At 41.8% G+C, this 65,962-nt stretch overlaps 1 protein-coding gene and 1 pseudogene across 2 annotated transcripts; one reads left to right on the top strand and one right to left on the bottom strand.

The window, feature by feature from the left end:
• The window catches only part of LOC127652283 (neoverrucotoxin subunit alpha-like), a 144,248-nt pseudogene extending 136,972 nt beyond the window's left edge, over positions 1 to 7,276 (top strand).
• Positions 7,277 to 11,484: 4,208 nt separating this feature from the next.
• On the bottom strand, positions 11,485 to 36,240 carry LOC127652845 (stonustoxin subunit alpha-like). 2 transcript variants are annotated; one of them, XM_052139252.1, is made up of 5 exons: positions 36,144 to 36,240; positions 35,631 to 35,725; positions 17,642 to 19,336; positions 17,449 to 17,555; positions 11,485 to 13,863 (listed from the first exon to the last, which is right to left on the bottom strand). In XM_052139252.1, exons 2-5 carry the CDS (start codon positions 35,719 to 35,721, stop codon positions 13,549 to 13,551), a joined length of 2,208 nt encoding a protein of 735 aa, XP_051995212.1. In that variant the 5' UTR covers positions 35,722 to 35,725; positions 36,144 to 36,240; the 3' UTR covers positions 11,485 to 13,548. The 2 variants fall into 2 exon arrangements, with proteins under 2 accessions (XP_051995212.1, XP_051995213.1); XM_052139253.1 differs by having other exon boundaries at positions 17,449 to 17,552.
• Positions 36,241 to 65,962: the final 29,722 nt, after the last annotated feature.

The following is a 65,962-nucleotide window of genomic DNA, read 5'->3' as shown; positions in this document are numbered from 1 at the left end:
AGCTTCCAAATTGCCATGATCTCCATTTGACTAAACTAGCTGTAGAAGTTTTGCTATATTTGTCTCCAAGGTGTTCATAGATCTTTTATCTCTACAAGGCAGAATGTGATTTCTGTCCATGTTTTGTTCTGTGCAATTAAAATCCCCCCCCCAGGAACAAGAATTCTTTGCTGCAAAGGGTATCTAAGGGTATTTATACACCTGAGGTTGAAATGTACACACAAATAAAAACAAAAATATGATTTCCAAAAAGTGTTCTTACTTTTAAATGTCTACTTTTTAAAATGTCCTTGAAATCATAAGAACATGGACTGAAACTCCTACTAATTAAAATAGCTACTCCTCCTCTATGTAAGGTGTTATTAAAACTTAAATAACTGTGTTTCCAGTTCAAAAGTAGCCTATTTACTTTGTATACAACTTTATGCAACTCTCCGTATGTCTATTACACCATGAAACATGAGCAGATGAAACATGAACTTCACTGACAATCAAAAATAAAAATAAATACTGTCCCCAAAGAAAACACAACCCATTAGCTTTTTCACAGCCATCATTATTCAATTGAATATTACTGTAACACAGTTAAAGGATGGGCAAGGAGGAGGCGAGAACCGGCTTGTCAACATAAATAATAATTTAATTAAACTCAAAACAAAAACATAAACAAACACACATGCGGACATGCCCGTAATTCTCTCTCTCTCGAACAATCGTCACCGGCCGCCTTTATCCCTCGCGCGCCTCATCAGGCCGATTGGGGACCGGGCGCGCGATATTCCGGGGTGTATCTCGCATCCCGCGTGGTCATCCCCGTCTTCCTCGCCCTGGGAGGAGACAGGAGGGGAAAAACAACAAAATAGGTGAGGGAAAAGGCCAACACGGTGCGAAAGGGAGAGAGAGAGGAGAGAGAGAGAGAAAAAACTCACTCACCGGTTCTCTGATGTACCGTCGCGTGGTCCCCGAACACTCCTCCACACTCAGGCGGACGACAGCCGCTCCAACCCCGGGCGAAACGGAGTGAAACCTTCGACCCCCAGCGGGCAGAACGCGCCTCCGCTTTTCTGCCAGCAAATGGGGACACTCCTCCGCCCCTGGCAGTGGCCCTACCGCTCCGGGCGGTCGGAGAGATTCTTCCCTCCTCCCCTCGCGGACGGCGGTCTCCCTCAACCCCTCCACATCTCTGGGGACGGCAGGGCACTCCTCCGCCCCCGGCAGCGGCTCCCTCGCTCCAGGCAGTCGAGGTATCCCGTCCCCACTTGCCCCGTGGACGACGGCCGTTCCCCGCATCCGGGCGGTCGGGCCACTCCGTCACCCGGCAGATGGCAGCGGCGCTCCCCAGGTTGGACGGCAGTGTCAAAGACTCTGCGACAGGCATCCCTCCTCCTTCCCGGCTTTCGGCACCAATGTAACACAGTTAAACGATGGGCAAGGAGGAGGCGAGAACCGGATTGTCAATATAAATAATAATTTAATGAAAACTCAAACCAAAACCATAAACAAACACACATGACGGACATGCCCGTAATTCTCTCTCTCTCGAACAATCGTCACCGGCCGCCTTTATCCCTCGCGCGCCTCATCAGGCCGATTGGGGACCGGGCACGCGATATTCCGGCCCCGCCCCCCCTCCGCTCCACAATTACGTTTTCACACTATTCTCTTTAAACTGTACAATTCTTTGTTTGTAAAGCACCCCACAAATAATAATGATGCAAATAATTCAATTGATACAGAGGAATGTCAGATCACGGATACTATGGCTTAAACACATTAGACACTGATGAGCTGTTTTTAGCACTGAAGACAGTTGGAAAAAATATCTACATATCCTATGACCCAAAGGTGTGGAAATAAATGAGTTGTTGTGCTCAACTACCCTAATCGCAGGGTTGATGGTTCGGTTCCCAGCCCACATGATTCCACCTGCCGAAGTGTCCTTGGGCAAGACACTGAACCCAAAGTTGCTCCCAACGGCAGGCTAGCACCTTGCATGGCAGCTCTGCCGTCATTGGTGTATGAGTGTTTGTATGAGAGTGTGTGTGAATGTGTGTTTGAATGGGTGAATTAGTCAAAGTGTAAAGCGCTTTGGTAACCTCTAAGGTTAAAAAAGGCGCTATATAAGTGCAGACCATTTACACTATCATTATTTAAAGGCACTTCTCATTTCAGGTGTTACTCTGTGGGATAAAAAATCATTATATGAAGATTTGGACACTCATACGCAGCTCCAAACTGATTTGAAGTTTAGTAGTTCTGACTCTCTCTCTGATAAGTCCAGTCTCCTGGATGTAAGTGCCTCTCTGAAGGCCAGCTTCTTGGGGGGGCTGGTGGAGGTGGGAGGATCTGCCAAGTACCTGCGTGATACCAAATCCTCAAACCAGCAGTCAAGAGTAATAATGCATTACAGTGAAACCTCAAGATTCGATCAGCTCACTATGACCCAGCTGGGCAAGATCACCTACCCTCAGGTGTTTGAGCAGAAAACTGCAACTCATGTGGTCACAGCTGTACTGTACGGAGCTCAGGCTGTTATGGTGTTTGATCGGACATTTTCAGAAGATGAGAACAAACAAGAGATTGAGGGAAATCTGAATGTCATGGTCAAGAAGATACCTGCATTTTCCATTGAAGGACAAGGAGCTGTAACATTGGGAGAGGATGATAAAAAGATAGCTGAGAATATCAGCTGCACATTTTATGGAGACTACCAACTTCAGCAGAACCCCACCTCGTACATGGAGGCATTGCAGGTGTACAAGCAGCTCCCCACTCTGCTAAAGGACAATCCACAGAATGTGGTTCCAGTAAAAGTCTGGCTCTATCCTCTTCATCTTCTGGATACAAAAGCAGCTCAGTTGGTCAGAGAAATTACACAAGTCTGATTTCCAACACTGAAGAAATAATAGAGGAGCTGGTGGAGGTAGAGAGAAGATGCAACGACCTGTTCAGAAATACATTGGTAAATGTTTTCAGTGACATCAAAGAGAGACTGCACTCATATCAGAATTCATTTAGCAAATACAAGCTGGTCCTCCAGAAAGCACTGTGCAGGGTCCTGCCTGCTATTCGAGGAGGTGAGATGGAGCAGCAGTCATTGGAAGACATTCTGAATATCCACAACAGCTCCCCTTTTAATGCTAGCATGCTAAACCAGTGGTTAGATTATGCAAAGTCTGAACTTCACCACTTGACTTCTTACACAAAATCGCTGAAGGGGATCAAAACTGAAGACACAGACGGTCTCAACACTATCCTCCTTGATCCTGATATTGATGTAGTGGTGTGCTTGACCTTCACATCTCTGAAGTATGAAGATCCATATCTTTCAACTCTGAAGGATTTCTTGAAATCGGAAGATTTTAAAGGCTTAGAGAAAAATTGTGCTCTAACTTCTTATGCAGGAAAGTGGTTCAACGATCCTGAGATCATCACAAAGATGAGAGAGAACTACTCTCACTTCAAAGGTTTTTCAGAGGCCAGTAAAGGTGACAAGAGAATCTGCTTCATTGTTTCTGCCATCTCTGAACCCTCACTTCCAGGCTCCACCATCTACCTGTATGAAAATGGGAAACTGATAGACAAACAGTTCCAGCCTGTGTCCAAGCCACCCCCACCAATAGTAGTGAACACCGTGGACAAAGTGACCCTCAAACTGCAGAAGTCCCCAACTGCAGACACAATGCATTACAAAGTTGAGTACAAAGCTGATGGTGAGGAAATATGGCATATCGAAGACACATTTGATGAAATCTGTATTCTAAAGGGACTGAAACTTGGAAAGCAGCATTTGGTTCACTACAGGGTAGTGAGTAAAGTGGGAATAAGTGAAGCCAGCGACAGTGTCCGTGTGCGTATTATGAACAGTGAGTATGATTTGCACACTTTTTTTATATATCTTTAGCTTTTTCCAAAATGTCTTCATTGTTTTCCCTCCTAATTTCTTCCTCAGCAACACCTGTGATTGTGGGCGGGCAAGGAGGTGATGCTTTCTCCATCTTAACCTCTCCCATTGGCATGACCTTAAGGAAGATCAGGGTTTCTATCAGACCAAACACAGTATGTGAAGATTTTTTTTATTCCCTTCTCTTTTCTCAAACATTATCATCGCCAACTGCTTCATTACATTTTATTTCAGTTACATCATTAGATTTTTTAATTATTGGTCTGTCACAGTTTATCTATCTGTTGAATTAATAGTTCACCCCAAAATGAAAATTCTTTCAGTAGGTACTCATCCTAATGTTGTTTCAAACCCATATGAATTTCGTTCCTTGGTAGAAAAAAGCAATAATTTAATAAATGTTCCTTTGGCTGAATTCAACACAATGGCAGAAGAACTGTACCGCTTAATAATGCTTAATGATAACCACTAAAAATAATCACTTTCTATGATAAACAGAATGTTATTTACTCTTAAATTAAATCAATAATAAAGTTTACAAACAGAGCAAAAAATCCAATGCGATGGCTACACGATTACATCAAACCTCTCTTGCATGTCTCATAATCTTGACATTATTTCAAACTTAAGCTTTATACTGCATATTCTCCAGATATTCTAGATTTTTTTTTAATTCTTTGACTATGGCCCCATTTACACGCTGCTTAAATATGCATTTTCTGTGATCGAATAGCTATCGGACAGCACTTGATCACATTAAATGCCATGAGTAAATGCACTCAAGATGAAACCACATTCGGAGGTGGTCAAGGATGGATTCTGACCACATTCAAAGAAGGTGTACAAGCAAATGTAATTTTGTTATCCAGATACAAATACATAAGTGATTAATTATAAAATGCTGAGATTGCGCTACAGCATTGTTGCCTTATTCTTTTCATTCCGCCATCACAATGTGAATAAAACCACAGACAGTGACATTTTGTGATTCTGTCACCCAATTTAATGAACAGTAATTATTCCATTGGAATACACTTGGAATATCTCGTCTTTCTCCTTAAATTCCCACTTGCGTCACTCTCCTGGTCTGTAATCTAATTACTGTGGCTTGTGCAACACTCAAGTGAAACCAGGCTTTAATTCTGCATTATAAGCATATTAAGTGCTTATAAGTTGCCGAACTCATAATGAATATCATTACATTTGTTTCGGTGGTCTGAACTTCCACTTTGGTGGCCGCCTAAAAACTTGAACTGTCAAAGTGATGGAAAGCATTTGGATCGTCCATAAATGTTTTTAGAATTTGCTAAAAGACAGATCATTTTCATTCAATGCAGCCTCTGATGTAATATGCATGTAGTGTTTTCTATTTTGCATGTGTAAATGTGATTGGATCTCTCTCTGATCACAGTGGAGACACATTTGACTGCAAGGTGTAAATGCAATCCAGCTAAAGAATATCCAGATACTCTAATTGTCATTGCCACCATAACCTTGGGGTATGTGTAAAGTTTTAATGCGCAAGCCAGCACCATCTATTTATTAAAAGTCATAAGCAAATATGTCTTTAAACCAACTGTCTTAAAGAAACATTGACTGACAAGTAGTGCCATTACGGCAAATCTATGCAGCCCAACCAGATATATTCCACAAATGTATGCATGGCCCATTGCAGTCTATGGCAGCCCAAAGAACCCTATCCTAAAAAGCTGAACATTTTTGCACATTGTCTGGGGAGGATCTGAACAAGATTTTGAAAAACCTACTTTTTCAGACTCCTAGACTGTGCTATGGATTATCATCACATTTGGTTATTAAAAGCTTTTTGATACATCAAACTGTTTGCATGTAACTGTTTGAATGTAATAATCAAATCTCACCTCAAGCAAACCAAACAGGACATGAGACTATATCTTAACTTATTGAAACAAAACCTGGTGCCATTTGGGGACATCTCCACTTACTGGCCATGAAATGAGTTCAGTGATGGCCAGTGTTCTTGGGCCAGCCATATTGACTGTCAGCTTTTAGAATTTGTTCTTAAAATGTTTTTACCAATGCTTTGGAGACAAAACTTAGTAAATGTTATCAGCACCATGTCAAGTTGGTACTTTGGAATTTTGGCATTCATCACCATTCTCCCGAAAAGTCATCTAGCTCCCTACGTCATGAACCAGTCGTGAACCTGAATTGGCACTGGCAAGGATGTTGGTCCACTGAATATTGGGATGCTTGTTACTCCATCAACTGTAACACGATTTCAAGGTTGCACGGTTAAACGCAGCTGGTATTAATCAACAACATTGCTGTATAAATTACACTGTTGTGCATTTTTTTGTAGATATTAAAACATACAGAGTAATTATGAAAGATAATTGACATAAATGAAGAAAAGTAAATACAAAGGAATGTATTTTATACATTTTATAAAAGCTAAAATATTTAAATGATTGTTTCCCATTCATGCCCATTATGGGTGAACTATATTACAAACAACATCTCTTTTAAAGAGAAAAAATGGCTTTGACTTCAGAATTTACATGTGTGCTTGTCTTCAAACAAAAAGACTTTAGAAGACATGACAACATTTCCGGTAAGGAAACATAGTGAGCAACGATGCTCCCTGGTTTTTACAGTGCATTCTGGGACGTTTTAGGGAGTGAACGTTTCAGTGCACTGGAACAATTTTACAAACGGTATAGCCATCTACTGATCAGTGACATCTACTGGTCATTATATCTGACAAAGTTGCTATTTAAAAATAAACCTGTTTAATATTTTTATAAATTTAGATTAATTTGGCCTAATTTCATGACTCTTTACATCCTGTTGGTCCTATGGAATGCAGTTATACCCATCTGCTGCTGTGCTTGGCCTCATAATTGCTGCTTGCGATTGCTAATTTTGTCTTGAAATGTAAGCTACTAAGGAGGACATAAATAAAGCAACATAATGTTTTCCACAAACAAATATAGTTGTAATAAATGGTTAGAGGCTGATACATTTAATATTCCTGAAATAAACTGAAACAAAATAAAGATTATTCTTCTTCCCCAGATTGCCTCAATTGCGGTGACTCTCTCAGATGGCCAGGAAAAGACACTTGGCATTCAAAAAACAGAGGAAGTTCAAGAATTTCTATTTGATGAGAATGATCAAATCCTTGATGCAGTACTGTGGCCAAATAGCTATAACGACCGACTTGGGGGTTTTGAACTGATTGTTGTGAAGAGGAACGGAACCACAACATTCTCTGCCAAGTGTGATTCCCTGGGTAATCCTCAGAGGATTGATGTGAATTCAGGGAAATGTTACGGCATGGTCGGGAGAAGTGGAGATGACATTGATTCTCTGGGATTCTACTTCGTTTAGATGTCTCCAGCAAACAGAAGAGCCAAATAAAAAAATAAGCCATTACTTCTACAGACGTCTCCTATACTATCCAATCATATATCCTATACTCTAAACATGCATGTTCTGAAGTGAATATATAAATGAAGTATGAGTAAATGTATCTGATACTTTAATCTGTTTTCTCATATCAGACTTTCCTAATGTTTTTGATATTAAGGTCAATTAAACAAAAATAAATAAATAATAAATGAATGACAAGTTAAAATGATCAAATCTATAGGTAAATCAATAATGATTTTGGGGCAGTCAACAAATGCATCATTTATTGTTTTATTCATAATGTATGTCCATCTTTATATTTCATTTTTATCTTCTGGTTTATTTTAATTAACTGCAAAAATATTTGAGGAAGTACAAAAATCTTGATGTAGTTGTATAATGATAATAAAGAGCTTATCTTATAAAGATCCAATACACGCCTCTCTTACTGTTTATTTTTTACTATGTATAATTGTGTATTTCAAATTAGCTTCTATTTTAGCTGCAAGATGTTGCCCACAAATGTTCTTTTTATTTACATTTACAATAACTACATAATCATATAACATTCTGAGTTAATGAAAAACTAAAGTAAGTTAGCAGGTAGAAAGAGAATTCATACTTAACAAGTTCACTTAAATTAAAAATCTGTTAATTGGAAAACTACATTTTGAAACCATCAGTTGAGAATTAAATAATTTCAGTATTGTGAACTGGACTATGTAATCATTACTATTTTTTTATCAGAATCTCTTTATTGTCATTATTGCTGAAGCATTTGTAGCAAAAGAAGTACAACTATTATCACTGAGAGCACAATGCTAGAAGTCCACAGATAACTGCTTCATTTCATTAAGTTTATCAACTCAACGTGATGAGTTTATTTTAAAGACAATCTAGGCAAATAATTATCATTATTACAGCAGAACTGTAACTGTTTATAAATATTTCAAGATGTACAGGCTCACACTTTAAATTGTCAGTGCTTTGTATTTCAGATAATTAAAATAGCAACAGATCCAGTGAAACAATTAAGGTTGAGTGTTTGTTTTTATATTTTACATGCCATTTTACAACAGCAAGAGTTAAAGGACTAAAAATAGTCGACCCACTGGCATTATGATATAGTCAATTAAAAGTGAAACTAATCTGTCTGTAAACAAATGTTGAAAAACGAACTTGTGTCATGCACAAAGTAGACGTCCTAAACGACTTTCCAAAACTATAGCTTGTTAATATTAAATCTGTGGAGTGGTTCAAAAATGTGTGTGTGTAAACTTCAACTATGTAAACTATTGAATGTGAAGGTCAATATTGCATGAATTGACAAAGAGTCATATTTAAACCTGGCAAAGCAAAGGTTTCTCATTCACATTTTACAACTTCCAAAGTAGGAAAAGTGCTATGAAATGCATTTTTAAGTCAAAATTACAACTTGTAGGCTTGTGCAGAAATTCTCAACTCTGCTGAGATACAGGGGTATGATGTCAAACAAACATGTCGACACTCAGGGAGATATACAAAGTAAGTGATAAACATTCACTTTATTATGTAATATCAATAAATGAGTTCATTTCCACATTACATGTCATTAAAGCTTGTTTAACAAACACCTGCAGAAACAGCTGTATAAAACTGTAAACTGGTTGGTTTGCGAAGCAGGTTTTGAGGTCAGTACCTTTAAATTGAGGTTCTCGTTATAATCTCTTTTGATAATCGGACACCTGAAGCACAAATGCTAGTGCTGCAGCATTGTTTATCAGTTGGGTTGCTAGGAGACATCTCTAGTGAGAGTCAAACCCCTGCTAAGCTAATGGGAGTGTTGCAGTTTTGTTTCCTTAAACGTCATCTTCCGAATATCATTGAATGGAATGCATTTATGGTCGGAGATATCAAGTAGGAATATCCCACATCCAACTTGAATGGAACGCAGCATAACCGTGTACCCTGACGAAAACAAAATGTATTGCAAGCAACATTTAAATCGCAAATATTATTATATAGATTTTTCCAGGTATTATAGACCTCCTTAGTAGATTCATATGAAAAATTATGATTCTTGAATGTCTGTTCGGGAGACACAAAATTCTCCTTGGCAGTCAAAACTATTTTGTTTTGTATGTTAGAAAATATGCAAATATTCATAGTTTACCTTAATATGTCTCAATTTGACCCCACATAGAATTTAAAAACTCAGGATTAAAAGTTATCTTGTCTCATAAGCATTGCAACAATTCCAAATTAGTTCCATCCATCCATTTTTCATAGATGCTTGTACTATGCAGTTCGCAGGTAGTGCTGGAGCCTATCCAAGCTGTCTAGAATTTCTGTGAACTTCTAGTATTGTAGTCTTAATAATGTGCTCAGGGAAACACTCTGGACAGGTGGCAAGTCCATTACAGGCAGGGTTGGGAGGGTTCCTTTTTAAATGTATTCCACTACAGATTACAGAATACATGCTGTAAAATATAATTGATAACATATTCTGTTAGATTACTCAATGTCAGTAACATACTCTAAATACTTTTGATTAATTCTTCAGCACTGGTAGATTTTTTCACTTGTTTTGACTATAAAAACTCTGCCAGTGCAGTAAGACAAAATACACATGTTAAAAATACATCCTCTAAAAATCTAAATATCTCATTCAGTGTTGTTTCTAAAACAAGATAAATCAAATTGATCTTGTTTTAAGGATTTTTACAGGAAAACAATTCAAAAATGACTATCAAGAATATGATTTTTGCCCTAATATCAAAGTTCTTACTAGAGAAAAAAAAGAAATTAAGATTTAACCTGAATTTTCTTGATAAAAAAATGTGACCGTGTCTGGTAACATGTGCATGTAAAATGAATAGAAATAGCATTTTAGCTTAGCGTAAAGCTGACAATTTACACAAGGTTTATTTCTATTTCTTCTGCTCCAAACTTCAAACGTACTTCTCTGTCTGCTCGTATGAATGTAACACATCATAATAAAGTGTTTCACCGCTGTTCAAATGCACTTTGGATCGCATCATTTATGTGTATAAATGTTTTCCATCTGAAAGGACTAAATATTAAATGAAACAAATGACAATAAAATGCAAAATATTTTCTTCAGTAATCAAAATACTTTTGAATGTAACTGTATTCTATATACCAGTGATTTAAATTGTAACTGTAGTGGAATACAATACTTTTTGTATTTTAAATACGTAATCCCGTTACATGTATTCCGTTTTCTCCCCAACCCTGATTACAGGACACCACACACAGACACCAACATCACACAACAGACAAACACATTCACACTCACACCTACGGGCAATTTGGAGTCTCCAATTAATCAAACCTGCATTCTTTGGATCCAGAGGAAACCCACGCAAACATTGGGAGAACATTCAAACTCCACACAGAAGGGCCCAGTTGAACCAGTACTCGAACCCAGGACCATCTTGCTGTGAGATGTCAGACCTTCCAACTGAACCACAGTGCCACCCTTTTAAATAAGTTGATAAACTTAATGAAATGAAGCAGTTATCTGTGGACTTCTAGCATTGTGCTCTCAGTGATAATAGTTGTACTTCTTTTGCTACAAATGCTTCAGCAATAATGACAATAAAGAGATTCTGATAAAAAATAGTAATGATTACATAGTCCAGTTCACAATACTGAAATTATTTAATTCTCAACTGATGGTTTCAAAATGTATTTTTCCAATTAACAGATTTTTAATTTAAGTGAACTTGTTAAGTATGAATTCTCTTTCTGCCTGCTAACTTACTTTAGTTTTTCATTAACTCAGAATGTTATATGATTATGTAGTTATTGTAAATGTAAATAAAAAGAACATTTGTGGGCAACATCTTGCAGCAAAATAGAAGCTAATTTGAAATACACAATTCTACATAGTAAAAAATAAACAGTAAGAGAGGCGTGTATTGGATCTTTATAAGATAAGCTCTTTATTATCATTATACAACTACATCAAGATTTTTGTACTTCCTCAAATATTTTTGCAGTTAATTAAAATAAACCAGAAGATAAAAATGAAATATAAAGATGGACATACATTATGAATAAAACAATAAATGATACATTTGTTGACTGTCCCAAAATCATTATTGATTTACCCATAGATTTGATCATTTTAACTTGTCATTTATTTATTATTTAATTATTTATTTTTGATTAATTGACCTTAATATCAAAAACATTAGGAAAGTCTGATATGAGAAAACAGATTAAAGTATCAGATACATTTACTCATACTTCATTTATATATTCACTTCAGAACATGCATGTTTAGAGTATAGGATATATGCAGAGGTGTCAAGTAACGAAGTACAAATACTTCGTTACTGTACTTAAGTAGAGTTTTTAGGTATCTTTACTTTACTATTTATTTTTTTGCCAACTTTTTACTTCTACTCCTTACATTTAAACGTAATTATCTGTACTTTCTACTCCTTACATTTTAAAAACAAGCTCGTTACTCTAGTTTCGGATTTTAAAAAAAAATGTTTTGTTCAACGCCAGATAGACCGATTTCGAGCGTCATTGGATGAGGCACAAAACCCTAGAACATTCAGAGATGTCATTGGTGTGTGGGCTGTCCATCTTTTCTGCGCATGGCACGAAACGAAGTGCACGTTCAAACCGCGGCAAAATGTGTCAGAAAGAGATTCAGTTGGCAAGAGCATGATGTCTGGCGAAATGTCCGAAGCGTCTGAAAGCACAGGCGAGAACGTTGGTAGTAGTTCTAGTGATGGTGACCAGCAAAACCTTCCACATCCCTGGCCTTACCTCAAAGAATTGTTCGAAATCGTCGGGAGCAAAAACGACTTGTGGAGAATGCACTGCAAACTTTGTGAACCAAAGAACCATGTACTTTTGGCTTTCAAGAACTCCCCTTCCAATTTGAAGAAACATGTAGTGGTAAGCGGTTTTCTTTGTTATTATTATATTATATTATAATATTAATTCATTTAGAGTAGGCCTAAGCTAATATTGTTCGATTTACAATGTTTGCTTTGGCTTGGCTAGTATGCCGTCTTTGGGGCCTACTGAAGAGTCCCAAGTTAGCAGTTAGCCTGTATTAGTTCGGTCATATTTGAAAATATGCTGGCGTGTGTTGCTGCAAAGTGCTGCGGGAAACCCTGTAATACTAAGCTATTAATATTCAGAACGTATTAGGGGTGGAACGGTACATGTATTCGTATTGAACCGAAACGGTACGGGTGTCACGGTTCGGTGCATGAATATACACAGAGAATACACGGTATAAAAATAAATAAAACTTGCGTGCAAATTAATTAATCTAATCTGCGGACCTACTGTTAGATACTGTCAAGCACTTCAGGCTTCAGAGACTGTTTTGATATGTACCTAGAGTGCGCTTTAGTAAGTTACTCCCAAGTTTTTGATGGGACTCAGGGAATAATGCACAACAAAGATGTATACCACTGCCACAAATACACTCACTGCACATACAAAATGTACATTCTTGCACTCTCCTATTCTCCTAGTGCCATGTGCAAAACTTTGCTTTTGTTTTTGGTAGTGTTTCTCTGTATACAGTATATGAGTTACTCCATGTTTTGAAGGGGTTTCTTTTGCATAGGTTTGAAGTCTCAGTTTGAAGTCTTGTTCTCTCTTTTTGTCCACCCACACTCAAATGTATGCAGTATATTTCTCTCCTTAACACGCACTGACAAGCACACTCCTTAATACACAGACACTCAAGTCACAGTCATTTGCTGCTAAAATAATGTTCTGATAGTTTTGCCGGCCAGGGTATGTCTTGAATATTACTACCTCAGTTGGAAAGTCTATTTGCATTCCAATAAAGTTTGAGGAAAACATGCCCATCGAGTTTGTTGTCTTTGATAGCATTATGTTTTTGTTTGATATGTTTCACGGGTCTTGGGATCCATGTAGCACTAACCAGTTGTTAAATTAAGCTTCTATTTCTAACAGTTGTCAATGATACGAGGTCCAATGAGTCTTTTTTCTTAGGGTTACTTTATACTTTTTTACTTTAAGTATGTTTTAGAGCCTGTACTTTCTCACTTTAACTTGAGTAAAGAGGTTGAGTTGATACTTCCACTTTTAACAGAGTCTTTTTAAACACCAGTATCTATACTTCTACTTGAGTGACAAAAGTGTGTACTTTTGACACCACTGGATATATGATTGGATAGTATAGGAGACGTCTGTAGAAGTAATGGCTTATTTTTTTATTTGGCTCTTCTGTTTGCTGGAGACATCTAAACGAAGTAGAATCCCAGAGAATCAATGTCATCTCCACTTCTCCCGACCATGCCGTAACATTTCCCTGAATTCACATCAATCCTCTGAGGATTACCCAGGGAATCACACTTGGCAGAGAAAGTTGTGGTTCCGTTCATCTTCACAACAATCAGTTCAATACCCCCAAGTCGGTTGTTATGGCTATTTGGCCACAGTACTGCTTCAAGGATTTGATCATTCTCATCAAATAGAAATTCTTGAACTTCCTCTGTTTTTTGAATGCCAAATGTCTTTTCCTGGCCATCTGAGAGAGTCACCGCAATTGAGGCAATCTGGGGAAGAAGAATAATCTTTATTTGGTTTCAGTTTATTTCAGGAATATTAAATGTATCAGCCTCTAACAATTTATTACAACTATATTTGTTAGTGGAAAACATTATGTTGCTTTATTTATGTCCTCCTTAGTAAAGCTTACATTTCAAGACAAAATTAGCAATCGCAAGCAGCAATTATGGGGCCAAGCACAGCAGCAGATGGGTATAACTGCATTCCATAGGACCAACGGGATGTAAAGAGTCATGAAATTAGGCCAAATTAATCTAAATTTATAAAAATATTAAACAGGTTTCTTTTTAAATAGCAACTTTGTCAGATATAATGACCAGTAGATGTCACTGATCAGTAGATGGCTATCACATTTGAAAAATTGTTCCAGTGCATTGAAACGTTCACTCCCTAAAAAGTCCCAGAATGCACTGTAAAAACCAGGGAGCATTGTTGCTCACTATGTTTCCTTACCGGAAATGTTGTCATGTCTTCTAAAGTCTTTTTGTTTGAAGACAAGCACACGTGTAAATTCTGAAGTCAGACATTTTTTCTCTTTAAAGGAGATGTTGTTTGTAATATAGTTCGCCCATAATGGGCATGAATGGGAAACAATCATTTAAATATTTTAGCTTTTATAAAATGTCTAAAATACATTCCTTTGTATTTACTTTTCTTCACTTATGTCATTTATCTTTCATAATTACTCTGTATGTTTTAATATCTACAAAAAAAATGCACAACAGTGTAATTTATACAGCAATGTTGTTGATTAATACCAACTGCGTTTAACCATGCAACCTTGTAATCGTGTTAGAGTTGATGGAGTAACAAGCATCCCAATATTCAGTGGATCAACATCCTTGCCAGTGCCAATTCAGGTTCACAACTGGTTCATGACGTAGGGAGCTAGATTACTTTTCGGGAGAATGGTGATGAATGCCAAAATTCCAATAAGAGTATTGGTGTTATCCTGTCTGTTCCCAAACTTCCAAAGTACCAACTGGACATGGTGCTGATGACATATACTAAATTTTGTCTCCAAAGTATTGGTAAAAACATTTTAAGAACAAATTCTAAAAGCTGACAGTCAATATGGCTGGCCAAAGAACACTGGCCATCACTGAACTCATTTCATGGCCAGTAAGTGGAGATGTCCCCAAATGGCACCAGGTTTTGTTTCAATAAGTTAAGATATAGTCTCATGTCCTGTTTGGTTTGCTTGCAGTGAGATTTGATTATAACATTCAAACAGTTACATGCAAACAGTTTGATGTATCAAAAAGCTTTTAATAACCAAATGTCTACAATCTGTGTTGTATATTATCTGTTTTATATTCTGGTTTTAAATTTGATTTTCTGTACATGTATGTATTGTGATGTTTTATGTGGGGTATATGTAATGTTTGTTATTTTATTTGTTTTCCTGCCAGGGACAGCAGATGTAAACTAGCTATTAGCTAATTCTGGTGCAATTACTTTTAATTGTGCATTGTCCCTGTAAAAATAAACAATAAATGAATGAATGAAATGTGATGATAATCCATAGCACGGTCTAGGAGTCTGAAAAAGTAGGTTTTTCAAAATCTAGTTCAGATCCTCCCCAGACAATGTGCAAAAATTTTCAACTTTTTAGGATAGGGTTCTATGGGCTGCCATAGACTGCAATGGGCCATGCATTTGTGGAATATATCTGGTTGGGCTGCATAGATTTGCCGTAATGGCACTACTTGTCAGTCAATGTTTCTTTAAGACAGTTGGTTTAAAGACATATTTGCTTATGACTTTTAATAAATAGATGGTGCTGGCTTGCGCATTAAAACTTTGCACATACACCAAGGTTATGGTGACAATTAGAGTATCTGGATATTCTTTAGCTGGATTGCATTTACACCTTGCAGTCAAATGTGTCTTCACTGTGATCGGAGAGAGATCCAATCACATTTACACATGCAAAATAGAAAACACTACATGCATATTACATCAGAGGCTGCATTGAATGAAAATTATCTGTCTTTAAGCAAATTCTAAAAACATTTATGGACGATCCAAATGCTTTCCATCACTTTGACCGTTCAAGTTTTTAGGCGGCCACCAAAGCGAAAGTTCAGACCACTGAAACAAATGTAATGATATTCATTATGAGTTAGGCAACTTATAAGCACTTAATATGCTTCTCATGCAGAATTAAAGCCTGGTTTCACTTGAGTGTTGCACAAGCCACAGTAATTAGATTACTGTAATGAACTCTGATCCTCAAGTTCACCCCGCCCCCTCTAGCTCTCACGCTCGCTCCCAATCACCAGAGTATTAGATTAGTTTCACCCGCACTCGCTCCCATCACTAGATTATTAGTTTCACCTGCACTGTTCGTTTTCCCCTATATATACGCTGCCCTTTCTCTCCACACTTGTTGGTTATTGTTTAGATTACCCCTTCGCTTTGCCAGCTCTAGTGTTCCCCTAGCTTCCCCTGTCTTTTCAACTCGCTTGTTTCGTCTATATATATATATATATCCTGATTCCCCGGCTTCGACCTTACGCTCCCCTTGACTACTCTTCTGTGGATTTGCCCTTTTGTACTTTTGCTATCTCTGCAAATAAAAGCAGTTTTATTCGACATTGTGACTGTCTCTTCTTGTGCAGGTTACAATTACAAACCAGGAGAGTGACGCAAGTGGGAATTTAAGGAGAAAGACGAGATATTCCAAGTGTATTCCAATGGAATAATTACTGTTCATTAAATTGGATGACAGAATCACAAAATGTCAGTGTCTGTTGTTTTCTTCACATTGTGATGGCAGAATGAAAAGATAAGGCAACAATGACTCTAACACAATCTCAGCATTTTATAATTAATCACTTACGTATTTGTATCTGGAAAACAAAATTACATTTGCTTGTACACCTTCTTTGAATGTGATCAGAATCCATCCTTGACCACCTTCTAATGTGGTTTCATCTTGAGTAGATTTACTCCTTGCATTTAATGTGATCAAGTGCTGTCCGATAGCTATTCGATCACTGAAAATGCATATTTAAGCAGCGTGTAAATGGGGCCATAGTCAAAGAATTACAAAAATCTAGAATATCTGGAGAATATGCAGTATAAAGCTTAAGTTTGAAATTATGTCAATAAGTTTGGTCATGAGACATGCAAGCGAGGTTTGATGTAATCATGTGGCCATCATATTAGATTTTTGCACTGTTTGTAAACTTTATTATTGATTTAATTTAAGAGTAAATAACGGTCTGTTTATCATAGAAAGTGATTATTTTTAGTGGTTATCATTAAGCTTTATTAAGCGGCACAGTTCTTCTGCCATTGTGTTGAATCAGCTAATGGAACATTAATTAAATTACTGCTTTTTTCTACCAAGGAACGAAATTCATATGAGTTTGAAACAACATTAGGATGAGTACCTACTGACAGAATTTTCATTTTGGGGTGAACTATTCCTTCAACAGATAGATCAACTGTGACAGATCAATAATTAATAAATCTAATTATGTAACTGAAATAAAATGTAATGAAGCAGTTGGCGATGATAATGTTTGAGAAAAGAGAATGGAATAAAAAAAATCTTCACATACTGTGTTTGGTCTGAGAGAAACCCTGATCTTCCTTAAGGTCATGCCAATGGGAGAGGTTAAGATGGAGAAAGCATCACCTCCTTTCCCGCCCACAATCACAGGTCCTGCTGTTGAAGAAATTAGGAGGGAAAACAATGAAGACATTTTGGAAAAAGCTAAAGATATATAAAAAAAGTTTGCAAATCATACTCACTGTTCATAATACGCACACTGTCGCTGGCTTCACTTATTCCCACTTTGCTCACTACCCTGTAGCGAACCAAATGCGGCTCTCTAAGTTCCAGTCCCTTTAGAATACAGATTTCATCAAATGTGTCTTCGATACGCCATATGTCCTCACCATCAGCTTTGTACTCAACTTTGTAATGCATTGTGTCTGCAGTTGGGGACTTCTGAAGTTTGAGGGTCACTTTGTCCAAGCTGCTCACTACTATTGGTGGGGGTGGCTTGGACACAGGCTGGAACTGTTTGTCTATCAGTTTCCCATTTTCATACAGGTAGATGGTGGAGCCTGGAAGTGAGGGATCAGAGATGGCAGAAACAATGAAGCAGATTCTCTTGTCACCTTTGTTGGCCTCTGAAAAACCTTTGAAGTGAGAGTAGTTCTCTCTCATCTTTGTGATGATCTCAGGATCGTTGAACCACTTTCCTTCAGCTGCATAAGAAGATAGAGTAGATTTTTTCTCTAAGTCTTTAAAATCTTCAGATTTCAAGAAATCATTCAGAGCTGAAAGATATGGCTCTTTGTACTTCAGAGATGTGAATGTCAAGCACACCACTACATCAATATCAGGATCAAGGAGGATAGTGGTGAGACCATCTGTGTCTTCAGTTTTGATCCCCTTCAGCGTTTTTGTGCAAGAAGTCAAGCGGTGAAGTTCAGACTTTGCATCATCTAACCACTGGTTTAGCTTGCTAGCAACAAAAGGGGAGCTGTTGTGTATATTCAGAATGTCTTCCAATGACTGCTGCTCCATCTCACCTCCTCGAATAGCAGGCAGGACTCTGCGCAGTGCTTTCTGGAGGACCAGCTTGTATTTGCTAAATGAAATCTGATATGAGTGCAGTCTCTCTTTGATGTCACTGAAAACATTTACCAATGTATTTCTGAGCAGGTCGTTGCATCTTCTCTCTACCTCCACCAGCTCCTCTATTATTTCTTCAGTGTTGGAAATCAGACTTGTGTTAATTTCTCTGACCAACTGAGCTGCTTTTGTATCCAGTAGATGAAGAGGATAGAGCCAGACCTTTACTGGAACCACATTCTGTGGATTGTCCTTTAGCAGAGTGGGGAGCTGCTTGTACACCTGCAATGCCTCCATGTACGAGGTGGGGTTCTGCTGAAGTTGGTAGTCACCATAAAATGTGCAGCTGATATTCTCAGCTATCTTTTTATCATCCTCTCCCAATGTTACAGCTCCTTGTCCTTCAATGGAAAATGAAGGTATTTTCTTGACCATGACATTCAGATTTCCCTCAATCTCTTGTTTGTTCTCATCTTCTGAAAATGTCCGATCAAACACCATAACAGCCTGAGCTCCGTACAGTACAGCTGTGACCACATGAGTTGCAGTTTTCTGCTCAAACACCTGAGGGTAGGTGATCTTGCCCAGCTGGGTCATAGTGAGCTGATCAAATCTTGAGGTTTCACTGAAATGCATTATTACTCTTGACTGCAGGTTTGAGGATTTGGTATCACGCAGGTACTTGGCAGATCCTCCCACCTCCACCAGCCCCCCCAAGAAGCTGGCCTTCAGAGAAGCACTTACATCCAGGAGACTGGACTTATCAGAGAGAGAGTCAGAGCTACTAAACTTCAAATCAGTTTGGAGCTGCGCATGAGTGTCCAAATCTTCATACAACGATTTTTTATCCCACAGAGTAACACCTGAAATGAGAAGTGCCTTTAAATCATGAGACTGTAAATGGTCTGCACTTATATAGCGCCTTTTTTAACCTTAGAGGTTACCACAGCGCCTTACACTGTGACTCATTCACCCATTCACACACACATTCACACACACATTCACACACACATTCACACACACTCTCATACACTCTCTCATACACACACTCATACGCACACTCATACATCAATGACGGCAGAGCTGCCATGCAAGGTGCTAGCCTGCCATTGTGAGCAACTTGTGGTTCAGTGTCTTGCCCAAGGACACTTCAGCATATGGAATCGTGTGGGCCTGGAATCGAACCATCAACCCTGCGATTAGTGTAGTTGAGCACAACAGCTCGTTTATTTCCACACCTTTGGGTCATAGGATATGTAGATATCCAACTGTCTTCAGTGCTAAAAACAGCTCATGAGTGTCTAATGTGTTTAAGCTTTAAAAAAAATATGTTTGGACATCATGGTTTTTAATAAGCCATAGTGTCCGTGATCTGACATACCTCTGTATCAATTGCATTATTTGCATCAATTTATGAAATATTGTAAAGATGTGATCGAATATGTTCCACCTAAATGGTGATGGATCATATCCACTTTGTAATGGATATGGACTGTGGTCCACACTGATGAATGCTTTTGAACTCACTGCAGTATTTCAAATAGATCTGACATCAGTTTCAGTTTCACCCAGAATGAGTTATGATGTGGATGTTATTAAACTGTTTCTCAGAGTGACCAAAAATAAGAGGGGGGTCAACCTCAAACAATCGGTTGAAAATACTAAGAACCTGTGGGGTGCTTTAAAAACAAAGAAGTGTATCGTTTAAAGAGAATAGTGTGAAAACTTAATATTCAATTGATAATGATGGCTGTGAAAAAGCTAATGGGTTGTGTTTTCTTTGGGGACTGTATTTATTTTTATTTTTGATTGTCAGTGAAGTTCATGTTTCATCTGCTCATGTTTCATGGTGCAATAGACATACGGAGAGTTGCATAAAGTTGTATACAAAGTAAATAGGCTACTTTTGAACTGGAAACACAGTTATTTAAGTTTTAATAACACCTTACATAGTGGAGGAGTAAGCTATTTTATTTAGTTGGAGTTTCAGTCCATGTTCTTATGATTTCGAGGAAATTTTAAAAGGTAGACATTTAAAAGTAAGAGCACTTTTTGGAAATCATATTTTTGTTTTTGTGTGTACATTTCAACCTCAGGTGTATAAATACCCTTAGATTACCTTCGCAGCAAAGAATTCTTGTTCCTGGGAGGGGATTTTAATTGCACAGAACAAAACATAGACAAAAATCACATTGTGCCTTGTAGAGATAAAAGATCTATGAACACCTTGGAGACAGATATGGTAAAACTTCTACAGCTAATTTAGTCAAATGGAGATCATGGCTATTTGGAAGCTCTATCAATTAAATAAATAAATTAGAAGGGGTTAAAATGAAGGGAACTGTTACAGACATCAATCAGTGCGTGGATCAAAAAAATGCCCCAACCAAATATTGTTTTTTTAATCTGGAGAAAAAGTCTGGTCAGAGAATGTTTATTCAAGCCTTATTTTCTTAAGATGGAGAACTAATGTTAGACCCACTGACATTCAAATTAGGGCAGTTTGTTTTTACAAGAAATTGTTCATTATTGAGTTGAGTTCAGGGCAGGGAATAAAAATGGTTCAAGGAACGAAAACCAAAAACAAATATTTTTTATTTTATTTTTATTTTTTTTTACAGAACGTAACCAAAAACAGGAACAAAGTGATTTTCAATTGTTCCAGAGTAAAAACTTTATTTTAAAATGCTGGTAACTGGTTATAACCGGTTAATTTCTTTCCAGATATTTTTTTTCCAAAAGGTCAAAGGGTTTTTCAAAAAATTAAACATGTTCTTTGATCCTGTAGGAAAATGCTGCAACACATTTCTATGCCTAATCACCCATTGTGGATGAAGCATTCTGTGAATGAAGAACTTTTTAACAATTATGTATAATTACTAGATTTACTGTACATGTATTCACTGAATTATTGTTAGATATGATGCATTAATACAGATTTGATACTGTCAGGTTTTGACTGAGAAGCAGACCTATAATTAAAAATGTACTTTACTGTTACTTACTGAATACTGAAAAGTTTTTGCTCAAAACAAACCAAAATGAAAAACGTTTTGTTTTTAGTCCCTGGTTCAGGGAACAGTAATGACAGTGCCTTTTTTGAAGACCTAAACCATTAGTCAGAGGAGACCAGTGCAGAACTCTGAGCATGGGAGAACTGAATAAGGACCCCAAATCATATTGGGTAACACAGAGGGGGGCGGTGGAAGAGGAAGGTGGACATGGACTGATGCACTTGCAAGGCAGAATAGTGGCTTTTTGTCTACAGTTTGTACAGAAACTTCTTATGGGATCTACTTTCCCAAAGAAACACAAAATCACATGCCTTAATGACTACAGACCCATCACCCTGATGTCTGTGGTCATGAAATCATTTGAAAGACTGTTGTTGGCCCACCTGAAGGACATCACTGGACCCTTTCTAGATCCCCTTCAATTTGCTTAGCAAGCAAACTGGTCTGTGGAGGATGCAGTCAACATGGGATTGCATCATATCCTGCAACATCTGGACAGACCAGGGACATATGCAAGGATCTTTTTTGTGGACTTCAGTTCAGCTTTCAACACCATCATCCCAGCTATTCTCCAGACTAAATTACACCAACTCTCTGTTCCCAGCTCTGTCTGTCAGTGGATTACCAGATTTCAGATGGACAGGCAGCAGCTTGTGAGACAGGGAAAAAGTGCTCTCTCCACTACTCTTCTCCCTCTACACAAATGATTGCATTGCCAAGGACCCCTCTGTCAATCTCTGGAAGTTTGCAAATGACAATGAGTCTCCATACAGAAGGAAGGTTGAACTGCTGGCTCACTGGTGCAATCAAAACAACCTGGAGCTTAACACTCTTACAACAGTGCATCACCAAGCCCTCTCACCATTCTAAACAGCACTGTGGCAGCAGTGGAGTCATTCAAGTTCTTGGGCATCACCATCTCACAGGTCTTGTAGTGGGAGACCCACATTGACTCCACTGTGAAAAAGGCCCAGCATTGGTTTTACTTCCTTCGCCAGTTAAGGAAGTTCAACCTGCCACAGGCGCTGCTGATACAGTTCTACTCAGCAGTCATTGAGTCTGTCCTCTGCACAAATACTGTCTGGTTTACTTGTATGTTTATGACGCAACACACCTGAGACATGCCACCCAAGCATGTCTGATGCTTGTTGGAATTGACGGGTCCTTAAACAAGCCCTCATAATAAATCTTGAACTGATTGACAAATTCACTTGTGAAATGGATTGCTGTGAACTATGTGACAATGATTGACATATGATCAATAATATGGTAGTAAACAATACATTGTATTCTAAAGCTGTTGATTTTATTGTCTTATCAATGATTAACTCTTCTGCCACAAGAATGTAATGCATTTTGAATATCTGAATATATATATATATATACGTATATAATTTTTAGTATTTAAAGATAACTATGTATAATTATTTCATCATTATATGTTGAATTATTGTTATATGAGGGGCTTTCTAAGCAAATATTTGTATATGCGATTAAATGCTATTAATCGCAATTAATTAATCGGGACATCATGTAAGTAATTCGATTAAAAACTTGAATCGATTAACAGCCTAATATATATATATATATATATATATATATATATATATATATATATATATATATATATATATATAATATATATATATATATATATATATTTTACTATTATCTCTGACTTGTTGCTGTATTGTATTGTCATGCACTGGAAGCTCCTGTCACCAAGAAATATTCCTTGTATGTGTAAGCATACCTGACTATAAAGCTGATTCTGATTCTGATGTTGACTAGAGATCTGTTGCATGCTCAATTATATGTAACCTAGGAAACCTAGGGATCTCTTTTCTTGTTGGACCCTCTTAAACTGGATTTTTCTGGAAAGTCTTTTTCATCAATCTTTAAATCACCAAAAATGTGAGGATGCTGACTCTCTTCACTTGCTACTAAAAGAGCCTTTGATTTATGGGGCATGCTTGGATTTAGCTTCGAACAGCTGTGCTTTTCCTGGACATAATAGTTTTATTTGTAAAGCCAAGGTCACTAATTTTATTGCACCTTGCTGAGCCAGGCTTTGAGGATGCTGAAAAAGTAGCCGTGCATCTCAGTGTTTTCCATCAGATCAGTTGCTCAGCTGCTCATGAGGTGGCAATCTGCTGACAAAACTGAAGACCTACATTTTTTTTAAAACTACTACACAGTCCATGGGGTAAGTGGTCCTGATACTGAGGAACCTTTAGTTCTGTCACCCACCCTGGATGGGTATTCATTGTAGTGTGTAGGAGCAGGGGCGTCGCACCCGTGGGGGATGTGGGTGTTTTAACACCCACACTTTTCCCGATGAGAGGGTTCAACACCCACACTTTTTCTGCAGTTTTGCCGCAGTTTTGAACAAATGCCTTACTACAGCCGCTCCTCCGTGTCTCTGGCCGCTCTGTGTCTGCGCTCGCTGCGGCTGCCTCCCTCTCAAACATGACACCGGCTTTGAGTGTGACCGGCTGATGATTGGCTGTTCTACCTTAAGTCCCGCCTCTCTTGGTGTGTTAGATTTATCGGTTAGCTCGTGCTGAGGAGGCGGGAACTTATGGTTATGGTTATTTGCATCTCCCTTTTCCAGGTACTTTGAGTGAGTGTTTATGCTTTCGAGCTTTTTAAATAAGCTTGATATGTGTTTGGGAAGATGTTCTGTTTATGTTTTGTTGACATGTCGAGTGTTTTCAGTATTATATTTAGTTTTTTAGACTAATGCTAATTGGGATATTGTTCAGCAGCTAGCTAAATCCGGTTATGTATGTGGCATGCAATGTATAAAGTAACTGTGATGAAGGCAGGGAATTGATGAGGAGGAGGGACAAATTCCCATTGTTGAGCAGTGTATTTATGGGTTTATTGCCAGTGTAATTGATTTTGAAATTTTGAGCATTGTTTGTTGATTAGCTGAATACTTTTGTGGATACTTACCTGTTGTGTTTGATTGTACCTGTTGAGGAGAAAAAAAGTGAGAAATGATGACATTGTTTGCATACCTTTTGAAGAACTATGAAAGAAAAGTGTATATTATTTTATGTTTAAAAACAGTAAATTGTTACATTATTTATACCACCAGAGAAAAAGCTTTGTGTGGGCGTTTTTTTTTTATATCTCCCCTTTTCAGGGCGCAAGTAAGCAAAATTTAGCAGTCTCAGTCACAGTCCTGTCAGACCCATGTCACTATCAAGCTTACCAGTCTTTTTGTCACGCAGAATCATTAAGATGCAGAAAAGAAAGAGGCAGGAGAAGATTGACACCTTTTTCAAGAGAAATCTTGTAAGTGAAAGTTAAAAATGTTGACATTAAACAACAGTAGCCTATTACCATTAGATATTGTTTGCATTTATTTCATGATATTACTTTTCAATATTCACTGAGGTTTGCTAGTGCCACAGCTGTAACTGTTTGACCCTATTCCACTGCACCCTTGTTTAGGAGAGGAAGTTGCTGGAGGCATCAGTTTCAGAGAGAGCACAGGAAAATTCACAGGTGAAATGAATGTTACCGTTTGTGAAAGAGGTCTATGAAGGAAGAGAGGCCATGTGTGTGTGTTTTAGGCATGTGCCGGTAAATTGATTGAGCTTTTATCACGGTATACGGTATTATCACAATATTTTAATTCCACAAGAGAAACGGATGGATTGGGGGGATGTAAAAAACAACAACTTGCATCACTTAAATGGGAAGCTTTTTATATCTTGTATGTTATACCTTTTGTACCCTTCTGTCATTGTATTCATCGTTTTTATTGTTAATAAACAAACCGCATCCATCCCCCGCACTTTTGAAAAGCTTGCTACGCCCCTGATAGGGATGCTCACGTGCAATAAGCACGTCCCAGCCGGGTTCGTCACTTATTTGGTTCCCCCGGAAACATTTCCGTTGTGGTCTGTGTTACTTGCAGCGCGTTTCTGTATTTGGTTGTGAACTTTTGCAGCGCGTTTCTGTATTTGGTTGTGTTGTGAGATTTTGCAGCGCGTTTCTGTATTTTGTTGTGTTGTGAGTATTTGGAGCACACGTGTGTTGTGAAACTGATGAAGATGTTTTCTTAATTTGCGGGTGTTTTTTATTTGCATGAGTTTTTTTCTATTTGCATGCGTCTTCTTTAGGTTGCAGCACGTTGAGCTCTCTCGGCCACCGTATATTCAAGTTTTTTGTTAGAAACTGGAACGTAAATGTGTTTAGATTTTTTTTTCTGTTGTGGGTAAAATTCTGTACAAAGCCTGTGTTTTGTTTTTAAACCAAAAGTTTTAGATAAGAGAACTGACACAGCATGGAGAGTCAAGCCACCATTGACCAAGAGAGCAGGCGACTTATGCAGAGTTTACACTACACGATTTTAAGCATGATTTTTACTCGCCGATGGTTTTGTTGTGATCGTTGACAAGTCGATGATCACAATGTATGAATTATCAAAGATGGGATCTGAGAGAATCGCTGATGCGTCACTGATGTCAGCAAGATATTTAGAATGTTAAATCCAAATCAAATGGCAATTCCAAATCGTGTATTGTGAAATATGTTTTGACTGAATACAACTGCAGCGTTGACCTACAGGCCAATGAGAGAGCAAAAAACGGGGCACAGGAAGTTTCAGTGTGAGTCCTGATGTATCTGCAACAGGCTGCGGTATCAAGAAAGTCACATTGGACCGAAGCAATGGAGGAAATATTAGTGGAACATTGACAGGAGCACCAGACTTGATGTTTCATCTGAACTGCACCACAACCGAATGGAGAAAGAGAAGACATGAAGAGAAATTGCCAATTCTCTTGGACAGTCAGGTAAGCACATAGTTAGATTTTTAACAATAAAATATGTGTTGTCTTGAGGTGATTAAAAACATGCACATCATATTCTGAAACGCATAACATATGATCATGCATTTGATTTCTTTCTCGTATATCTTCTCGCGTGTACTCAGTTGGGAAACGTCATTTAGTGTCATTTGGTGTCCAGGCAGAGCTGTCGGGGATTTGTCAACAGTGAAATGTTTTGTAATGTGTTCACCCCTGTCGCAGATTCGTTGTGTAATTTGAAAACGCTACAACATATATGACAAGGCAGACAGTTGTGTAATATGAATAGTACCACAACCCGACGTCTTTAAAAGTCGTGTAGTGTGTAGGAGGCATTACAGTGTAGAGTTCTCCACTGTGCTGTTGCTGTGAATGCTTTTCTTTCTGTTTTTAATCCTGAGGTTGGTTCCAAATGTCCTTTTCTTTTTTTTTAAGAGAATCTTTTTTTCACGGTTTCATGCATCGTTTTAGATTTGAACCCATGTTTATGATTTTAAAGTGTCTGTTCAGTTGTGTTGATGAAAATGTTTCTATGGAGACTTTTATACTTCTATAGAGTTTCAGCAGTGGGGATTTCTTTAAGACTGCAAGGGAAGCTCAGCTTCCCCTATAATGTCAAAAAAAATAATGGTCAAATATGTACTATTGTGTAAACAATTTATTGACTAAAAATGCGTTAGAACACGTTCATCTCGAAGACGAGTTCGTTCAGAATCAGCTACATTACATATAGCTGGTCGGCTGACTCGATTTACTTCTCATACATTCCCGTAGCGTCAGTGCATTTCCCTGTTGAAGCCGAGCATCCATTGACTTCAATGGGGCTGCTCTGAACAGTTTTTTTCAGTGCTCGAAAATAGGCGGTCATTGGATAAATGCTGCGATTATGTCCGCCCACGGACGCTCAGCGTCTCTGGGGGTGAATGAGGAGTGGGCTGGCCGGACTCGGGCTTCAGCGTGATGATTGGAGGATCTGTCGAAAGACTGCATCTCCTTTTGATTGACAGCGAATCTGTACTATAAGAAGTCACTGAAGCTATTTCGGCTCAGTCCCATCGCGGATTTCTCAAGTGTAGTCGAAAGACAAACTGCTGCAACCTATTTCTTTATATTTGTTTGGCGAAATTGCTAGTCAATTTGCATAATACATTTCACACAATTATACACCACATTCCTTGTTTCAGTTTTACCAAGTTTAATATATTTTGTTTTTAGAGCTGTTCGTTAGTTCGTTCATTCATTCATACAGTAGGCTAGGCTAGCGTCGTGCGGGTGAAACTGCGCTACGATGGCAGAGCGGTGCTAATATTGTCGACCTGATTTTGGCGAAGCCATTTGAAAGTCTTCCTTACGAGGAAAAAATTAGAATTAAACAGCAGGGCAGATCAACACCTAAGATTGATTTAGTGCAAAAAATAGGGAAAAATAACAGGTCTTTTCAGCTCTCCTGGTATGACAAAGTTAGCTGGCTGACTGGAAGTGCTGTGACAAATAAAATGTACTGCTGGCCATGCCTCTTGATGAAACCATCTCACGGATGTGTTGTTTGGTCAAAAGTGGGGTTTGGAGATCTGTCTAACTTTGACAGGGCATATAAAAGACATGAAAAGAGCAATGAACATGTGAGTGCATGTGCAAGATTAAGTTGCATGGGCAGGATCAGGGTTGAGCATGCAATCAATGAAGGTGCTCGCATTCAAGTGACTAAACATAATGAAACAGTCAAACAAAACAGGGCCTTCCTAAACCGCCTTATTGATGTAACATCCTTGCTTGGCCGACAGGAGCTGTCATTTAGGGGACATGATGAGAGTAGTGAATCATCCAACAAGGGAAATTACAGGGAGTTCACAGAAACATTATCTAAATATGACTCTGTACTGTCCACACAATTAGAGTCCTCAACTGTGTTTTCTGGTATGTCCCATACTATTCAAAATGACTTGATCTCTGCTCTTGCAGCCACCATTTCTGATCAGATCAGAGATGAAATTCAGGATGCTCCCTTTTTGGATGGCAGGTGGATGAAACAACTGATATATCCTGCCGTGCCCAACTCTCTGTCATTGTTAAGCTATGTGGATAGTGCAGGTAAAATTCAGGAGCGCTTTATTGGATTTTTTGATGTTTCTGGAGGGCTGAGATGCTCAGTCCGTTTTTGATGTTTTAAATGAGAACATGCAGGCCTACAATTTTAAGGATAAGCTTGTGGCACAGACCTATGATGGGGCTGCTGTCATGGCTTCAGCACTCAATGGTCTGCAGGCCAAAGTGAAAGCAATAGCCCCAAGTGCAATGTTTGTGCATTGCTATGCACACAGACTGAATCTGGTGCTGTCACAGGGGGCTAAATGCTTGCCTGAGTGCAGAATTTTTTTGCATCACTCTCTGGGTTTGGCACATTTTTTCAAAATCCACAAAGAGGGCGTCTTTTCTGGAGTCTGCAGGCTGTTCAAGGTTGCCCAGAAGCGCTCCTACTCGATGGAATTTCAAATCACGGATAGTGAGCACTGTGGCAAACAATTATGATGGCCTCCTGCAGACATTTGAAAACATCATTGCAGACCACGACAATTGATGATGATACACTGGATTGTGCCAAAAGGCTTTCTGAGGAAACTGGAGGATTTTGAGTTTGTGTTCATGTTGTACACATATGAACAAATCTTCACTGAGACTGATGTGGTCTTTGATGTTGTCCAGCAGAGGGCGATGGATGTTTTTACTGCAAGAAAAGAATTGGATCTCTTCTTGCATTTGTCAAAGAGAAAAGGTCAGAGGGGCTTTCCAAGCTGTTTATGCCAAAACAGCAGATCTCACATCAGACCCACGAGATGAGCCCATGAGAAAGCCCGTCTGACCCAATTGCAGGATCCCCAAGAGCACTACAGAAATCTCTACATGGCCATCCTTGATAACATCTTGGAGCAGATTCCTCAACGTTTTTCAAATTTGGAAAGTATGCTCTTCTTAGAATTAGTCAATCCAGGGAAATTTGATGACATGAGACAAGAATTTCCAGAGGAGGCCTTCCAAAGTGTCCTGAAAAGTTATGGCCATCACTTTGATTCAGGGAGACTGAGGTCTGAACTTCAAGTCCTGTATTCAGATCAGGACTTGCAGGGTAACTAGGGGAAAGCTGTGTGATTACTTGGTGTTCCTCAAAGACATGGAGTTGGACAGTGCAATGCCTCAGCTTTACAAACTGTTCTCATTAGTGGCAACAATTGGAGCTACATCTGCAGGTGTAGAAAGGAGCTTCTCCTGTTTAAAGCGTCTCGAGTCCTACACCCGTAACACAATGGGCCAAGGTCGTTTAAGCAGCCTAGCTCTGCTGGCCATTGAGAAGACACTGGTCAAGTCACTGGAAAAGACGCCTAGTTGGTACGACAGAGTCACAGTGCATTTTCTCGAAAAGGAACGTAGGGCAGAATTTACTTTTAAATAAGTTTATAATGTAGGCCGAAAATGAGCTTCCCCTCTTTGAAAGACCAGCAGATAAAGAAAATGAAATTGAATGGGGCGTGTGGTGGGGAGGACAATTTATCTTAAGACAAAGAACAAGCACTAGAGCAGCAGTAGCTATTTTATTTGCAAAAAGTATAAGTAAGGTATAATCCACTTCACGTCGGGTGGTTCTTCACCGTGAATTTAAATGCACAATCCAGAAATAAAAATATCTACAGAACGTAGAGCGTTTGGCACTCCAGAGAAATGTATTATTTCATTTTTATTTATGGTCATTTTTACATTAAAATGGAAAATACGAGATGTAGACAGACAGGCTGATTGATTGATTGATTGATTGATTGATTGATTGATTGATTGATTGATTGATTAGTTTTTTGGTTGAGCAACACTTCATCCTGTGTTGGTGCAATGAAACAAGCTTGCATCCCCCGTCTACTATATCAACTAGACCAAGTAGCGCTGCGATGGCCATGAATGCCACTTTTTTCTCTGCAGGGAGCACGCATCCACAGGAAAAAACATGCTATGAATTGTCAGATGATGTGCGGCCTGAAGAGGGCATATATAGGGCTCTATTTTCATGCCAGCGCAAAGCCAAAGTGGGCATGGGTGGGAGTGTTTGCGCTACTATGGATGGAGGCGTGCATACTGTGGGTTTATTGTACAGGTCCTTCTCAAAAAATTAGCATATTGTGATAAAGGTCATTATTTTCCATAATGTAATGATAAAAATTAAACTTTCATATATTTTAGATTCATTGCATACCAACTGAAATATTTCAGGTCTTTTATTGTTTTAATACTGATGATTTTGGCATACAGCTCATGAAAACCCAAAATTCCTATCTCAAAAAATTAGCATATTTCATCCGACCAATAAAAGAAGTGTTTTTAATACAAAAAAAAGTCAACCTTCAAATAATTATGTTCAGTTATGCACTCAATACTTGGTCGGGAATCCTTTTGCAGAAATGACTGCTTCAATGCGCCGTGGCATGGAGGCAATCAGCCTGTGGCACTGCTGAGGTGTTATGGAGGCCCAGGATGCTTCGATAGCGGCCTTAAGCTCATCCAGAGTGTTGGGTCTTGCGTCTCTCAACTTTCTCTTCACAATATCCCACAGATTCTCTATGGGGTTCAGGTCAGGAGAGTTGGCAGGCCAATTGAGCACAATAATACCATGGTCAGTAAACCATTTACCAGTGGTTTTGGCACTGTGAGCAGGTGCCAGGTCGTGCTGAAAAATGAAATCTTCATCTCCATAAAGCTTTTCAGCAGATGGAAGCATGAAGTGCTCCAAAATCTCCTGATAGCTAGCTGCATTGACCCTGCCCTTGATAAAACACAGTGGACCAACACCGGCAGCTGACATGGCACCCCAGACCATCACTGACTGTGGGTACTTGACACTGGACTTCAGGCATTTTGGCATTTCCTTCTCCCCAGTCTTCCTCCAGACTCTGGCACCTTGATTTCGAATGACATGCAAAATTTGCTTTCATCCGAAAAAAGTACTTTGGACCACTGAGCAACAGTCCAGTGCTGCTTCTCTGTAGCCCAGGTCAGGCGCTTCTGCCGCTGTTTCTGGTTCAAAAGTGGCTTGACCTGGGGAATGCGGGGATGTTTCTACTCCAGACTCAGTCCTCTGCTTCCGCGAGGTCCCCAAGGTCTGGAATCGGTCCTTCTCCACAATCTTCCTCAGGGTCCGGTCACCTCTTCTCGTTGTGCAGCGTTTTTTGCCACACTTTTGCCTTCCCACAGACTTCCCACTGAGGTACCTTGATACAGCACTCTGGGAACAGCCTATTTGTTCAGAAATTTCTTTCTGTGTCTTACCCTCTTGCTTGAGGGTGTCAATGATGGCCTTCTGGACAGCAGTCAGGTCGGCAGTCTTACCCATGATTGCGGTTTTGAGTAATGAAACAGGCTGGGAGTTTTTAAAAGCCTCAGGAATCTTTTGCAAGTGTTTAGAGTTAATTAGTTGATTCAGATGATTAGGTTAATAGCTTGTTTAGAGACCCTTTTCATGATATGCTAATTTTTTTGAGATAGGAATTTTGGGTTTTCATGAGCTGTATGCCAAAATCATCAGTAGTAAAACAATAAAAGACCTGAAATATTTCAGTTGGTGTGCAATGAATCTAAAATATATGAAAGTTTAATTTTTATCATTACATTATGGAAAATAATGACCTTTATCACAATATGCTAATTTTTTGAGAAGGACCTGTATATAAATGACGTGGCGCAATGCGCAGTTTGCTATTTTCCTAAGAATTTGGTTATTGCTCCAAGACGTTTCAATACCACGTCTTATCTCAATGCAAAGTCGAAATTCAGTTCCTTCATTTGCACTTTGGAGATTCCACAAGCAGGTGGTAATAAATGTAATGTCCAAACTCTTAATATATAGTGGAACATTAAATTATGTCCATGACCATCACTGGCATAGATTGTTTAAGATTGTCTTAAACTATCTAAAGGTCATGGCTTATTTTTCTATTATTATATTTATAATTGAATTTATGATCTAATTTATATTAGTATTTTCCCTCCCATTGTAATAGTGATTTTTAAGTCACTGCAAAAGGGGGCGGTGAAAGAAGTTAGACAGAGTAAAATGTTTGGATTTGGTATGATTTTTTTGATGACTTTGTTATTTTGATTATATTTTGGTTTCGTTTGAAGTGTAATTTGAATTCAGAAATATATATATACATATTTTTTATTTTTCATTAAATGAATAATTTTTTTCCAAATCAACCAGTAGATGTGAAGTGTGTGCTGATACAAACACTTTTAATACTAGCCATGATTTGTTTGTCAGTAGATGAAAATTATTCATAAAACTTACATTCTCTATAATTTAAAGGAGCATACATCCAAATTCTGATGAGAATCAAATTCTTTATTCGCTTAATAGAAGTAAGTCACTGTCATAGAATTCATCAAGGACACATTTAATGCACAAAAGAACGTAAGTCCATATTTCTATTTTTTTTATTACCATTGCATACAAAACATTTACACTACCAACTTCTTATGAATGTGCTGTTTGTTTAAATCATTGGTGAGGGAATGGACTATCTAACAGGTCTCGGATGCTGAAATTACCGGAGAAGAACCTCAGAAATACATTTCTGCACTCTTTTTTTATCTCTTGTTTGCACTCTTAATATAGGGCCCACAGTTTGATAGATGTTTCTGCTTCTGAGGGATTCTGAGGGACAACAGAAATGCCCAATTCATCCGTGCTACACAGTTTCATTTTGCCTGTGTCCAGGGAGCATAGAGTTGTCAAAACCTTTATCTCCAGTGTAATTGGGTTGTTTATGTTTGTGGGAGAGCTAACTCCAATGAAAACATCCTCGTGATTCAGGCGACATTATAATATATAAAATATTACATTTATAAAATACATTAACTCAATTGTGATTCAGGCGATACCTTTTTAAGCAGTCAACATCATAACAATATTTTAATACATTGATTTTAATGTGGAGTGACGACAACAGTCATGCTTCAGATTGTTTGTCCTCTGGACGACTTATAAACTCTTGTGGGTTAAGGAGCTACTACTGATTTCCTCATGAGGGACAGGTGGAGAACCCTGTATAAACGTCCCATGGAGAAGCGAACAGCTTCTCAGTGGAGGATTATTTACAGGACCATAGCTACAGACAGACATGTGACGCACCTGAAGTTTTGTAATCGAGGAAACTCTATTTATTTTATTTATTATTTTGCTCCAATTTAGTTTAGTTTAGTTTTTGTTTTGATTTGTTAGTTTTAGTTTTAAAATATTTTATAGTTCAGTTTTAGTTTTCCATTAAATGTAGTTTTTATTTTAGTTTTTATATCATGTGATACATATAAAATGGGGAAACAAGGCAAAAAAAAAAATAAATAATTCTCTCTTCAAAAAAAAAAAGGAATGCAGTACCAACCTTGGCCACCAGGTGCCACTATAAGTAAACATGTAATATTATGCTTTAATGCTTTCTCTGTTGCTATATGTCATGTGCAGACTTTCATGGTGAAATTTTATTATAATAATATATTTTAATATAACAAGTTGCCTATGCTTTTGCAACACACTGTCTACTGCAGAAGTGAAGAGTTCCAGATGAAGAATGTCAAATAAATATTTTATTAAATATTTATTCAAATATATATTTTATTAAATTATGGTCTAAGTTTACATTTAATGGTTTTAGTTATTAGTAGTTTGATTCATTCTTCTCGGGTGTTAGGGGTTCATGGTAATGTTAATGCATGAGTCAGTAGACTAAACGCACATTCAACCGGACGACTGCAATGGAGATTTAACGGGAGATACTTTCAGAGATTGAAAGAGACTTTTAAGAAACTACATTTTTAAATATAATCACATTAACACATTTTCCGCCCAGTTTATCAAAATGAAATGTTTAAGGTGAAATAATTAAGAGAAAGCATTAAAAGCATAAGATTACATGTTTACTGATAGTGGCACCTGGTGGCCAAGATTGGTACCGCATTCCTTTTTTTTGAAGAGAGCAAAAAAACTAATTAGAAGAGAGTATTAATATTATTATTATTATTTTTTAAGAAAAATTAAAATGTAAGACGGGCTCAGGAAGGAACGGAGACATTTTTTTTATACATTTTTATCCACCGTTATTTTTTTTGCAGCTTGTGATTAAGGGCTTCCATAGCGTTGGATGATGATCGAAAGCAGCAGAGAGCGCCAAGCGAGTGGGTCGTTGTCATGGTAACCAGATTCTGAGTGCATTGAAAGTATTGTCAAATCATCGTGCAATGCATTAAAATATCTTCCCTTCCCTGAAATCTAAACATGACACAAAACCGAGAAGGACGTGTCTGTGTTTCCGCTTCTCTCATCACCATTCTCACATCTTTTATTGCTTTATATTTTTAAACATCCATCCACTGATGTACAGATGCAATCTTGTTTTATTAAGATAACATTTGGGCAAATTAGAATGTAAAACCTCCAAAAGTAAAAAGTTTCCACTAGATCAATCAGTCATGTTATTAATCAGAGAACTGTGTTCATCTAATAACTAACAAAATCCCAAGATTGAAAGTGTCAGATGTAGAAATAAATTACCATATTATGTGAAATATTTATTTGAGTGCTTGAATCGGTCATTAAGAATGACTGTTGATCAAAACAGGTCATTTAAAAGAATGGTATACTGTGCTTAACATAATAAATATTCATGAGTTTTGCAGCACTGCACCACACAGCACAAGTTATGTGGTTCCTGTGGAAATGCAGTTGTATAGACAATTGATGGACATTTGAAATTTGATTGTGACACCAATTAATGAACTTCTTGTTGCAATGAAGCTTGATACATTAATCCATAAGAACTATGCATGGGGGCTTGCTTTGGTGTTGCCAGCACTCATAGTCTGTATGACACCCCCTTGTCACCCCTTAAAAATATATCTAGATCTGCCCCTGGACTTCTGATCACCCTTGTTTTCTACCTGCTTTGATTCTCCCCATTGTGTACTGTTGTGATTCCCTCCAGCTCTGTCTTTGATAATGTGCTTTCGCCTAGTGGCATCTTCATGTTGAGGTGATAGAAAACTAAATATTTTTTAAGATTCAAGATTTTTTAAGATTTAAGATTAACAAATTGACTGATGAAGATTTTTAGCTCCCAAAGGTCATGAAGACTCGTGGTATGAAAAGTGGTCATTTAATATTATTTAAGTTTTTATATATTTATTTTTATTATTATTATTATTAATAATTATTTTTATATAATTATTATAATTTTTTAATATACAGTATATATATATATATATATATATATAAGTAGGCACATCACCTGGAATGAAGGAATCCTTGCGGCAGTCGTAAAGCATTCCAGGAAACAGAGGTCTTCCTAGCGCTGCCACCTCGATTGTCTCAGATTCCATGTCTCTGGTAAATAACAATGACAAAGTGGATCATTTTCAGCAACTTTATTATGCTAAAAGTTTTGTTATAAATTACAATTCAAGTTTTCCAAAGTAAATTCAAAACTAATAGGTATACATACAATCAAATATTGAACTTCTATTTATTCACTATTCAAGGATCTCTCAATTTGAAAGAGTTCAACTTTTTTATTTTTTATTTTATTAGTTACTTCAATGTAGTTGTTGTTTCACAAATAAGTTTGGTTGTGGTTATTTAACAAAAGGAAAAATCCAGCATTAAGACAATGAAAAATGAACATATTTCCTTTACAGAATTGACTGATATTTCTCATATTTAATTTAAAAATGTCTAAAAATGTCCCTGTGGTGAACTGACCTTTGCATCTGATTTGTCAAAAGATCATTTTAAGTCGTCTCACCTGGAGTTGCTGTGTGTCTTTGGTATATTAAGAGATGAAGTCTTCTGTTATTGTCTTCAGTTGAAGTGTGAATTTCAGTGGTCTTCTGGAGTGATATTTATACTCCTATTTTGCAGGAAATGTTCTGATGAAATAATTTTCACTATTGCCCAACAAGAGGGGAATGATCTTTACCTGATAAAAATCATTAACTGCCATGACCCGTTTCAGAAACACTCAATCCCTCCTCCTCCAGATTAATGTCTCATATGTTTTGACTTGATTTGTTATTCTAAACTCCAGGGGCCGGATTCACAAATATGTTTGTAAGAAAGAAATGAAGAAAGTTCTTAGGATAAATTATAAGAAGTTTGTGAGAACTTTCCAAAGTGCAATTCTTGAAAAAATCTCACGTTTTCAAATATTTTCTTATATCTTAATTTTTTTCTGAAGAATAAAAAGACAGGGTTTAACATTGTCTGATCAGCATACTCGTGTGCTTTTCTTGTCACATAGCCAAATTCCATACTTCAACACTGCTAAATCATAATGATACATTGATCTATTTACCATTTTTTTTTAAGTAGCAAGCACCTCGCAATTATTATTTTATTTAAAGTGCATGAGGTGTGTTAGTTTAATGACATTAACTGCCAAGGGAGCAATACTGTGGATGTTGGCGTGCATACTGTGGGTTTATTGTAAATGACGTGCACTGTTAATTATTTCCCTGTTAAATAACAGGAAATTACTGGCAGCAGGGTTACCATAATTTTCCTGTTATTTTAACAGTTAATTCATGTTAATGTTTTTTTTACAGTGCACTCCCCTTAATGTTTTTCAACAGGAATTTACTGTGAATCACAAGCACATTTACTGTGAATGGCAGCAGTGTTACCATTATTTTCCTGTTAAATAACCATTTATTTTGTTTCCATTAAATATTGTTAATTATTTTTAGCATAGTGACGTGTACTACTGATTGTTATAGACATATTCTAGCTTGAGTTAATACAAGAATAGGCATAATCCATCAGATAACACTTAACTGAAAGAAAACTAATAGTTCCGTGATGAAATTAACTTTTCTTTATTGTAATACAAACACTGAAAGGTAAATACTTACAAATGTAGGCACACATGGATCAGACCAATCACAGAAATATACTGTATATCATGTTCATTGCTGACATCTGTGGTCGCTGGACTGAAAATAACTACTGCGTCTTTCTTAAATAGCAAAGACACTTGCGTTTGGCTTTGCGCCGCGTTGGTGCAAGATAGGGGCCCTAAATCTCAACATTTAATGTTCCCTGAACTGCTAAAATTCTGCTAATAAACTCAAACCAAGAATATACACTGACTCCTGGTCACATAAAAATGTTACACATAGGCTCAGATTAAATCACAAACAAATCTCATTTTCATGGCTTAAAAAGTACCCAAACTGTTCATTATAACAAAATACTGAACCTCAACACCTCAACACGACTGTTACCTAAACCCTGTGTGTGTGTGTAACCACTAAAATTCAACATGTATGAATACATTCAAACCAATACTTGACACGTAATGGAACTCTTCATCAATAAAGAGCAATAAACAATAAAAACACTGTCACTGCTTAGACAACTAACAATTTTCTCAAAGCACACAATAGAGCGAAGTCAGCACGCACGGCGTTTTGCATGGTGTTCCCATAGCGTAAACTACTTACACAATAGGGAACGAGTATTGCGTAAGCTGCCGTGCTTGTGCTTGGTCAGTTCGCTTCAGTCGATTGAACCTAAAGAACTCTCATGACGGGGCGCCTAATATATAGCCCTAGCCACGCCCATCTTGGCGGGCTTTGAGCGCGCGAGCGCGAAGCGCGCGCGCGCCCATTGGTCGCGCGTCCAGAGTCGCCCCGCCATTGGTTCGAGCAAGTTGCCGCAGCACAGACAATGACCAAGCTGCCTCGCTCATTGCTGTCTGCTGTGCAGCTGCAATGCGTTTTACATAAAGACTTCAATATTTCTCGAGAAACGGAGTTTTCCCATAGCGTAAGCTACTTACGCAATACTCGTTCCCTCCTCTCAGGGAACCGAGGTTACGTTAGTAACCGAGTCGTTTGTTATCGTGGATGTAGCCTTTTATTACCCTATTAATACCCCTACACTCCGGATTTTACGCGAGACGGCCTATACATTTATTTAGTTGAGGAACTGCGCTCCCAATGTGTGTGTGTGTGTGTCGCCACGTCTAATTGGCGCCACTATCTGAAATAAATAATGAATCGGTTACTAACGTAACCTCGGTTCTCTCTAGATGAGGGAACGAGTATTGCGTAAGCTAGCTTACGCTACGGGAAAGATTAATCTTTTCTGAGATATTGAAGCCAAAAAATTATCCTTAATTTTGTATCCATTGTCAACGCAGTGCGGCAGCTGCAGACCTTGAGCGGGCAGCTAGCGAGCTCATTGGTTGCTCTGCGGCAACTGCTGCAGCCTATAGATGAGCTTGGGCGAACTCGCATCCAATGAGAGGCGTCCGCGACGCTCACTGCATCAAAGCCCGCCAAAAGGGCGTGACTAGAGTGCATATAAGCGTAGTTCGTAGGCTGGAACCCTGGTTTTCATTGAATGAAGCGAAAAATCGCCGTGGGCGTGAAGCATCGGCCGGTTACGCAATACTGTTCCTCATCTAGAGAGAACCGAGGTTACGATAGTAACCGATTCGTTCTCTTCACGAGAGGTTCTCTCGTATTAGCGTAAGCTAGCTTACGCCACGGAACCCTTTGTCAACGCCGTGAGCGCCAAGCATCCACTGCATGAGCCCCAGGGAATTAAGGGGGACCCGGGGGAGCCCTTGTGAGTGGGGAATTAATATTTGGCCGGCAAGAGTGCGGGCCAATGTGTGTGTAGTACATAAGCACATAGACAGAGCGGCAGTGCCGGTCTGTGTGGAATGTGTCCTATCCGTGCAGCTCACCAGGGGAGCTGTAGCGTATTAGACCGCTAGCCGTTTAGCCTGCAGAGCGGGTACTTCCAGATTGTAAAATCTGACAAAGGTGGAGGGGGAAGCCCAGCCCGCTGCCACACATATGTCGTGTATGGAAATCCCGCTGGACCATGCCCATGAGGAGGCCATGCCTCTAGTGGAGTGAGCCTTAATGCCTAGCGGGCATGGTAGGTCTTTTGACGCATACTATCCATCTGGACAGTGTCTGTTTCGAGGCGGCGAGACCTTTGGTGCGCCCTCCGAACGAAACGAAAAGCTGCTCGGAGCTTCTGAAAGATGCGGAGCGCGCAGTATACAATCTCAGTGCTCTGACTGGGCAAAGGAGATTGGCGTCGCGTTCGCTATCAGATGCTGGTAGCGCCGACAAGGAAATGATCTGTGTTCTGAAAGGAGTACCGACCACCTTGGGGACATAGCCGTGTCTAGGCTTTAAAATGACCTTGGAGTCACTTGGTCCAAATTCAAGACAGGCAGCGCTGACAGACAGCGCGTGAAGGTCTCCCACCCGTTTAACTGATGATAGGGCAGTTAGAAAAACGTTTTTAAGTGAGAGGTGTTTCACATCCACGGATTGAAGCGGTTCGAAAGGGGGGGCTTTCATAGTTTCGAGAACTATAGAAAGGTCCCAGATAGGAACCGATGGGGGGCGCGGAGGGTTCATCCTTCTAGCTCCCCTGAGGAAGCGGATGACCAGCTCGTTTTTACCCTGTGACTGGCCGTGCAGGGGTTCAGCGAACGCCGCGACGGCCGCCACGTACACTTTGAGCGTGGATGGGGATCTGCCCTTATCCAGCAGCTCTTGTAAAAACACGAGCAGCAGCGACACCCCACATGTCCGTGGGTCCAGGTCTCTGTCGGTGCACCATTTTGAAAACACAGACCATTTTGACGCATAGAGTCTGCTCGTGGAGGGAGCTCTAGCGTGTATGATGGTGTTTATTACTCCTTCTGGCAAAGCGACGGGTAGTCGCTGATCACCCACGCGTGTAGCCCAGCTCTGGGTGGGGATGCCAGATCGTTCGCCGAGCTTGCGAGGAGATCTGCTCTCACTGGGATGGGCCACGGCACTGTCAGTGACAGCTGCGTAAGCTCCGGAACCATGTTTGATTCTCCCAGCTGGGCTATGAGGAGCACCGAGTGGCGCTGCTTCCTGATCCTCTGCATTACCTGTGGCAATAGCGAGACGGAAGGGAAGGCGTAAGCGGGCGGTTGGGCCAGTCCTGGGCCAGCGCGTCCTCGCTCGAGAAAAATATTGGGCAGTGAGAGTTCTCTTCTGACGCAAAGAGGTCTATCTCTGCTCTGCCGAATATGCGCCATAACGTCTGGACTGTTTGAGCGTGCAGGGACCATTCCCCTGGGGGAATATTGTCTCTGGACAGTCTGTCTGGGCCGCCGCTCAGGTGGCCTGGCACGTGCGTCGGCCTCAGCGAGCGCAGGTGGCGCTGGGACCAACTCAGTATGCGTTTCGTCAGATGGAAGAGGTTCCTGGATCTGACACCGCCCTGGCGGTTTAGATAGGATACCACAGACCTGTTGTCCGACCGGACCAGGACGTGGTGACCCTGAATGACCGGGAGGAAGCGCACGAGCGCGTATCGACTGCTATCATTTCCAGACAATTTATGTGAAGGAGCTTTTCCTGAACTGACCATAGGCCAAAAACCGGCCAAAAAGCGAGGAGGACGGCGATCGAACTGTAGCAAATAGCCCTGTTTTATTGTGCTTAACACCCATTCGGATATCCCTGGAATATCTTCCCACGCCTGAGCGTAATGTTAGAGGGTGAATGGCCAAATCGCTCTGATTGCGCGCACAGCAGCTGAACAGTATGTGTGAGTGCGCTTACTGTGCTTATGCTGGACTGCTCGCAGACAGCATGGACAGGCTGTTCTGTGAGTGACTTCCGATTGAGGTGAATGGGGAAAGAGTCACGCCTGTTAAGTGATGCGCGAGCATAGTCACTGGCACGGGACTTACATACAGAGAAGTGTTTGCTGGCCGTGTGACAGAGCCGGGCAGAGAATGGGCACGCGCGCGTATTCGCGTGAGCGCATTTATTGACTCTAACACTCGAGCGGTTCGTAACCGCTTTTGAGTGTGCTCTGATAGGGACACGGGACGTGCAATGCTTGTGTGTAGAGGTGAACACTGGATTGTGGGCACATTTTCTACACATAAGGCTGGTCGTGTGACAGTGCGGCCAGAGAATGGGCGCGCGCACGGATTCGTGGGTGCGTTTATTAACCCTAACACTCGAGCGGTTCGTAACCGCTTTATGTGAGTGTGCTGTGATAGGGACACGGAATGTGTAATGCTTGTGTGTAGGGGTGAACACTGGGTTGTGGGCACATTTTCTACACATATGGCATCCTTGCTCTTTACAAGATTTATTTGGGTCGCCATGAAAACGGCGTTTGAGCGCAGGCAAGCGGGCGTTAACACCGGCTTGTTGGCTGCTGAATCTACCACTGTAGTAGCCTGAAAGAAGGGGACTGACAGGGGGCGAAGCTTTGACGGTGGTCCGGCCGCAGCGGGACTGATCCGTCGTATTGTCAACAAAGCTAGGAGGACTTCGGTTGTTCAGATTTCAGCGCAATTCTAGTCCGAGGCCCGCGGGGGGGCGGCGGTCTGCGGCGGCTGTCTGAGCGCGATCGAGGGCGGCCGCCCTGTCGACGCTGAGAAGTCTGGCTTTGTTGAGCTGGGCGCTGTGAAGAGGCTCGTGCAGGAGGATCACGTGGGCGGCCTGCAGAGGAGCTAGCGCGACGAGGCAGAAAGAGATTCATGGCTTGTGTGAGCAGTCCAGCATAAGCACAGTAAGCGCGCTGTGTGCGGCAATCAGAGCAATTTGGCCATTCACCCTCTAACATTACGCTTCAAAGCGTGGGAAGATATTCCAGGGATATCCGAATGGGTGTTAAGCACAATAAAACAGGGCTATTTGCTACAGTTCGATCGCCGTCCTCCTCGCTTCAGAGCGTGCTCGAAACTACTGTGAACACGGAGCAGCATGCATGCTTCGTTCAGAAATAGCAAACCTTCTGTGCAAAAGGGCCATAGAGAGTGCCGCCTCCCTGAGCGAGTCGAGGTTTTACAGCCGTTATTTTCTTGTCCCCAAGAAAGACGGCGGCCTCAGACCAATATTAGATCTCAGGGTTTTTGAACAAAGCGCTTGCAAAAGACCGTTCAAAATGCTTACAACCAGCAAACTCCTCGCGCATATGCGCCAGGGGACTGGTTTATTTCTCTCGATCTGAAAGATGCATACTTTCAGATTCAGATAAATCCCGTCACAGGCCATTCTTGAGATTAGCCCGACGGCCAGGTTTATCAATACACCGTCCTTCCGTTCGGCCTGTCCTTAGCACCCGTACTTTCACGAAGTGCATGGGCCTGGCGCTTCGCACCCCTCGTGAGTCAGGGTTTGCGAATTCTGAACTATTTGGACGATTGGCTGATTTTGGCACAATCACATACGGAGCTTCTGTCTCACAGGACAGTTCTCCTCAGTCATCTGAACAGTTTGGGCCTTGCAGTCAATTGGACCAAGAGCTCACTACAGCCCAGTCAGGCAATTTCCTTCCTTGGAATAGAACTAGACTCAGTGGCAATGGCGGCTCGCTTATCTACACAGCCTGCGCCGTGTGCAGCGACTAGCAGCGTCATTTCAGATGAACAGCCTCACACCTCTGAAGAAGTTTCAGAGAGTGCTAGGCTACATGGCCTCAGCCGCAGCAGTACTTCAACTGGGTTTACTGCGCATCGCCCGCTTCAGCATTGGCTAAACACCCGGCGTCTCGCCGGGCTTGGGCCACAGGCGCCAGCCAATCAGAGTGACTCAGACCTGTATTTCAGCTCTGCAGCCCTGGACAGTGGCGAGTGGTATCAGCGGGGAGTGATGATGGGAGCTGTATCTCGCCCGAAAAGTCATCTCGACAGGCGCGTCCAACACGGGTTGGGCAGCGGTCTCGCGAGGAGCTCTCCGGTTTTGGCCTATGGTCAGTTCAGGAAAAGCTCCTTCACATAAATTGTCTGGAAATGATAGCGGTCGAGTGCGGCTGCGTCGCTTCCTCCCGATCATTCAGGGTCACCGTCCTGGTCGGTTCGGACAACAGGTCTGTGGTATCCTATCTAAACCGTCAGGGCGGTGTCAGATCCAGGAACCTCTTCCATCTGGCGAAGCGCATACTGAGTTGGTCCCAGCGCCACCTGCGCTCGCTGAGGCGACGCGCGTGCCAGGCCACCTGAGCGGCGGCCCAGACAGACTGTCCAGAGACAATATTCCCCCAGGGGAATGGTCCCTGCACGCTCAAACAGTCCAGACGTTATGGCGCATATTCGGCAGAGCAGAGATAGACCTCTTTGCGTCAGAAGAGAACTCTCACTGCCCAATATTTTTCTCGAAAAGCGACGACCTTGGCACAAGCGTACAGGTAAGCTTGCTTAATGTTCGATATGAATGCATTGTACCAAATCAAATACTGCTAGGTTGATCGTTAACATGATGGTTAATGTAGTAACCGACGCAGTGCTGCAGTCACTGAAATAGATTTTTGTTTTACCAGTGTGTCAAAATCTGCCAAAAGTACTTGATCTCTTCTAGCTTATAAAGTTAGCAAAACCTCATTGGTCCAGTCTATTTTTGTGACAGCTAGCTCAAAATACATGTCTGTACCCATTGCTAGTGTCGTGAAATCTATTAACACAGCACCGCTATTTCTTCTGACCGCCGGAGAACACCGCGCGGAACCAACGCTAGCATATGCATAGTGCTCTATCTAGCGCTAGCTAGCTAGCAGCAGTGACCGCGGCGGGCCAGAACACAAAATACATGGTTTACCTTTACTTTATTCAAAGCAGAACTGTCTCGAGTTGTAACGTTAACTGGAAATGCAGATTAGACCATCTCGTAATAGCCTACAAATCCAAAATATGATTATCAGGGCTGCGATGTGCGATACAGTTTTTAACTCCATTCATTGTGTTTGTTTTCAGAAATGATAACAGTCGTTTTATACTAGTGCTTATGCGATATCACGATTTTTGGCGATCTTCTGCACCTTTTTCTGAGCCTGGGGAAGCGGCTGTAGCCGCACTGTTATTATCTAGCCAGACAACCAATAATGTAATGAAGATTTTATAATGAAAAATATAATGAAGATTTTGCCTGAAGACCCAGCATGGTCAAAACGTTGCATTCATTAAACATGGAGTCTAAATCAATGTTGCAGACATTATTTTTTTCTTCACTGGAGTTAGTTTGTCCTGCACCTGCCAGAAGGTGGGATGTGCATACTATAACTTTTTCATTTATTAAGATCAAGACACTAAACTAATACATGACACAAAGTCCAACATGGGAGTCTAAATCAGTGTTGCGGACATTATATTTTTCTTCATTGATCTTAATAAATCCCACTGGTTGGGTGATTTTTAAAGGTGTTATTTATTAGGAGTTTGGGTCAATGGCGGGTTTTTGTTTGCCCCTAAAGGGCTGTCTAAGGGTGTGGTGTAACATAGGCCACAGTGTGGTTTGTGTAACAAAGTAAGCAGAGAAGCCAATTCAGCATAATAACCTGTAACATCTTTTATTTGACTGAAGAGCCACTGAAACTGCCTCTGCACAGCATGGAGGAGCTGGAGAACGCAGAGGTGATACTCCAGTCCCAGGAGACTAGGAAGGCAATGGTAATTATTTAATGATTAAATAGTGGTCACATCATTCTTCTGATTGACCTTCACTGATCTGCCCAATTTTGTTAAACTGTTTAACAAATCTGTTAAACTATCTGTGTTTAAGCTCATCCCAGACGAGGATAGAAACAAATATTACTTTAAAATGTCCCAGTCAACAATGTCTGATATTTTAGCACATCTTTATCAATCTCAGTTAAATTCAGACTTGACAATTGATAAACCTACATAGAGCAACATTACATTATCTTTGAAAAAGAGCTTTTTAAAATTGTTTAGTTTTTAAACTGAAAATAGTTACTTTTTATTTTGATAGGTGGCCCGCTTCACCGTTATTGGGGGACCACCCTGGAGATCAGGGTCCGAGCATGCTGGCATACAGCATGACCAATGAGCTGGCCTCAGGCCTAAACTGGGCAGGCAAGAAAAATAAGGATGTGGGCAAACAGAAGCGGTCCTTTAAAGAAATGGCTCTCTGCAAATGCATGTTTGGTAAGTCATTCTGCTTAAGTATGAATGCAGTGCTTTCAGTAAAACAGTATGCCCTCAATTGAGTAAATAAACTCAAGCTTCACACTTCTGTCCCATCCTATTCAATTTACTACCAATTGGACTATGTAACATGAAATTTATTATTAATTTAGCTTATTATTTTTTCCATTTTGTCTATATTTGACAAGTAGTCTAGTTTGACTGAACACCGATGTGCGTTGAACCTTGAAACGAAAATGGGAATGAGTGAAGCTTGCTCCTATTCAGCCAATTAAGCTAGTAGTTCGATCCATAGACTGTAAAAGAGTTCGTCTGAAGAAAGGCCGAATCACATCTGGCAGGATCACACCTGAGGGCTGAATCACATCTGGCAGGTGGATGTCTACCTCAGCTAGGCTATTTCTCTAAATTCTGTAACACTAGACACATCAGGCCTACAGAAGAAAAGATTTTTCTCCCTCTGGTGAGAAGGGAGAAGCACTCCACACAAATTTGAGACTTAGCCTACTGTATGTCATAAAACTGTAGCCTAGGCTACGTGTTTGTCAAATAATTTCATCCTAAAATAGGCTATTGACAGACTTTTCCAAATTGATGTTAAAAACGGCCACATTCACCTAGCCTATTAGACGTTGCCTTTGACTTACCAGTTAATGTTTCCAGATGTGAAGTTTGTTGTGGTGTCCCTGCTGCCACAAATTACCTCAGTGACTCTTCAGACCAGAGTGGAAAAATATCGCTGGCTTTTTGGACCTCTGAAAACCGGTCAATGATACCACTCACCGCGGAGCCGAAGAGACCGGATGGAGAGAGCGGTGCGTTGAGGACCGTAGAGCGCTCTGCTTCTCCCATGTCGGCTAGCGTTAGCCACAGATGTCTCTCGGTCACATTCAGCGCGGCCATGCACTTCCCTATAGCTTGGGCTGCAGCTTTGGTAGCGCGGAGGGCGAGGTCCGTAGCACTCCGTATGTCTGCAACCGCCTCTGGATGCCTGCTTTTCTCATCCCACTCCCGCAGAAGGTCCGCTTGGAGGATCTGTAGGACGGCCATAGAGTGCAGAGCAGATGCAGCTTGGCCGGCGGCGGAATAGACGCGGCCAACACAGGCGGAAGTTGTTCTGCAGGCCTTAGACGGGAGCACTGGTTTAGACCGCCATCTCGCGGAGGGCGGGCAAAGGTGCAAGAGAGGTGGAGACGGACCCTGGCCGAGAAAGGCGCGTTCCATGATTTGGAAAGCTCGGCGTGGAGTTCCGGCAGGAAGGGAGCGGCCCGGGTAGCGGGTGCTGCGTGGCGGCGGCTCTGTAGAAAGCAGCCGTCGAGTCTGTTGGGTGCCTGCTCAAGGGGCGGTGACCACTCGAGCCCGAGGCGTTCGACGCCCTGTGTGAGGAGGCGTGTTAGTTCCCCTCGACTCGGGCGGGTCCTGCTGGATTCCTGGGCCGAGGAGGAGGCGTGTGAGCCTGACCACTCCTCGCTGTCCGAAGCCATGATGGAACAGCCCTTATCCTCCGCTTCTTTGTCCGAGATGGCAGCAGAGCAGCCGCTTTGAAGTCTTTATGTAAAACGCATCTCAGGGAACCGAGGTTACGTTAGTAACCGACTCGTTCCCTCTCGAGAGGTCTCTCCTATTGTGTAAGTAGCTTACGCTATGGGAACACCATGCAAAACGCCGTGCGTGCTGACTTCGCTCTATACCCAGATAGCAAATAGTAATTGAAACTATGTTAAATCAACATCCCGCTGTCAACGATAAAGTCATTGAACCAACGTCGAACTCTGATGTTGATTCTTCATCATGTTGCACCCTCTATTATCATTGAAACAACGTTTAAATCATACCTAGAGATCAACAGAATTTCAATGGTATTTCAATTACAATGGATATTGAAACAATGTTGAAATCCCAGCATATCAACAAAACTTCAATGGTGTTTTAGTATACCACAGGTTTAATCTGAAGGTCTGTAATTTTAATATAATATTAAAAATATTATTATTAGGCTATAATCCGGCTTTATCGACAGCCAGGATGGGCTAGCAAAATATAGAAAATAGAAACTATACCTTTAGGCTATAACCTAGACTAGCACAAATGACACCCCATGCATTCAAATTAAACAATAATTTTTATTGTGTTATTTCATTTTTTTCTTTTAACATGCAAACTCCTGCATCTGTCTTCCAGCTCCTCCCGCTCGGTCTGGGGCGTAGCGCAGCCACTTCTGCACAGCTTGTGCGAAGTCATAGGCGTTTGCCGTTGTGAGACGTTGAGTCAAGGCATCTAGAATACAAGTAAAAGTATGCTACTGTGATTTAGTCAATGATTTGTTCATTCAAGCTGTCGTCAAGGATTGGGAGCAGAACATGGCACGAACACAGTACACATAGGAAAGTCAAATACACACACACACTACACACACAGGGGTGGACGCAGCCACCCACACACGAAGGGTCACACACGGGGTAGAATTAAAAGGGTAATCACGCTACACTAACAGTACATAAACAGTAAATAAGGCATAACACACACGAAACAACCCCAAAGTCCTCCCAGAATCCCAGCATGCATCAGCATCAGAGCCGTAGTATCACTCCCTCCAGGAAATAAACGACACCATGGTTCTGGTTACTAATGGATTTATTGCACTTGTCATCCCTTTCTCCGTCATCACATTCACCGTCAATGAAATCCACCGTCAAACTACAGTATGACAATGTAAAAGATAAACACGTTCACATACACTTTAAAGAGTTAAATACAAATACACTCGGGGAATACAATCGTAATACACATACCTCGCTGGCTGCATATAACCAAGAGGGAATGATTTCACTTGAAAATACCCGGTTCAAAAAACAAAAATGAAAAACATCTTTACTTCTTCGCTCAAACACAAGTAACTCTTGTATGGTCCACACATGGAGAATAACTTCACCAAAAAGTGTATTGTTCCGGTTGCACCTTAAAAAAGTGTCCGTGTGCAACGCAAAATGAACTTAGTTCCTAGTTAACATCAACACTCAATATTCATGAATAGATTAAACAAATATAACAAAATATGTTAAATAACAGAAATAATATGAATGGCAGTTATACGTAGTGCATAGGCACCGACGTTACAGTACATTTCAGTTTAACATTAGCCTATGCCTGTGAATGATATAGGCTAAACTTGATAACCTAGCCATGCAGCCTATAAATGTAGAAAAAAGTGTGTGTGTGGCATAGCTATCCTTCCCTCAAAACGCCTCACACCCAAGTCTTAATAGCCCAATTGACTTGACTAATTTAATTTGTGCGCGCCCATGTATTTTCCGCTCATGCCCTTCAGCTGGACAAATGAATCTCTCTGAATCACGTTACAGGTGTGATCACTCTTTGATTGGCGCGAAATTTAACAGTCACGTGTGTGCTAGATGCTGGTCCGATATTTTTCCACTCTGGTCTGAAGAGTCACTGAGGTAATTTGTGGCAGCAGGGACACCACAACAAACTTCACATCTGGAAAAATTAACTGGTAAGTCAAAGGCAACGTCTAATAGGCTAGGTGAATGTGGCCGTTTTTAACATCAATTTGGAAAAGTCTGTCAATAGCCTATTTTAGGATGAAATTATTTGACAAACACGTAGCCTAGGCTACAGTTTTATGACATACAGTAGGCTAAGTCTCAAATTTGTGTGGAGTGCTTCTCCCTTCTCACCAGAGGGAGAAAAATCTTTTCTTCTGTAGGCCTGATGTGTCTAGTGTTACAGAATTTAGAGAAATAGCCTAGCTGAGGTAGACATCCACCTGCCAGATGTGATTCGCCCTCAGGTGTGATCCTGCCAGATGTGATTCGGCCTTTCTTCAGACGAACTCTTTTACAGTCTATGGACGAACTACTAGCGAATTGGCCGAATAGGAGCAAGCTTCACTCATTCCCATTTTCGTTTCAAGGTTCAACGCACATCGGTGTTCAGTCAAACTAGGCTACTTGTCAAATATAGACAAAATGGAAAAAATAATAAGCTAAATTAATAATAAATTTCATGTTACATAGTCCAATTGGTAGTAAATTGAATAGGATGGGACAGAAGTGTGAAGCTTGAGTTTATTTACTCAATTGAGGGCATACTGTTTTACTGAAAGCACTGCATTCATACTTAAGCAGAATGACTTACCAAACATGCATTTGCAGAGAGCCATTTCTTTAAAGGACCGCTTCTGTTTGCCCACATCCTTATTTTTCTTGCCTGCCCAGTTTAGGCCTGAGGCCAGCTCATTGGTCATGCTGTATGCCAGCATGCCTGGACCCTGATCTCCAGGGTGGTCCCCCAATAACGGTGAAGCGGGCCACCTATCAAAATAAAAAAGTAACTATTTTCAGTTTAAAAACTAAACAATTTTAAAAAAGCTCTTTTTCAAAGATAATGTAATGTTGCTCTATGTAGGTTTGTCAATTGTCAAGTCTGAATTTAACTGAGATTGATAAAGATGTGCTAAAATATCAGACATTGTTGACTGGGACATTTTAAAGTAATATTTGTTTCTATCCTCGTCTGGGATGAGCTTAAACACAGATAGTTTAACAGATTTGTTAAACAGTTTAACAAAATTGGGCAGATCAGTGAAGGTCAATCAGAAGAATGATGTGACCACTATTTAATCATTAAATAATTACCATTGCCTTCCTAGTCTCCTGGGACTGGAGTATCACCTCTGCGTTCTCCAGCTCCTCCATGCTGTGCAGAGGCAGTTTCAGTGGCTCTTCAGTCAAATAAAAGATGTTACAGGTTATTATGCTGAATTGGCTTCTCTGCTTACTTTGTTACACAAACCACACTGTGGCCTATGTTACACCACAACCTTAGACAGCCCTTTAGGGGCAAACAAAAACCCGCCATAGACCCAAACTCCTAATAAATAACACCTTTAAAAATCACCCAACCAGTGGGATTTATTAAGATCAATGAAGAAAAATATAATGTCCGCAACACTGATTTAGACTCCCATGTTGGACTTTGTGTCATGTATTAGTTTAGTGTCTTGATCTTAATAAATGAAAAAGTTATAGTGTGCACATCCCACCTTCTGGCAGGTGCAGGACAAACTAACTCCAGTGAAGAAAAAAATAATGTCTGCAACATTGATTTAGACTCCATGTTTAATGAATGCAACGTTTTGACCCTGCTGGGTCTTCAGGCAAAATCTTCATTATATTTTTCATTATAAAATCTTCATTACATTATTGGTTGTCAGGCGCTGTATAATAACAGTGCTCGCTTCCCCGCGCTCAGAAAAGGTGCAGAAGATCGTCAAAAATCGTGATATCGCATAAGCACTAGTATAAAACGACTGTTATCATTTCTGAAAACAAACACAATGAATGGAGTTAAAAAACTGTATCGCACATCGCAGCCCTGATAATCATATTTTGGATTTGTAGGCTATTACGAGATGGTCTAATCTGCATTTCCAGTTAACGTTACAACTCGAGACAGTTCTGCATTGAATAAAGTAAAGGTAAACCATGTATTTTGTGTAATTCTGGCCCGCCGCGGTCACTGCTGCTAGCTAGCTAGCGCTAGATAGAGCACTATGCATATGCTAGCGTTGGTTCCGCGCGGTGTTCTCCAGCGGTCAGAAGAAATAGCGGTGCTGTGTTAATAGATTTCACGACACTAGCAATGGGTACAGACATGTATTTTGAGCTAGCTGTCACAAAAATAGACTGGACCAATGAGGTTTTGCTAACTTTATAAGCTAGAAGAGATCAAGTACTTTTGGCAGATTTTGACACACTGGTAAAACAAAAATCTATTTCAGTGACTGCAGCACTGCGTCGGTTACTACATTAACCATCATGTTAACGATCAACCTAGCAGTATTTGATTTGGTACAATGCATTCATATCGAACATTAAGCAAGCTTACCTGTACGCTTGTGCCAAGGTCCAGAAATGAGCTGTGTCCGGTGCAGTACGTTGGTTTTGATCTCCCGGTCAACCAAAAATCGATGGATTTTCAACCATATTTCCCTGTCAACTATATATCGATGCATTTTCAATCATATTTCCCGGTCAACTATATGCCGATGACTCTTCAACAACAGCGTCGTTTCCGGTCAACTATAAATCAATGACTTTTCAACACATTCAGCGATCGCCCGGTAAACCAAATATCAATGCATAATCAATCATAAAGATAACTATAGATCAATGTTGTTCCAATATTGTTGCCATCAACATTAATAACATCAGGTTTTCATCGATATTGTAACGGTGATTCAACATTTATTTTGCATTGAAATTTCAACATCAACCATAATGATGATTCAGATGGAAAAACAATGTTTATTCAATGTTGGCTTGCTGTCTGGGTAAAGCCAGAGGCAGATGCCTGAGCCTTAAAGCAAAGTGATTATTCAACGAGCCGGCCAACGGCGAGCTATATAATGGGATAATACAGAGCGCTTTGCCCTAAGGTGGTCCATGGTGGGGCTCATTGTAAAAACACAAGCACATATCTTATGTACTGATTTTTCTATGTACTGATATGCATAAAAAATCCTCTAAGTCAGTCAGCGACGGACCTTATAAGGGAGGAGATTATGCTCAGCATATACATACTCCAGTCCATTCTACAGTCAGGCTGATAGAATGTTGGAATGCAATGAGGGGACCTGTAGGTTATAAAACCTGATAAATGTCGAAGGCGAGGCCCAGCCTGCCGCCGCACAAATATCTTCAATGGGTATCCCACTCGACCACGCCCACGAGGAGGCCATGTCCGTGGCCAGGTCCCAGATCGGCACCGAGGGGGGGCGAGGAGGGTTCATCCTCCTAGCGCCTCTTAGGAAACGAATGATTAGGTCATTTTTCCCTAATGAATGTCCTTTATCAGGATTGTGTGAGGCCGCTATGGCAGCCACATAGACTTTGAGCGTGGAGGGTGTGCGGCCCGCCTCCAGCAGCTCTTGCAAAAAGGCGAGTACACTTGGTATCTCGCACGAATTGGGGTTCAAGCTCTTGGTATCACACCAGTCACTGAACACTTTCCACTTTTGGGCACATAAGCGCCTCGTAGAGGGTGCTCGCGCCTCAGTGATGGTTCTCAAAACTCCACTGGGAGGTTCTCGGGAACCCGCTGAGGGACCATGCATGGAGGGCCCACAAATCGGGCGGGATGAAGAATCATCCCGTTGGCCTGCCTGAGGAGGTCTAGCCTCAACGGAATCGGCCATGGGGCAGATTGCATCATCTGCATCAGTTCTGGAAACCACGTCTGGTTTTTCCAGAGTGGGGCTACCAGGAGCACTGCACATTTCACTTCCCTGATCCGACTGATGACCTCAGGTAGCATCGCGATCGGGGAAATGCATACAAGGGGCTGCTCGGCCAGACTTGGGCGAAGCGTCCGTGCTCGTTGAGAAGAAAAGGGGCAGTGCGCATTTTCCCTGGAGGCGAAGAGGTCGACCTCTGCCTCGCCAAAGGTTTGCCATAACCACTGAAGCGTCAGGGGTGGAGAGACCATTCTCCTGGGAGAACCTTGTCTCTGGACAGCATGTCCGCTCCCTGGTTCAGGGCGCCTGGCACATGCGCTGCTCTCAGCGAGCGCAGGTGGTGCTGTGACCATAAGATGAGCTCCTGGCCATAGAGTGCAGGGAGCTTGACCTGAGATCCACCCTGGCGATTTATATACGATACTACCGTCATGTTGTCCGTTCGGACCAGGGCGTGTTTGTTTTTCAGGTACGGAAGCAGGGCTCTGAGAGCCAAGGCGACCGCTTTCATTTCCAGACAGTTTATATGTAGGCTTTTCGGGTTTGACCAAAAGCCGGAGACAGGCCTGCCCTCGTAAAGGGCCCCCCATCCTATTTTGGAGGCATCTGTCGTGATAATTTTTCTCCGTGTGTTCACGCCCAGACTCACACCGGTTTGATACCAGTCGACGGCTTTCCAGGACGTCAGGGCTTTTATACAGCCGTGATTCGCTCTGATTAAAAAGTGGCCCGAGCGCCACGCGTGAGTGGGGACACGGCTCTTGAGCCAGCGTTGGAGAGGACGCATGTGCAACAATCCTAGCTGGAGTACAGCTGATGCAGAGGCCATGAGACCGAGCATCCTTTGAAACCGTTTGACGGGGGCGCGTGCGCCCGCTCTGAATGATGTTGCAAGGTGTCAAATAGAGAGCGCGCGCTCTAATCTGCACTGAGTCTAGTACTATTCCCAGAAAAGAGATATTCTGGCTGGGGGATAGCACGCTCTTTGCAAAATTGATTCTCAGACCCAGGCATTCTAGATAGCTGATAATCCAAGATTTGTGCGTCGTTAACTGACTCTCTGATTGTGCTATGATTAGCCAATCGTCGAGGTAATTCAGTATTCGCACTCCCCGCTGTCTCAGGGGGGAAAGTGCCGCGTCCATACATTTCGTGAATGTACGGGGGGCCAATGATATGCCGAATGGTAGTACTGTGTACTGGTATGACTGTCCCTCAAAGCTGAATCTCAGAAAAGGCCTGTGATGAGGCGCTATCGAATGTGAAAGTAAGCGTCTTTCAAATCCACTGATAGAAACCAATCCCTGGGCTGAACTTGCACGAGGATATGTTTGGTCGTTAACATTCTGAACGAGCTGAATCATTAAAGCTTTGTTCAGATGTCTGAGATCTAGGATGGGGCGGAGGCCACCGTCCTTTTCGGACGAGAAAATAGCGCTGTAAAAACCCGCCTCGCTCATAGAGGGAGGAACAGTTTCTATAGCTCTTCTCTATTAGTTTGAGCACCTCGGTGCGTAGAACATGTGACACATCTTTCCTCTCTTTCGTCTCGACCACCGCTGAAAAGCGGGGTGGTCTGCGAGCTAATTGAAGCGAAGTAACCGTGTTTTATTATGTTCAAAACCCATTTCGGCATGTCGGGGATTTTTTCCCAGGCTTTTGCTCGCACAGATATGGGCTGAATGCTGGCTGGGGGCGTGTCGCAGTGACGTATGGGCCCCACCGGCAAATTGCCTTGTGCTAACACTGAGCTTACAGCTCTCAGAGGCGCGGGCGCGCGCTGAGCAGCCTTGTTGAGTGCAGGGGTGCGTGTGAGATTACAGGCACACGCGCTATCTCTGAAACGCTCGCAGCATGAGCTGGAGAAATGTTTGAAACTGTATGGACAGTGTTTTCGGGTGGGGGTGCATACATCGTAATAGGCACGCGCGCCACTTTCATTAAGCTTCCCGCTCTTAGCTCGTGCGTCGCATCTTTGATGCTGGCAGCATGAGACAGAGAACTGTTTGAAACTGTATGGGCAGCGCTTATGGGTGGGGGTGCATATACTGTAGTAGGCACGCGCGCCACATTCATAAAGCCTCCGGCCATGGGCGGGGATTTTGGCTATGCATACAGTGTTTGTGTGTAGGGGTGCATGCAGGACAGCAGGCACGCGCGCTACCTTTATAGTATTTCCCGCTTTTACTGGGGAAGTGTTTATAACTGTGGGAACAGTGCTTGTGTGTAGTGGTGCATACATGACAATAGGCACACGATCTACATATATGGGGCGTCCAGTTTGAGCTGGGGAAGTATTCGGCACTGTTTGGGCAGTATTGATATGTGGGAATGCGCACTTTAGTGTGGACACGTGACCCCTTAGTGACACAGGCAGAAAATGACTCTTTTTGTGATTTCTGTGTGTCGCCGTAAAAACGGCGTTTGATTGCAGGTGAGCGAGTTCTGTCACTGGCCCGTTGACTGCTGTACAGACATTTCCAGCCGCCTGTAAGGGGACTGGGTAATGTTTCACACGTTTTAGAGAGAGTGGTCCGGCTTTTGCGAGACACGCACTCTCTCTTTTTCTTCCTATTGCTAGGAAGACTTACGATGCTCCGGGTTCAGCACGATCTTGGGCCGAGGACCCCGTTGCTCAGGCGGCTTCCTTCGGTTAGCGGAATGCGAGCGGCGTCGAGCGTCCGTTTCAGGTCTGCTCTTTGGCTGGGAGACAGGAGGTGTCACCCCACAGTCACCCCACAGTCCATGCACAGTCCTTTTTTTTTTTTTTAAACAGTCCATTTACTAAACAGACCATTATTCTGCCTCTGGAGGTAGAAGGAGAACTATTTCATTGACTGGCCTGAGAAAGAGTCTAGTCCCGCCTGGTTTGATGATCGACCTGGCGCACTTTCCCATCTTTGCTAGGGAAGGCCTGTGTAATCAGTCCAAGAGGCCATTCATTCCTAGGTGCTTGGCTGTTCTTAAGGAGAACAACGCTTCCAGACTGAATGTTTGGCTGAGTGGACTGCCATTTTTTGCGGGCCTGTAGTGTTGGGAGGAATTGTTTCTTCCAGCGGTCCCAGAAGGTGTTGGACAGGTGCTGAACCTGCCGCCACTGGGACTTGTAGAGGTCTGCAACTCCAAACTCACCGGCAGGAGCAGGCACAATGTTCGTCTTTTGTGTGAGAAGAGCAGCTGGCGTGAGTATGAACGGGTTATCAGGGTCCATAGTCACTGGAACAAGTGGCCTGGCATTGATGATTGCTGCGACTTCTGCCATGAAAGTCACCAGCACTTCGTGGGTGAGCTTGTCTTTCAGCTGGAGGAACATTGCGTCTAGAATCCTCCTCGCCAGCCCCATCATTCTCTCCCATGATCCACCCCAATGGGATGCATGTGGGGGATTAAAGGACCTTTGTCTGAGAGGTAAGTCTTTACGGAAGTGCTGTCAATGTTTGAGGCTATCTTCAATTCCTTACAGGCGCCAATGAAGTTTGTGCCGCGGTCGGAACGGATGTACTTGACCGGCCCACGTATTGAAAGGAATCGCCGTAGCGCATTGATGAAGCTAGAGGTGTCGAGGGATTCTATGACTTCAATTTGCACAGCTCTTATGCTCATGCATGTAAAGATCACTGCCCATCTTTTGCTTTGAGTGAAGCCACCTCTGATCTTGCGTGAGGAGACGTTCCATGGGCCGAACACATCAAGACCCACGCTGGAGAACGGAGGATCTGTTGCAAGACGATCTGCTGGCAGGTTAGCCATTTTCTGGAGGCTGAGTGGAGCTCTGAGCCTTCTGCATGTTATGCATTGATGGATGATGCTGCTTACTCTTTTCTTCCCTCCGACTATCCAAAGTCCAGCTGAACGGACCGCCCCCTCTGTAAAGTGACGGCCTTGATGATGGATTTGCTCGTGGTGGTGTCTGATGAGCAAAGTGGCGATATGATGCTGGCCAGGAATAATAAGGGGAGTCTTTTCTCTCTGATCAAGACTTGAATGATAAAGACGGCCTCCAACTCTGAGAAGGCCGTGTGTGTCAATGAACGGGTCCAGATTTCTGAGAGGGCTTGTTTTCGGCATCCCTTCTTGTTTCTGAATGCACTTTATTTCTTGGCTGTAGACTTCCTGTTGAACTGCTTGGATGATTACAGCTGACGCTTTCTCATTCCTCAACTGTGAATACAGCTTCACAGTAATGCCAGCCCTTGCATGCTCTGTTCTCTCCGAGAGCCGTCTTGAAATGCCAAGCTATGTGAACAAGGCGAGTGACTGCACGGGTTAATGACTTCCAGGTACAGAACTTAGCAAAGTGTTGCGAATCCAATTGCTTGTTTGAGGCTGTAGTGTTCAAGGCAGACACCAGGGGGCGGATGTCTAAGTCGGTGTTTGGGTCAACAAGGTCATAAGTGCACTCAGAAATTCTGGGCTCCGGCTTTGAGAGAAATTTGGGCCCACTCAGCCAGTTGGTGAGTTTCAGTTGGCCAGCAGGGACGGAATGGGTTGCATGATCTGCAGGGTTCAGGTCTGTTGGCAAGTAGCGCCACTGGTCTGGTCGGCTGGATCTTCGGATGCGTAACACCCGGTTGCTGACATAGACATAAAAGCGCCTGGTCTCATTGCAAATATAGCCCAAGACTACTTTACTGTCTGAGTAGTAAGTTATGACATCAAGCTGTAGGTCTAGTTCTGCTGTGACTAGGTCTGCTAACTCAACAGCAAGCACTTCTGTGCAGAGTTCAAGTCTTGGCACTGTGTGTTCAGGGTGGGGGGCCAGCTTGGCTTTGCCCATTACAAATCCAATCTGGTTGTTGCCATTGCTGTCTGTAACTTTCAGGTAGCACACAGCGCCGATAGCTTTGACTGACGCATCACAGAACACACACAGTTCTCTTCTTACCGCTGTCGACGGTGAGGCTTCTGTGTAGCGCCTTGGGATGGAAAGCTCAGCGAGCTCGGACAGAGAGGCTTTCCATGACGTCCAGGCATCTTCCATGGCTGGAGGTAAGGGCGCATCCCAGTCACCGATCTCCGACGTGAGCTCTCGCAGGATAGCCTTGCCTTGGACTGTGACGGGTGCAACAAATCCAAGTGGGTCGTAGAGGCTATTGATAGTGGACAAGACACCCCGCCGGGTGTAGGGCTTGGTCTCACTGGAGACATTAAAAAGAAAACAGTCAGTCTTGAGATTCCAATCAAGCCCGAGGCTGCGCTGCAATGGCAGTGCGTCTGCATCGAGGTCGAGGTCTTTGAGGTCACTCGCGTGGTCACTGGATGGAAAGGCGTCCATGACCTCTTTGTTGTTCGCTGCAATCTTGTGAAGTCTCAGATTCGACTTGGATAGCACATCCTGTGTCCTTTTTAACAGGCTGATAGCAGCTTGAACTGTGGGCAGGTACTTCAGCCCATCATCGACATAGAAGTCATGCAACACAAAGTGCTGCACATCTGGGTCGACGTGGAACTCGTTGCCTTGAACAGACTTGTGTAAACCATGAATAGCCACCGCAGGTGAAGGGCTATTGCCAAAGACGTGGACGTTCATGCGATAATCCACGATGGCTTTGGAGAGGTCATTGTTCTGGAACCAGAGAAAACGTAAGAAGTCACGGTCCTTTTCTCTTACCAGGAAGCAATAGAACATCTGTTCTATGTCGGCCGTGAAGGCGATGGCCTCTCTTCTGAATCGAATCAGCACTCCCAGTAGTGTGTTATTCAGGTCAGGTCCCGTTAACAGCACGTTGTTGAGTGATACGCCATTGTATTGGGCACTGGAATCGAATACCACCCGGATTTTCTTTGGTTTCTTCAGATGATACACTCCGAACGTTGGTAAGTACCACTTTTCTTCATCCGGGCTGAGAGGAGGGGCTAACTCTGCATGGCCGTTCCGAAACATGTTGCCCATAAAGGCTAGAAAGTGTTCTCTCATCTCAGGCTTTTTCTCAAAGTTACACTTGAGAGACATGAGACGCCTCAGCGCCTGTGGCCTGTTGTCAGGGAGCCGTGGGCGTGGGCTCTTGAAGGGTAATGGCGTCACCCAACTTTTGAGTCTTTTTGTAGTCCTTCATCCATTATCTCCATGAACGTTGTATCTTGAATGGAAGGAGCCAACTGGTTGTCATCCCTGGTTCGCCTGAACACCGTGCATCCAAGGTGGTCGGTTTCACAGATAGGCTGGTCCTCAGAATACGCTGGAGGCTCACTGGTGACCTGGGTGTCTCTGAACCTCTCTTTCACATGGAACACGTTGGGGCACGCATCAAAGAGAGTGGGCCGTTGGAGCTCTGTGGTGTTCGTGTGGAACGTGCTAATTGTCAGCGGTCTGTGAACATTACCTAGGCACACATTTCCAACAATGACCCACCCTAGGTCTAACTTCTGTGCGTAAGGCAGGTTGTGAGGGCCATTCACCTGTTTGCGGACTTTATGCGCTCTGATAATGTCCCGTCCTAAGAGAAGCATAATGGGGGCTTGCGGGTCAATGTTTGGGATGAGGTGTGCCACTGACCTTAGATGAGCATGATGAAGGGCTACTTCGGGGGTCGGAATCTCTTCTCTGTTGTTCGGTATATTGTTGCATTCTATGAGGCTTGCAACGGGACACGAACAGTTCCATCCAGAGACTCCACTTCATAGCCACTGGCCCTTCTGCCTGCGGATTGCTTCACTCCAGCACATGTCCTCAGAGTGTAAGGAGCGCTTGGACTTTGGTCGTTGAACATGTCGAAGAACTGTGAGCGAACCAGTGACCTGTTGCTCTGCTCGTCCATGATTGCATACAGTTTCACGGCTTTTTCTCTGTGGCTGGCTGGGAACACTTTGACCAGGCATATTTTCAAGCAGGAGCGATCGGTGAGTTCCCCTTCACAGACCTTTGTGCATTTGTTGGTGACCTGAGACCGCGGTGAAGCTTCATCCTCCTCCCCGCCGTGCTCTGAAGCAGGGCCAGCCTCCTGCTGCCAAGGTGCGGGTCCAGGGTGAAGCGCTGTGTTGTGCCTGTCGCTCTTACATTCAAAACACTGGACATTGATGAGACGAGGAAGAAAGACATTTAAAGCACACATTGTTTTCTTTGAGGAGCGTTTTGCACTCGTCGATGTGCTTCTCTCTGAATGCACGGCACTTACGGAGAGGGTGTGGCTTTTTATGCAGCAGACACCATTTGTCGCCGTCGCTGGATTTTGTTGGAGGCTCACCCGTTTCAGATGTTGCTCTGGGTGACACCTCTGTCTTGTGGACGGAGACTTCCCGCTGTCTGTTCGGCTTCCACGCCGTCCTCTCTGTCCTGAGGGTCGTGTCTGCGTTACCAATGAGGCTGAAGCTTGGGTCATTTGCAATGTGTGCCTGTTGGCTGACAAAATCAACAAAGAAGCCAAAGGGAGGGTAGTTCACCTGGTTTTGACGCTTGTAGGCTGCACCAGCCATCACCCATTTGTCCTGGACACGAGGCGGGAGTTTTTGTACAATTGGGTTGACGCCTCTCGCCGTGTCAAGGAAAGCCAGGCCTGGTAAGTCTCCTTCAGTTTTAGCGGCCTGCAGTTCCATTAGCAGATCACCCAGCTTAGTCAGCTTAGGTCCATCTCGGCTTGTTATTCTTGGAAAGTTGTCGATGCGTTTGAACAGAGAATTTTCTATTGCTTCAGCTGAGCCATATGTTAGCTCGAGCCTTTCCCATGCCATGGCTAGTCCTGCTTCTGGCCTATTGATGTGTATTGCTCTTATCTGTTCAATATGCTCTGCTGACTCCTTTCCGAGCCACTTTAGCAGAAGATCGATCTCCTCACTCGCTTCCAGGTTTAGGCCTCTGATGACAGTCAAAAAGGAACGCTTCCATGCTCTGTAGCTTTGGGGTTTGTCGTTGAATTGAAGCAAGCCTGTAGCCACAACCTCACAGCGGGCTAGATACCTGACAAAGTCATTTTTGTATGAGCTGCCGTCATTTGAGTCTGGCATTATGACATGATGTGCGGGAGGAGGCTGAGTGTCGTGATTTCGTGTGCTAAAGTGATGTGCAGGAGAAGCATGCTCGCCACTGGACTTGATGTGAGGTAGACGAACGTCTCCAAGCGTCATGTTGAATGGTTCATGGCTGTCCTCGTACGTACTGATGTAAGGCTGCTGTGAGATGAGACGATGTGGAGCAATATTGTTCTGGTGCGGATAGAAGGGACAGTGTTGGAGGTGACACGTTGTGATTAGGAACCAGCGCTGTCTTTGCTTGTGTGTCACCGTTTTCACATAACTTGAATTCTGGATCCCTTTCTCTTAGTTGATCAAGCACATATTGCTTTGTGCGTTGTGAAGCTTCTAAAGGAACAGAGCCTATGTTAAGGTCACAGCTATGTTTCTCACTCTTTACATCAGCAGCAGCTTCAAATGCTTCTGCTTCGGCAATGGCTGCTGCAGCCTCTTTTTTATGCTTTAGCATTTCTATAGACACTTCCAACTTAGCTTGTTGTAGCCTCAGATTAGCTTCCTCCTCAGCATAGCGTAGGCGTGCCTTTGCTGCTTCGGCTCTCGCTCTTGCTCTGACTGCTGCAGACCCCTCTGACGATGAACTGGATCTCACTGAACAACATACTTGCGAGCGCGTCCTTAATGATGCACAGCGTGGTGTCTCCTGTGCTGCTGTACTTTCATGCGCACTCTCCTCTGTAGCCTGTAGCTCGATGGCGTGTGCTGCTCCAGTAACACCTAACTGTAGAGTATGGTCCGTTGATCGTCCACTGGATGCGTGTGACGACGACATGTCGGCTAGCTTCCAACTTGCTCTGCTTTATCTTGCTTGCTTTATAGCGTCGTTTCACTGTGCCGTCCTCGCTATGACTGCTTAATATCCTGACGGCCAGCTAAACTTTGCCCCCACACCAAGACTCTGAAGATTAATTTTTGGTTCCACAGGTTTATTGGAGTTAGAGAAAAAGTGAAACTGTAAAACAAACAGCAAGAAAAAAATTAGCATAACGCCACTTTCATTCAATCTCAACTTCACATGAATAAAGACTAACTTGCACTATTACCGTTGCATATCGTTTATACTCATTTTACATTAATATAAGAGCAGAAATACACGTGAACAACATTAAGGGCATTAGAGCACCATCAACGTGCAACTTATTAATGACACGCGCGAGAGCTAGAATACACATAGCCGTACATTCAGACTATCTCTTCAGATTACACTCTACAAACTATTATTGACAAAAATAATGAAGGATAAATACAGACAATCTCACAAAACAAAATATACATACCGACGATGCTACTCCAGACACAAGAAGTCGACAGATATGAATTGAAATGCTCTGGAAATAACAGACTTGGAAGCGTGCGTAAAGTGCGAGAGTTTTCCTTACTACGGGTAACGAGATAGGACATTTAGAACCAAGCGATCTTAAAGTGAACATGACCTAAATAGAAACACATAGGAAATGAATGTTCCTGGAACACATTAACATACTGAATAAATGAAGAGAATGTTTATCTTCTGTAACTTAAACTTAATGCTTACATTTTCTTACTCATAACAAAACAATGTGCTTTGAGTAATGTGCCAAAATGCTGTCTGATAGAAATGCCTGGAGCTGAATCCCCACTGAGCCCCACTGCTGAGGATGAGACTCTGTCAACTGACCCTGCTAACTGGCCCTCACATCTGACTGACAGGATTCGGACTGAGCTGGTTCGCAGAGGACCATGTAAGGTGCCACCTGGCTTTGTTTTCCGTAGGAATGAGAGTGATGGGAGAAGTTGCCACCGCCAATATTTTAGGAAGACATTAGTAAGTGGTGAAAAGATGGCAAGAAGTTGGCTGATTTATTCAGTGAAGAACAACAGCCTCTTTTGCTTCTGCTGCAAATTGTTTTCCAAGAGGAACATTAATTTAACAAGTGCAGGAATGGTTCATTGGAAACATGCGAGCGATTACCTCACATCACACGAAAACAGTCCAGAACACCTCAATTGCATGAAAGCATGGAAAGAACTGTCAGTGAGGTTAAAAAGTGGGGAAACTATTGATAAGCTGGAGATGGCACTTCTGGAAGCTGAGAGGGTAAGATGGAGAGCAGTGCTGACACGTCTCACTGCTATCGTGCAGTCACTGGCACTTTGAAATTGAGGGAGAGCAAGGTAAAGAGCGTCGAGCTCATGAGGTACCAGGGAGCTGCCGTGAGAGAGGCTTTAATTGAGGTGAGAGACCACACCAAAGACCCTGCTATAAAGGCTGAGGCCCAGTCTTTGTCTGAGGAGGTGGGGTCATACCGCTTCAGCATCTGCACGGTTGTTTGGTATAACATGCTATCTGCAATACAGCATGCCAGCAAACTCATGCAGTCTCCTAGTATGGATGTGGACCTAGCTGTGAGTCTTTTGAAGAAGACTGAGCGAGATCTCCAGAGCTACAGGGCAAGTGGCTTTGTGACTGCACAGATGGCGGCCAAAGACATTTGTGAAGAGATGAATGTGGAGGCTGTTTTAAAACAAAAAATGCTGAGGTCCACAAAGCGGCACTTCTCATATGAATCACATGATGAGCCTTTCAGTGATGCACTTAGGAAGTTGGAGGTTGGATTCTTCAACGTTGTCGTTGATGCAGCCACGTCAGCCATCAAGGAGAGATTTTCCACATTGAAAAATGTGGGAAAGAAATTCGGGGTTTTGACAAATTTCCCAAGTCTTGCAGGTGAGGAGCTGGCAGAGCAATGCGAGGCACTAGGCAGCACATTGCACTTTAAGGAGCACTCTGATGTGGACAGTAGAGAGCTTGTGCAGGAAATTAAGAACTTCCCTGAACTGCCATCAAAGACCATGAGCCTCCTTGAGCTCATCACTTTTATGCATGATAAGGATCTATTGGAGATCTACCCCAATTTTTGGACGGCTATCAGGATTGCACTTACTCTGCCAGTCACTGTGGCTCAAGCAGAGAGGAGCTTTTCAAAACTAAAGTTGATCAAGTCATACCTGAGATCAACCATGTCCCAGGAACGGCTCACTGGCCTTGCCGTCATCAGTATCAATCACTCAATAGGGGAGCAGATTTCATACGATGACATCATTGATGATTTTGCGTCAAGGAAAGCCAGAAAAGTCAGGTTTTAGTTTTAGTTTGTGTTTTCTGTTCTTAGTGCAATAGTGTAATAATTAGATTCTCTTTAGTGTGTTTTCACATTTGTGTGTAATATATAATATATATATTCTATTCTATATTTTATTTGTATATTATTCTTAATGTGTTATATTATTGTTGCTCTCTGCACTTGTTACATTTTTTATATATCTGATTGTATATATGTTTGGCACATTTATGTATATAGTGTATATTTAAGTTCTGATAACTGTCATAGTTTGCCAAAAGACAATGAACACAATTCTGCACAATGTCGGATGTTAGGAAGGATTTGTGCAATTGAGAAATATAAATTTCTCTTTAAGAGAAATGTTGTTATAATAAAATATGACTGTTTGTGGATAATTTTTTTTTGGGCGCTCAAAGGTGGTCTCGCCCAGGGTGCAATTCAATGTAGAACCGCCACTGTTGATCTCACACTAAAAACAATACAATATACTAATAGAAAATATAGGCACGGCAAAGTAACATCTTTGGACCTTTGCAAAGACAACAATGTGGTCATTTGATTGATTGTTTCCACTGGTAAATGTTCAACATTATTCCCCCATCCACAAATGAAATAATGTTTTTTTTTTATTTCCTTTTTCTCCCCAATTTGGAATGCCCAATTCCCACTACTTAGTAGGTCCTCGTGGTGGTGCGGTTACTCACCTCAATCCGGGTGGCGCAGGACAAGTCTCAGTTGCCTCGGCATCTGAGACCGTCAATCCGTGCATCTTATCACGTGGCTCGTTGTGCATGACACCGCGGAGACTCACAGCATGTGAAGGCTCATGCTATTCTCCACGATCCACGCACAACTTACCACACTCCATAATTCTGGAGACTTGTAGGCTTAAGTTCTTGCCTGGAATAAGTAATAACAATTAAAACACATAGAATAGTAGACTATACATTGATGAGCATTCGTGAACATTATTATTGATGAACAGATTATGACCACTCAAAAAAGAGAAGGCGGTGGAGGTAGTTTGCTGCTCTAGGCAATGTTCTGCTGGGAAACCAATGGGTTCATGTGGAAGTCAAATTGACACGTGCCACCTATCTAAATATTACAGACCAGCTATACCTCTTTAATGGTATACTGAAAGATGGCAGTGGCCTCTCTCAGCAGAATAATGCACCTTTCCACACTGCCCATTAGAATTGTCATCTTGACACAAATGACCGAAATAAATGCTGGTCATACAAGCAAAAAATAAATTAATTAAAAATATGACTTACTCCTTGTTTGATTTGAAAATTATCACAAAACAGCATATTACTAATTCACACAATGACATCAATACATTTTTTAGGTATAAGTTTAACATATTTATATATTAATTTACTTATTCTTTCCCAGAGCAGTTTTCTTGAGCTTATTGTTCAGTCAAAGCCGTTTGGTTTGAATGATAAATGTTTTTTTTTTTTTTTACATGTTTCCCAGGACAAGTCTCAGTTGCCTCCGCTTCTGAGACCGTCAATACGCGAGGTATAAACTTTTGATCCCGATCCTGAAGTTTTTGATTATGGCATGAGGTTCGTGAATTAAATCTTTTTAAATTAGAAATCTTTATATTTGCTGACGGTAGGCCTATATAATAGAAGTTTTATTGATATTTGACTTTTATAATTAGAAAAGATAGTTAAATGTGACAGGGAACTGCTGAGGTTAGGCTGATAGAATACGTGCTTGAGGTAAATAAATGAGGGCTCCACAGCGTGTCCTAAAACATAGTAGACTATGTGGGGCAAACGATACAGTTTCGTGAATGGTCATTGACAACGCTGTTTGCACATGCGCAGCTCATTCGCGTCTATGTTAGCTGCCGTGCGGTCAACTGATTGTGCTGCTCCGGCTTCTCACCTGCTCACCTCTCTCTCTGTCTGTCTCACTGAACAGAGTATAAACAGAGAGAGGTGTGCCTCCGAGTCCAGGCAGGAAAGCAAGTCCACGCACTCGCGGGGCAGTATTGGCGACTTGCTTCTACGTAAATAGTTAAGGTTTCTCCATAAAGTCGCTAGATTTGTCGTGAGTTGCTTTTTTGAATAAAAGTCGCTAAAGAGGTCTGAAAAGTGTGTTTGTGTGTGTGTTTGTGTTTGCCTAACATGGCAGCAGTTCTGTTCCTCCAGCTGTTCCTCCCCTTTTTGTTGGTGCTAAAACTGCATGAACGATAATAACAACTGGTTGCACCATCCAGAGTCATCTCTATGTACTGGCAATTGTCATCTAAAGAAAGAATAAAGAAAGAATATGGATTTCTGTTGCAAGGTGTTTTATTTGACACCCCATTG

Source organism: Xyrauchen texanus, chromosome 12 (genome assembly GCF_025860055.1).
Source record: "Xyrauchen texanus isolate HMW12.3.18 chromosome 12, RBS_HiC_50CHRs, whole genome shotgun sequence".
In the NCBI taxonomy this organism is placed as follows: Eukaryota; Metazoa; Chordata; class Actinopteri; order Cypriniformes; family Catostomidae; genus Xyrauchen; species Xyrauchen texanus.
Note: the sequence above shows the minus strand (reverse complement) of the source record. Positions and strands in the feature narration are given on the sequence as shown.

Coding starts and splice junctions, on each gene's coding strand:
- LOC127652845 (XM_052139252.1), bottom strand. CDS start 35,721: ATGGAATCTGAGACAATCGAGGTGGCAGCGCTAGGAAGACCTCTGTTT. Junction 17,556..17,641: donor CAGTGTGCGTATTATGAACA/GTGAGTATGATT, acceptor TTTCTTCAACAG/CAGGACCTGTGATTGTGGGC. Junction 13,864..17,448: donor TTTCTCTCAGACCAAACACA/GTATGTGAAGAT, acceptor CTTCTTCCCCAG/ATTGCCTCAATTGCGGTGAC.